The 72,089-nt window shown below is 44.9% G+C and overlaps 1 protein-coding gene across 5 annotated transcripts; it reads left to right on the top strand.

Moving 5' to 3' along the window:
- The first annotated feature begins 19,170 nt into the window (after positions 1–19,170).
- On the top strand, positions 19,171–61,144 carry PNPLA4 (patatin like domain 4, phospholipase and triacylglycerol lipase). Of its 5 annotated transcripts, XM_074983336.1 has the most exons (10): positions 19,183–19,440; positions 21,197–21,339; positions 22,098–22,446; positions 24,077–24,194; positions 31,837–32,021; positions 40,230–40,324; positions 40,499–40,634; positions 43,449–43,514; positions 52,622–52,774; positions 60,035–61,144. In XM_074983336.1, exons 3-10 carry the CDS (start codon positions 22,243–22,245, stop codon positions 60,164–60,166), a joined length of 1,089 nt encoding a protein of 362 aa, XP_074839437.1. In that variant the 5' UTR covers positions 19,183–19,440; positions 21,197–21,339; positions 22,098–22,242; the 3' UTR covers positions 60,167–61,144. The 5 variants fall into 5 exon arrangements, with proteins under 5 accessions (XP_074839436.1, XP_074839435.1, XP_074839433.1 ...); XM_074983334.1 differs by lacking the exons at positions 52,622–52,774; positions 60,035–61,144 and adding an exon at positions 44,825–45,806 and having other exon boundaries at positions 19,172–19,452; XM_074983332.1 differs by lacking the exons at positions 52,622–52,774; positions 60,035–61,144 and adding an exon at positions 44,825–45,806 and having other exon boundaries at positions 19,173–19,440.
- The last annotated feature ends 10,945 nt before the right edge of the window (positions 61,145–72,089 follow it).

Here is a 72,089-nt window from a genome sequence, read left to right as displayed (position 1 = left end):
CCGTGACGGGTGCTATTTCGAAGTTAGTGCCGCTACTTCGAAGTAGCGTGCACGTGTAGACACGGCTGTTGTGTGCAGTTACAGTACTGCTCTACAGATTGGGACTAGACAAACAGCAGCACCACCTGCTGCTTAGACCATATTTTCTGAAATTATTAAAAGCAGTGATCAGACACACAGGAAAAAGTTTTCAGAGGAAATTCCTTTCAGACAACAAGTAACTTTCTGTATTAGCTACAACTGTGCTAATAAAAGTGGTCCAGTTCGAAAAGCCACAGCTGATAACATTGTCCCTTGTTACAGCCTTATCTCTCATGATAGGCTTTTTCCCTAATAAGAAAAAGCAAATTTTAAAAGCTTGAGGGAAGGGAAAAGACAAACTTTTTTACCATCTAATAGGTCTATGTATCATTTTGTTTTACATTACAGCATCTGGACATCATAATTTTCATCACTTACACACAATGGAAATTCACTTTAAGTCTATGTCTACATAAGAAGGATTTTCTGACAAAACTGGGCTCTTGTCAGAAAAACCCACGGAGCATCTACACGCAAAACATGCTTTGTCAACAGTTCATCAATGAAACCCAGTACATCTGCTTGCACCACTGCACCTCCCCCTGTTCAGATATAATGCCTTTGTTGACAATGTACTGTCAACAAAAAAGGCGTTTAGAGGCTCTGGGACCCCTTTTATTTACAGAGGAGTCCTGCATGGCACTGGCCAGATGGAACTGGCTGCCTGATACCCTGCAACAGGTCCCAGCATTTACCCCATGGCACCAGGAATTGGGCCCCCCATGGTTCTGTGGGCCCCCTTATGGAACCTGCTTTTCCTCTGAGGTGGTGAGCCGGTGCTGCTGTACCCCATGGAGAAGTGTGCAATGCCCTGGGCTACACCCACCTCACCGGAGCCCTGGCAAAACGCAGCCACACTACATGCACCCTGGGGCAGGTGTGGGCCAAGGTGAAGGAGCTCCAGCAGGGCTATGTGCATGCCCAGGACACCCAGCAGAGGTTGGGGGCAGGGATGGCCACCTGTCCCTATTATAAGGAGGTGGACCACCTCCTCAGGCACAACAATGGTTCACCCTGCCAAAAGAACGTCAGCACTGGGGAGGAGCGCCCCCACAACGCAGCTGGTGAAAGAGGAGCTGGGAACTCTACTGGAGCTGTCCCAGAACCTGCCCTCAGACCCTAAGTCCAGCCTGTGGACCTTAACTATCACCCTGGACTCGGGCCCCTCCAGTGACATGACATCAGCATAGGCATCTCTGGACCTGTTCGCGGGACCGTCTGGTGGGTACCGCATGGGTCACACTGCCAAGGCCGGCGGGGGGTGGATGGGAGGAACGACAGGGCATGCCTCCGACCTGGCCAGGATGGCTCATGTGGAAAACCATGATGTAGGCCTGGCACATGTACCCATGAACACGGCAGTGCATCCCACCCAGACCCAGTGGGCAGTCCCTGGGCACAGGTGCTGGCCTGTTACCAGTGCCACCAGGGCCCCACAAACTTCAGGCACCTGTGGGGGGGCACCTGTGCCAGCCACTGCTGGGAGCAAGCCAACCACATATTTGACGACCTGACCCTAGACACACCACCAAGTAGTGTGGTCCCCTATTGGTGGGCATGCCAACAGGTGGCAGGCAGCACTTACCCCCATGGACAGTGCATGTGGGGAGGCGCCGGGGAGGGCCTGGCTGCACCTGGCTTGTCCACCACCCATGTGACCACCCTGTGGCCACCTCACCCCCTGGGCCACTCGCATATTGGGCTGGGGGGTGGGTGCTGCAGTCAGGATGGTCCTTATGACTCCACATGATCCCTGTCTGGCAGGGCCTCCGTGAAGGGGCCTTGGACATGCACACCCAGGAGAAGCCCCATCCCACAGCCCAGGGGTAGGGGCTGCTGCTCATGGGGGTTGGAGGTTGGGGGCTCAGGGTCTGTGATGTGGGAAGGACTCACCCTCCCACCGTCTTTCCTTACAGCTGGATTGTCTGAAGGCCAGGTCGGCCCCACTGTGCAGCCAGGCAGCCCCAGGAAGGAGCCAGAGCCGGCAGAACTGGGAGAGTGCCCTCGAGATGTGGCAACCCACCACCACCAGGGCGTGCCTGCATCCAGAAAGGCCATCACCACCCCGATGATGACAGCCTTTGAGCCTACACGGTCACCCTCCAGTGGCAAAATGACCTTGCTGAGCAGCAGCTGTGGTGGGAAGAGAAGGGGCAGAGGGAGCAGGCCTGGGCCTTGGACCAATGGCTGGCCCAGATGGACTGACTCCTGGAAATCCTGGATGCCAATGTGGCCCAGGCCATTGTGCCCATGAACTCCGTCGCTCCCTTTTCCCCCACCACCATTGCTACCCCTCCTGTCCCTGCCCCTCCTGCCCCATGCCCAGCTGGTTCTGCAGGCACTGCGGTGGACACTGGACATGGCCAGCAGCACTGCTCTCCAGGCCCCCTGGCCTTTAAACACCTCCAACTCCCCAGGTCCCCTCTGCTGCCCCCGCTGAGCCCAACCCCACCGAACCCCTCCCATTTCCATACCTCCCTATGATCGTGGCCCCAACCCAACCCAAATGGGGACCCCAAATCAGGGTGGAAGGGGATCCCATACTCAACATGGCTCGTGGTCCTCTACCCCCTCCCTGGACTAACACAACCCCCATCCCAACCCCTCACCCCCAGATATAGTCATGCAAATTGCATGTTGGAGGTGGCAGCTTCCACAAGATGATGGCAACCTGCTTCTTGAGGGGGATGGCAGGCTGCAAGTTGGTGTCCTGTCATCAGAGGGCAGCGGTGAGCCAGGTGTACAGCTTGAGAAAGGTCTCCTTGCACATCTGGAAATTCTGTATCCACTGGTGGTCTTCCCATTGCCCTAACCATACATACAAAAAGATGGGCTATAGATTAGCCAATGCCATCCGAGAAAGATATTGGCATTATTATGGATAGTTTTCTGAAAACATACTGTCAAAAAAGCAAACAGAACATTAGGAATAATTAGGAAATGGTTAGATTATAAAACAGAAAATATGAGAATACCATTATGTGAATCTGTGATGTACCCACACCTTGAATACAAAGTGCAGTTCTGGTCACTCCACCTCAAAACAGACACATCCAAATTGGATAAAATGAAGAGAAGGCCACACAAATGGTCAGGGGTATCAAACAGCTTCAAAACAATGACATAAAAAGATTTGGAACGCCCAGTTTAGAAAAGAGATATGACAGAGGAAAGGATATGAGAGGGATCTAAAAAAATCATGAATGGTGTTGTGAAAGTGGATAGTGAAGTTTCTTTATGCTCTCACATAACACAATAATTGGGGCTTACCAGATTAAATTAATAGGTGGCAAGTTTAAAACAGTAATACCAGACAGTTAGCCTGTGAAGCTTGTTTCCAGGAAATGCAGCTGGATTCAAAACAAAACCAGAAATGTTCACAGAAGATAGGTTCATCACTACCTATTAGCCAGGATTTGTCAGAGATGCAATTTCATGCTCTGTGTGTCCCTAAATCTCCAATTCCCTTTGAAGTATCGCACATTAGTTAGTGTCTGAAAGGGGATACTGGGCTAGAGGGACCCTTGTACTTTTATACCTTGGTTTGGTCATTTAAAGGCTCCCAAACGAAGTTACTGTTTCCCTCATTTACACTGGAGACCACCCAGCATTACACTCATGGGCTATATCTACATTAGAGAGTGTTGTCGACAAAACTGGGCATCTATGACAAAATGCATTTTGTCAACAGTCTGTTGACAAAACTTGGCACTTCTGCCGACAGCATTCTACCTCTCCTCAATGAGGAATAATTCCTTTGTCGACAGTTTCTGTGGACAAAAAACTATGTGTAGACAATCTGGGGGGCACTCTGTTGACAGACAGGGTCTTCCAGTTCACTGGGTAGCCCTGTTTGCTTAGCTTCCAGTCGGTTGTTCTGTTGAGAGAGTGGCAGGACCATCTGGCTGCTCTCTGTTGACAGAAGATTGCTCTTTCGATCCGCTTTTGTGTGTGGCCATGATCTATTGACAGAAGTTTTGCTGGAAGATCTCTTCCGACAGCAACTTCTGTTGACAGATCACTGTAGTGTAGACATAGCCATGTAGTTTTCTTTTTTTTTTATTAAATGCTGCTGTTGGGTTAAAAGAAAAATGGAGATCTGGATTTCGTACACACTCATACCCTCGTGCACTCACACCCTTCCACAGGTGAACTCACGCAGGTTAGGAGCTTCATAGCAACAGCTGAGGAGACATGGGCATAGTGGTTCCGGTGTGTCTGCCTGCACCCACAGATCTAGGCCAGCACATTCATCTCAAAAAAAGACCTTTGCCCATGTGCTCTCACTTCTTACAGGAACTGAGTGGCTCCTGTCATATACACAGAGTCCTTCCTCATAGTCTGACACTGAGAAGCATGCTCAGACCTTGTTCCAAGTCCTTTGTTTTGCAGCAGTGCTTCCATGATTGCTTAGTATCAGAGGGGTAGCCATGTTAGTCTGTATCCAATGTAGTGGAGGTTTCAGAGACAGGTCTAATTATACAGGCTCAGGAAAAGGGGGGAGTCTCAATCAAGAGGAAAGACAGAGCTGAGGAGGTCAATTCAGCCAGGAAGGATATGGCCCACTTTCAGCAGCTAATGTGGAGATGTGAGTACCAAGAGAGGATCAACTGCTTTTGTAGTTGTCCAGCCACTCCCAGTCTCTGTTCAATCCTTGATTGATGGTGTCAGATTTGCAAATGAATTGTAGCTCTGCAGTTTCTCTTTGGAGTCTGTTTTGAAATTTTTTTTTGTTGCAGGATGGCTTCTTTTAAATCTGTAACATTGAAATGTTCTCCTACAGGTTTTCGTACGTTACCATTCCCAATATCTGATTTGTGTCCATTTATTCTTTTATGTAGAGACTGTCCAGTTTGGCCCATATGACAGAGGGGCATTGCTGGCACGTGACGGTGTATATTACATTAATAGATGTGCAGGTAAATAAGCCCTAATGGTGTGGTTGATGTGGTTAAGTCCTATGTCGCTGGTGTAGAAAAGTGGGCAGAGTTGGCACTGAGCTTTGTTGCAGTGATTGGTTCCAGGTTTAGAGTTACTGTGTTGTGGTCTATAGTTGCTGGTCAGAATTTCTTTCAGATTGGCAGGCTGCCTGTAGGCGAGGACAGGCCTGCCTCCCAAGGTCTGTGACAGTGAGGGATTGTTGTCCAGAAGGGGTTGTAGATCGCTCACGATGTGCTGGAGAGGTTTTAACTGGGAGCTGCGTGTGATGGCCAATGGTGTTCTGTTAGTTTCTTTGTTGGGCCTGTCTTTTAGCAGGTGGATTCTGGGTACGTGTCTGGCTCTGTCAATCTGTTTCTTCACTTCCTTAGGTGGGTATTGTAGTTTTGGAAAGCTTGGTAAAGATCTTGTAAGTGTTTGTTTGAGGGATTGGAGCAAAAGTGGTGGTACCTTAGTGCGTGGGTGCTTGGCTGTATACAATGTGGTGTGCCCTGAATGGAAGCTGGAGACATGTAGGTGAGCACAGCAGTCTGTGGGTTTCTGGTATAGGGTGGTGTTTATGTGACCATCACTTATTTGCACTGTAGTGTGCAAGAAGAGGATCTCTTGTGTGGACTGGTCCAGGCCAAGGTTAACGGTGGGGTGGAAACTGTTGAAATCATGGTGGAACTCTTCAAGAGCCTCCGTCCTATGGGTCCAGATGATGATGATGTCATCAACATAGTGCAAGTAGAAAAGGGGCACTAGGGTAAGAGAGCTGAGGAAGCATTGTTCCAGGTCAGCCATAAAAACGTTGGCATAATGTGGCGCCATGCCATTGTCCATAGCCAACATAAAAAATGGACTTCAAGCTGTCAGGAAGAGTATCCCTGATGAAGCCAAGGCACAACTGGTGGTGGAGCTTTGTGATTTTGTACTCATACACAACTATTTTAGATTTGAGGACAATTTATACTTTCAAATCAGTGGCCTTTGTTTTGCAGCAATGCCTCCATGATTACTTAATTTAAACAATACTGTCAGGAATTTTTTATCTTTAGGACATAATCACCCCCGTGTGTCAGGGGAAACAAGCCTCTGGCTGAGGTAAAATCAATGCGGGTACATGGAAAACCTAAAGTGTCACAGGCTGCCATTTTGCTGCAGCACCAACGGCCATTTTGAGGCAGTTGGTTTCCCTGGTAACCTGAACTCATGAAGCCAGGATTCAAGTGGAGTCCTCTGATTGGCCGAAGGGAGAGAGTTTCCAGAACCTTCGGCTGAAAGGAGGACCTAATTGAAAACTGCGACACAGAATCATGAATATTAAAATCACCCCATAAATAATCATGAGAACCCTCTATAAATTCTGAGCTCTCAGCTCAGTCTGGGCCCTTGGAAATTCAGGTGAGAACCCTGATATCCAATACGGGGAAGCGTGGTGGTGTGAGCAGCTGCGTCCGCTGAATCCGTGAGGCCAGCTTCAAGCAGAGAAGCGAAGAGAGCAGACAATTGTGGTGTCCCTCCCTTAGAAGGCACCATTTCAGAGCGAATCACTGTATCCGCAGTCTCCCTCAGGGGGAGCTGTTTGGGAGCTGAGAAAATCACTACAGCATCTGTCTTCAGACAACGCTGTCTAAGAGCTAATCACTGCAGCTGCAGCTTCCCTCAGAGGAAAGGCCCAAGCAGCTGCGAAGCAGTGCTTTCGTACAAGCACCCCTCCGTACTCTAGCCACGCGTTTGCATCAAGGAGCGACAAATGGGTCTCCAGGTGTACTTACCGGGTGGCGAACTGGCCCGTGGCTCCGGCCATGGGTACTGTGTACCCGGTGAGGAAGCCGGAGGCCCACCAACGTCATCCTGCTCTCCTTGATCCGGCCACACCACCGCCCACAAGCCGCGTAAGTGCCAGAGCTGTCATTCATCGGCTGTGACCTATTCAACTGGACTCTTCAACCGGATTGGACCCTAACTTTGGACTGGACAACGCCGCCGTCGACGACACGTAAATTTCACCAGGCCTGAGGCAAAAAGCCCTGGCCTCACACACTAGAACTGGGATATGTTTAAATGCTATCCAAGGACATCTAAATAGGCACCAGGACCCCTTACAGGGGAGTGGGAGGTCATAACTCTCACTGTGCCTTCCTCTGACAGGGGGAGGATAGTGCCTGGGGCCTGACCCCACACGGCCGGGCCTACGAAGCCTACACAATAGAAAAGCCATACTTGGTTAAAAACGTTTATAATAAGTTTAACATAGTAATGTTTATGTTTAGTTAAGTATAGTAACAGATCGTTGATATATACATGTATATAGGTGATAAGTAACCTAATGCCAATTAGGCACTAATAGTTTGTCCATATTCCTTTCCCATCCTCCCATTTTTTCTCCCGAGTGAGGCAAAATGCCCTGGGAAAAGGTTGGGGTGAGGAGGTTGACTGCGGACAGGGACCCAGAGGCCTCTGCCACCAGCCATTTGGGCTGAGAGTAGCGCCCCGGCCCAGATTCCTTCTTCCTTTTTCTCCTCTCCTAATAAATATATTTTTCCTTTGCGGAACAATAAAGTGATAACAATACAGGAATCCTAAGATGGATCACAAGTATACCTTTGTAAGTTAAGTATAGTTTAGTTAGTAGTGACATGAATTGGTTTATGTGCATATTTTACTGTTGTTGTTGCCTTTTTGCTTGTTGTTATTCTCGGTCGAAGCGGTGACGTGTCGTGCAATTGAGGAAACTGAGGCACGACAAAAAATTTTGGAAAAATAAAAACTTTTCAAATGGTACCGCTTCAGGGCACCCTGTTAAGGCCACAGAAGGCGTTAAGTGAGTGCCCCTAGAGTTTTACCCCACTACTCTGGCCGGTGTCGACGGTGGCCAATCCAATGGGGTTTACAGGTGCGTGACCCGGTGCTGCAAAGCAGAGATCTCCCCTGAAAGAAAAAGGCCAAGGCTTTTTAAAGATGAAACTTAAAAACCAGTTTATTTAAGGAAAAACAAACTAAGAGGGACGATAATTAAATAATCTAAATCTACAACTAAACTAATCCCTCACAACACTAGATTAGCACAGGGATTTATTTTTCAAAACCAGAGCCTTTGATCTGTGTTAGTGCTGCAACAGGCAGCAACTCTATTTAACCCCTTTTACTTACGAAATATCCCGGGGTTGACATTGCTTTCTTCATCATGTGCTGAAAAGGAAGAATAATCAATATACAGAGCTTTAATTATAGAAATCCTGCTGTGGAGTATTATCCCCCGCGAGCAGGTTTGGGGAAAGCACGTGGCTTTCAACCCAATATTCTGGAGTTTGCCCTCTGGGGGTTATCTCCAGTTGCTCTACCTCCCTCTCGATGAAGGGGGGAGCAGGTTTTAATTTAATTGGAGCTTATAGCTCAATTTTCTTACCCGGGGTTTTCCTTTTTAAGGTTTTCCCCAGTTGTTGGGATTGCCTCTTATGGCAGAGCCCTTTTTCTGTTTAAATGGAATTTTCCCTCAGGGGTTTTCTCCTATTTTGTTATCTACCCTTAAAGGGTTAAATTTTACAGATAAATTCTATTCCGGAGTTTGCCCTCTGAGGGTTTTCTCCAGTCGCTCAACCTCCCTTGGAAGATGGGGGAGCAGATCTTACAAAATAACATTATAAGCTCTGTTTAATTCAGCATTAGTTCTATTCCCATGAAGGGATAGTACAATACAATACAAATACAATGCAATTAAATTCTATACTTTATTCTACTGTGTTGTATGTATAGTTCTCTGGCTAGCTTTTAAAATCTAGCCTCCTGTGCTTTACAATAAACCTAGTGAGTTTGGGTTCCAAAATCTAAGCTGCAATGAGTGGAGTCTGGGGCAGTCCCAGTCGACTAGTTTTATATGTTACTGTCTCTTTAAATTTATAACTTTGCTATAGTCTTCTATACAAATACTCAGCACATATAGCAGCATACAAAAATACAACACAAACAATAAAGAATACACATTAGCTTACTCATGTTCTACAATAACTTAATTACTTCTATTCTTAACCAGTATTTTTATACCTCTCTCTTCCCGCTCTGTGTCCAGGCGCTGGGCTTGCAGGTCTCTTGACACGAGAGCTGAGAAAATATGGCCAGCACAGGTGCGCTTTTATGGCGCCGCGCAAGGCCTGACAGAAAGAGGAGAGGATGGAAAAAACAGCAGGAGGAAAAAAGGACCGACTTGGTTGACAAAAAACCTCCTGTGGGAGGTGGCCTTTAGTTCCCTTCACCGGCCACAGACTGTGGTCGGTGGGGGGAAGGGCAGGACCGCTGGTGCTGTTTGTCCCCGTGCAGGGCTCACGCTTGTGAGGCGGCAGCACCTGCCAGGACAAACCCTCTGGTTAAAAAGCACCGGAGCCTTCTAGGCTAGTGGCAAACAGGAGCTCTTCCACGTGTCCTCTTCTGGTCTTCGGTGTCCCACGGCGGCTGGGGAGCAATGATTGACACGACGCTTGTCACCTTCTTTTCTTCGGTCTTCAAGTGATTTCAGCTCTTCTTCTCAGTTCTTTTTCTTCATCCGGTCCGGTCAGCTGCTCCAGCACAACTGCCTGACCCCGGCGTCTGCTCTCAAATTTATAGAGCTACTACGGACCTGGCTGAAAACCTCAACCTGTCAGGTCTGCATCCTGGTTGCCCCGGCAACCAGGTAACGTTCCCTAATGTATATTCGTAAAGCATCCTAAATCTACCTATCAGCTTATAGAATTTTAAACCTGAACTTATTAATATTAATGAGGCTTATAAATATTCATGTTAACTGACCTTCCCTAACAGTCACCTTATATACTTTGTATTATATATCCCTATACAATGTTTTAAAACAACTTTATGAAGTAAATTATTTATAAATTTTGTTTAATTTTAATAGGGTTTGATGGGGAATAAAGTCACCACTGATAACAGTGCAGATTTTTATTTTAAATGCTTGGTTCCTAAGGCTATTTGGTTAAGATGTGGGGAGAGCCACACAGACACCGCAGCCCATGGCCAGGGACATATCAATCACCTCAGAATGAGGAATTTTCAACAGTTATCTCTGTTAATAAATTCCTTACTAGTTGCACTTTATACCTGTGTTGCTTCCCTTTCTCTCTCTCGGTCTGGGCTCCTACCTGTCAGGGAGTGGGTGGGCCTTAGGTGTGATTACATTGCCTCCTGCTGGTGACTGCGTTCCTCCCCTCACTGTGGGACTCCCCCTCCAAGGACCCTGGGTTTTTGGCCTCGGCTCGCCCGCACTTTAATTGGCCATCTGTCGCGGGGGGAAACCACCGGGCGCTGACAAATATGTAGCTCCTGGCTCCAAGTTTGCAATCTTGCAGTTTCTCTTCACCCAGACCCATCCATGCTCCACTTGCCCACTTGTCACTCCCATGCTCCATGCTCCCTCTGCACATTCTCACCCTTGGCCAGGTGGAATATTGTACAACTCAGAGGTAGGGGTTACACAGCAAAGTGGACAGTGGTTAAAATGATGCTGCAGAATTTCCAAAGCAAAGCCATGGGAATTTACAAACAGTGGTTACAACGTTGCGGAGAGGCAAAGTGGCCTAAAATGACAAAGGTTACAACTACAGTGACACCTTCTGTGATAGGATGGGGTTTCTGGGCACAGCCAGAGAAATAATTCCAGGTACCTTTGCTTAAAATCCAGCCTCAGGCTGGGATTTCCTTCTCACTGAGGCAAATGCAATCAGCCACAACAACACCTCTGCCTGCCCTTTGGCCAGCCAGAAGCCAAATAAGCAAGCCCACAGACTTCTCAGCTGCTGTATCAGCCCAGACCAACCCTGAACTAAGGTGAGAGGTTATTAAACCAGTTTCACCCAACACCACACAGATTCTCCTAGACCCCATAGGGCCCAGCCACAGCTCCCAGTCAATATATACTTGGACCTTACCCAAATCACTACACAAAAGCCACATCTTTAGATTTAGTATGTAAGCATATATTAATAAAATAGAAAAAACAGGGTGAGAAAGAAGAATTGGCAAAGCAATAATTTACATACATCAATTCCAGTCATCAATGCAGACCAGTGATGTTATTTGCTGATTCTTGAAAGTCTCTGAAAGTTCGTTTCAGGTTACTTAGATTCAGTCATTGGTGCAGTTTAGATCTGTCCCACTGGGGTCCACATGCTGAGACTTGGACTCTTGGAGACCACAAGACAAAAGATCCAAGGTGGACATTGCTAACTCCATATTACCCCTCTGAGGGATGGGTCCCTAGTTCAGATGGGCTGAACTCAGGAGGACTGAAGAACAAAGAAAGTACCTGCCAGGGCCCATCTTATAGTTTTTCATATGTCGAGGGAAAATTCCACTCTTCTGTCATTGGTCTTGGCTTACCACCTGACCTGGTAGGTTATTGTGCTGAGTTTCCATTCGATGCAGTCCCACAACGAGAACCCCACCTTCAAATGGGTGTTGGCCATCTGGGCCTTTGCTCAGTCTATTGTCCTGGCTGGGATGGAGACCCACCTTCCATTGTGAACCTCACCACTGAAACATTTCTAATATAGCTACAGAGGTAAAATCTGTAAGCTTATATACAAGCATGAGATAGACATATAAGTAGTGTACATAGAGTCAGGGCATCATTAGCTTTCATTAGACATCTCACACGGCCCCCCCAGCACAATATTTGTGACCAATAGCCACACTAGGCATTAAAATGGCTTCCAGACCCATTATAAAAATCCAGTCACGTGAAACATCCGAACACATCAACTGACCGGGCTTATTATAGCAGTATGAATCACGGGGCTGCATCTGATGAAAGCCCCAGGATGTCAGATAAAAATCATGACACACAAACCTCTTGTTTTCACTGGGGGTCTTCATGGCTACTTAGGAGACAGCTGTCTCCTTGGCAATCAGTAGCAGGTTTTGTTCATGCATTGGCAAGACTTTACAATTTAATATATTTTCAGAAAGTTATGTGGAGACCAAGTAGTTTCAGTTTACTGAGTAACAGCTTGGGTGGAAGCTTTTCACATTTACTGCCCACAGTTTCACTTATTATTGCATCATTTATTATTGAATTAATATGAAAAATCAAAACAACCCCTACTCAGTGGTTGTGTGAGGAATTTATTTATTTATTTATTTTCATTTCCCTCACAGTCGTCATCTAGGATCCTTATAGTTGTTCTTTGGAATCCATATTAGTTCTCCTTCTTTCATACTAATTTGGCACCCTTTTAGTAAAAGGTGGGAAGTTAGAAGACCATGTGACTGGCTAATTCACTCAGCAACAGGAGATTACGCAAACCCACTTTCCTGGTCACCTACATCTTGACACCTGCGAGGTAGATGTGGAACACCTGCATAGGGTTGTACCCCATGAGGTAGACCAAGCCCATAACGTCTCTTGGTTTTGGGTTAGGGTTATTTACCTGCTCATAGGACAGCAGTCCACTGGTTGTCATCTGTCTCCACATCTCATGTGCACACAGAATGCTGCAGAGGAAGAAGACCCATGGGAGAAGGCTGTGGTACCTCATCAGAGCCCTGTTTTTGTGAGGAAGGTCCACTGGGGAAAGACCTGCTTCCCTGTTTGAAATCCTGTCTTCGAGCTCCTGTCATGTCTAGTTATAAATATCCAGTGCTCCTATTCCGCTGTTGTTCCTGTCATCAAGATGTGGTATTGTGTCATCTTTGTAATTCCTATTGTCTACCTCTGTAAATAGCTTGGGCCTGGGCTTTATACCCATATATGGGTCAAGCAGCCAAGGGGGTTCTATATTTTAGTCCTGTTAGTTTGGTGGTCTTAGTTATCTTTTCTGTTCAACTACCTTCATTTAATAAATCTTTTAAAGTGTTTACACTATACCCCATTGTCTATTTTTAATTGGGATTCTAAACAGTCTGATGATGGATGTGGGAGTAGGGGAAACAAATCATTGAGCCTTGGACAGGCAAACTGTTGGCCTGATCCAGTGGGGTTACAGGTACAAAACTGTAGTCTTTGCAGGCCTAAAGAACAGACAAAGACTCTGCTCATGTAATGAATAAAGTCCACCCACCAGATGCCTTCTAAAAAAAAAATAAAATAGTGGTGACTCCAATCTGTGCTTGATGCAAAAGGTTCTTCACACCACCCCATCACCCCATCCTGTGCATGATTTATTCTTAGACATGTGTTTAATATACAGGCACGCTGTGCAACATCACCATCGCACATCAATGCTATGCACATTTTCTAGATGTAACAAATAAGGCAAAACCAGAAACAGTCACTAGCTCATGGACCAGTTGGCAGTGAAGCAAAAAAAACTTTCCAAACATAGCACAAAGTATGCCTTGAAGCATTTGAGAATCCTGATCAACCATCTGGCCACAAACCTGGGGGAAAACAGCTTTGAAAACAGTGTCACAATTATACAGAAATTGACAGTATATCACTTTTTGGTTGCATGTGGCTATAATGTTAACAACAGCAGTGCACTCACTGGACTTGAGTGATTTCCTTGGCTAAAATCCAATGACTAGAAAAAATGGCCCCAACGTTATTTTTTCTGAATTAGAGACCGTATACATAATTGCCTTGTGCACTAAAAGAGTACCTGGAAATCACTTAAATGACCTGGTAACCTATACCAAAAATGTTCATAGGAAACAAGGTAATTTGAAAATTATCAGTTTTCTAACTTTTGTGAGTGTAGATCAGAAGAGATCCAGAACTAGGGAAATAAAATAAGAATTAATAACCTTTTGGACATCTCTAATGGTAAAATCAAAATTGATTGACATTTTGATTTTTCTCCTGTATTTAATAGCTCATAATGAATGTGTACTTAATTCCTAAATATTATTCAATGGAAACTTTGACACACTGTCTGTGTCTACACTAGCAATTTATTTTGAAAATAATTTTGAAATAAGGCCCCCTTTTGAAAATCACCATGGAGCATTTACACACGGTATATGCTATTTTGAAATTGGGATGGAGGTAACGGGGCCACATTTCAAAGTTGTTCTTCCATTCCTGTATTGGGAATAGCAGCCTATTTCAAAGCGTAACTTTCAAAATAGCAGGTCCACCATTGCAGGAGCCCGCAGGAGCCCACAGGAGCTTGGAGATGCTCTGACTGCCCCAGGTCGGGCTCTATGGTTACTGCTGGCCGCGTTTAAGGAAATACGCATCCAACAACCGGGGAGAGGAAGCTGAGTCTGTGCTAGGAGCGAGGGGAGCACAAGCTCTCAGCTGCACATTCTCCCTCCAACGACAGAGCAGTGATTGCCAACCCCCTGATGCCAATGGCAAGTAGCCAGGAGCCCTGTGCTCGCCATGGGTCCCCTGGTGAGGCCGCCCAGGGCTCCCAGGAGCCGACCCAGCACAGAGGCAGAAGGGGCCCCTCCTGGTCCGAGGAGGAGTGCAAGGACCTCCTCAGCCTTTGGTGGGGCAGGGGAGAGGAGCGTCTCCTCCAGACTGGGGTGCGTTGCCGCAACATGGATGCATTTGACTGCCTCTCCAGGGGCCTCAGTGCCAGGGAGCACCCCAGCTGCACCGGAGACCAGGTGCAGTCAAAAGGCGTACTGCCACACCCGAGACGCTGCCAGCCAGTCGGGGGAACCTCCCACTCACTGTCCCCACTACGAGGACCTGGACCACCTCCCTGGGCCCAAGCAGGTACCCCCGCCCTGAGCACCTCCTAGACATGGCCACCCACCTCTCCAAGCCTGAGACCAAGAGCAAGGCACCCATGGAGGAGGAAGAGCCAGGAGCCTCAGGTGCCACCATCCCCTGCCCAGGGGAACAGGACCAAGAGGCCAACAGCAATGATGAGGGTTCTAGCAATGGGACCCTTGTCATCGTAATCTCCTCCAGATTGTTCAGCCAGGACCCCTCCAGCCGGGCGTCTCCAGTCTTCCTGGAGGGAGCAGCAGGCAGGGGGCCATGCATCCGCATGACTCTCAGTGCCCACCCCCCTGCACAGCTCCACGTTCCCCCTGCCCAAGGCTTGCAGGAAAAGCATGGTCCTATTCAGGGTGGTTTATCCTGCTGAAAGAACAGAGACTTTGCAATGGTAGATAATGTAACTAAGGCATAGAGAGCTGAAGGGGAAATGGGGGGTTACCAACCCCAGCGCGAGACCCACCATGAAGGGACCCCTCTGCATCCAATATCCCATGGGACCCCCCAGACCATCAAGGATGGGGGGGGTGGAGCAATTTGAGCAGGGCCCCGGCCTCTGGAGTCAGGACACAGGACTTATGGGTCATCCCTCTGTCCCCTTCTGTTTCCACAGGTCCGCTGCCCCCAGTTGCCGAGGGACAGGAGGCCACAACCCCGCTTCATTCCATGGCTGTGTGGAGTCACCACCAGACCAGATGCTGTCGCCGACGAGGGGAGGAGGAGGTAGTAGCGAACCAGGCCATCATGTGCGGCACGATGTCCGTGCTCCAGGAGTGGCTGGCAACGGAGCAGGAGATGTGGGTGCAGGTGTCAGACAGCCTGGAAACCCTCACCCAGGCTGTGGCCACCTGCCTCAACCAGCTTCCCCCTCCCTCACCGGCCCTCCCACGGCACCCCCTGCAGCCCCTTCCACAGCTCCCCATTCAGTCCTGCTGGTGCTCCCCCCTCAGTGCTGCCCTGATCCTGGCGGACTTCTCCCCAGCCAACAGCCTGGAACTGGCATGGTGGCTGTTGGCCAGTGTGGCCACCCCGGCACAAGCCCTTGTGACCCCCTCCATCCTCTCCCGCGCCCCTTTAGTACTAGGTAAACCAGTTGAAATTACAGTACAGAATTGTCAGACACACACAGAAGAACACAGTTTGTTGAGGAAGTCAACACAGCTTTATTTAAAAGCAAACAGGTAATCATACCCCCTCACAATCTATTAGAATTCTTTGAGTGTGTGTGTGTGTGTGAGGAGTTGAACAAAAGTGATTCAATAGACATAGTTTACTTAGATCTTTAGAAAGCCTTTGACAAAGCCCACACGAACACCTTGATAGCAGAGGTATGCAATGATTTTTTGATGTGGGGAGCTACTCCAAGAATCTGGTAAAGATCAAGGGCCACACTCTTCCATTATGTAACTGAAAGAGACGTGGGGTTTGGGAGGGAGGCTGGGTGCAGAAGGCAGCTTGAGGTAAGGGAATGGGGTGCAGGAGGGAGTGTAGGATCTGGGAAGGATTTTGAAGGAGAGGGATGTGACCTCAGGCAGGAGAATGGTTTGCGGGGGAGTGTGCAGGAGGAGAGGAGGGGGCATGGGTGCAACAGAGGATTCTGACCTGGAGGAGGTGTGTAGGAAGGAATGCAGAGCCTGGGAGGGATTTGTGACCTGCAGCAGGAGTGCACAGGGGATGGAGGGAGGGGAGGGCAGGGATTTGGGTAGTGACTGGTATAAGAGATTGGGGTGCAGGAAATGGGAGGGGGTAATGGGTGTATCGGGTGCAAAAGGTTGAGGGAGGGAGGGGCTGGGGTGCCAGAGGCAGGCTCTGGTCAGGATGCGCTTACCTGGTTGGCTCCCCGTGGCCAGGAGCCCAGGCTCAGCCAGGCTCCCTGCCTGCCCCGCCCATGCATGCAGCTGCTCTCAGCCATGTATGTCTCTGAGCACCACAAGCCTTGGAGGGGAGGATTTTATCACAAAGTCACAGTCCTGCAAACAGGCAGCTACCATTGGCCAGAAAACAGCCCATGGGAGCTGCAAGATGGTGCTGGGGGCAGGGGCAGCACACAAAGACTTTCCCCCTTCCTCTGCTCTTGCAGCGTTCAGATGCACATGGATGAGAGCAGCTGCCTGCTCTCAGTAGCATGCAGGGGTGGGACACACAGGATGCACCTATGAGCCACAGCTGATGGACTGGTGGGCCAGATGTGGTATGGAGGCCATATTTTGCCCACTCCTGCTCAAACGCAAAGTAGGCATTTGTGAGATCAGAGGGAAGGTCCTCTCATGGATCAGTAACTGGATAAAATATAACAAACAAAAGTAACAGAGAGAAAGCCGTGCTAGTCTATATACTATTAAAACAAAAAAGCACTCAAGTAGCACTTTAATGACTAACAAAATAATTTATTAAGTGAGCTTTTGTGGGACAGACCCACTTCTTCAGACCATAGCCAGACCAGAACAGACTCAATATACAGAACCTATGCCTTAAATAGTGAGTCTGTTCTGGTCTGGCTATGGTCTGAAGAAGTGGGTCTGTCCCACGAAAGCTCACTTAATAAATTCTTTTGTTAGTCTTTAAAGTGCCACTTGACTGCTTTTTGTTTTAACAAACAAAACGAGGAACAAATGATCCATTTTCATACAGGAGGGAGATAAATAGCAGGGTTTCTCCCACAGGACCTGTACTAGGACAAGTGCTATACAATCTGTTCATACATGTGCTGGAAAAAAAGGGATAAGCCTGATTAGTCACAGCTCTGGTAATCCGGAAAGAATTCTGTACAAAGAGATAAAAAAAAAAAGGGCAAAATACTGTAAAATTCTAAAAAATGTTGTCAAAAATATATGTGGAGGTACCAACATTGCGGTGGGAAATACAGGTCACTGGCTGCACAGAGGTGGACGACCACCCATGGGCCATTTTCCTCCCAGGACATAGATGTCTGGGGCAATCCTAGCCATTGTGCTATGTCAGGGTTGGGTTAAGAGTCACTGAAAAGACTGTGAGGGTCAGAGTGAATGAGATGCATATGCCAAGGGGAGATTAGAGTGAATTTCAGGAAGTCCCTGAAAAAGAGTGAGTTGGGAATGTAACACAGAGGAAATCTGAGGGATTAGGAATAGACTAGGAAATAGAGATGTAAAATCCCAGTTAATTTGTTAACTGGTTAAATTGTAGGTAAACCTATCCTTAACTGGTTAACCTAATAAGTGGGGAACGGCTGGGGAGACCACTGATGCCACCTCCCGAGTCACACCCCACCCCAATAGTATGCCAGGACTGCTCTCACCCCCCTCCCCAGACTGCTCTGATGGAGCTGGAGTTTCCCTCTCCCTGGTGCGCAGCAGGCAGGGGCACTCCAGTCAGGCTGGAGCAGCACCCATTCAAAGCATGCTGTGGGTAGGGGGACATCTGGGAAGGCTCTGCTTGGCTGGAGCAACCCCTGCCCACACCCAGTTAACCAGAACTGGAAAGCCTTGTCCATTTAGGATGAGTTTTATTGGTTAACCTAAAACATCCCCACTTGGAACACCAAGAGTCCAAAGATTGAGAGAGGACATTTTTCTACTCCATTCATCTGAGGAAGTTAGTTTTACCCAGGAAAATTCATGACCTCATAATTTCTTAGTCTCAAAGGTGCTCTAGAATTGCTTGCTATTTGATAAGTCCACAGTATGCACAATAAGATCGACCAACAGAGGCCATAAATAAGACTCACATTTCATTATATGTTCAAAAATCTAATGGGAAATCATCCCAAGTATCTATCACCTGTGTACTTAGGGGTGCCAGGCATATTCAATTTTCATAACGTTTTCATGACTAGTCCTGCATACCCCATTTATGCAAAAATGTCCTGTGGGGCTGCAGAAGTACCCATCGCTACCAGGTCCCCTGCTACAAGGGACCTGGGGGTGAAGGGCCGTTGGCAGCCCTGGGGGACATTTTTGCATAAATGGGGCACACATCTTGTCATGGAAATTCTCTGACCCCCCCCCAAGGTTCCCACAGCTGCAGCTGCTGGTCAGGGTCTGCACCCCAGCCAGCTCCCAGCAGTAGGGCCCCCCACCCCTCTGCTTGGGATCCCAGGAGTGAGGCTGCCAGCAGGGCGCCATATGTTCCATACAACTTTTCTTAAATCTGCCAGCCCCTGTGTATTGTACGTTGCATTTGCACTCGTGTGGGAGGGGAAAGAGGCGCACGAACATCTCAGCGGCACTTAAAACGCCCCTAAGAAGAACTGTTGTTATCATCAACAGAATTTAATTAATGGACAATAATATTTCAGGGCTATGTTGCCTCCACCAGCTGGGACGGAGCCAAGGACACGGGCACAGCTGATCAATTTCAAAGCAGAAGTGCCAAAGCCGCGTCGCCAGGGGCCACGGACGGCCCCGAAAAGCTCCAGCAGCGGGCGCTGCTCGTCCCCACGCAGTGCGGAAATACACTGCCACGCCGCCGTCTCATTGACTGCAGCCCGGCCTTCGGCTCCGGGCCTGCAGCCTGTGCACGAGCCGCTCATGCCGGCGCCGGCCCGCTGGCCTAATGCGCGCCTTTTTTCGCGCCCCTCCAACTTCCTTCATTAATTTTTCTCCGCCCCTTTAAGCGTCACATGCGCGCGACTCCAGCGCCCGGAGTACGCGCCCTCCACAGCCCGGCGAGAAGTCCGCTCTCGCGAGCTTTTCACGAGAGGCAGCGGCTGTCAGTCGTTTCGGCGCTGCGTTTGCGCTGTAGAACAATATGTACGTCAGCGGCCGCCGGCTTCGCGCGTGCGGAGAGCCGAGGTGCGTGGCTGGGTGAGGCTCCTGAGCGCCGGACAATGGGGCTCGCTCCCGCTGAGCGGCCTTGCGCGCCGGGACCGCGGCGCTCTATGTTGGATCCCAAGGGGGAGGGGCTGCGTTTCTGTGACTCCCCCGGAGCCCGGTTCCTGACGGCTTGGCGGGAGCCTCGCCCTGGCCTGGCCCTGCTGTGTGCGTGATGCAGAGCCTCTGTCGCTGCAGCCGTTACGGGTCCCGAGTCCAGGGTTATCCCAGCACGCGCGCGGTGGGTGGGGCTGGCTGCGTCAGCACTAGTGCCATCTGTCGGCAGCAGGTGGTTTCAGGAGAAACTCTTGTCGACAGAGACGGGCCAGACTGCCAACTGTCGCGGTCCACACCATGGTCGACGGGCAGTACAGCACACAGGGTTGCCCGGTGTCCCAGAAGCCCTGTCTGTGGGCAGAGGCCCCCTCTCCCCCCCCCGAGCGTCCTCACCAGCTTTCTCTTGCCAGAGGCGCTCTTCCTGGCGGGGGAGTGTCAGAGCTCTGTTTGAATCCAGACACCCCTCGGGTTCACAGATTCTTTCAACAAATTAGCTGTGTGGTGGGGGCGGGGGGCGGGGCGGGGCGGTTCTCTCTACAGACAGGGCATCCAGAACAATGGGCAGCCCTGTCTGCTGTGCTTCCCAGTGACTGTTTTGTTGAGAGATTGACCAGGACCAGTCTCCCCTTGGAGATCCTGGTACAGGGCTGGGGCCAAGGATCCCACCCTGGTGTGGGGCTGGAACCCTACTGTGGGGGCTCCTGCTGCACAGGCTCCATCATGGGCCGGGGGCTGGAGCCCTGCAGAATCTGCTGCAGGTTGTTTTTTCTCCCACTCTGGGCTGGGGATGAGTGTGCAGGCTCTGGCCAGGAGGGACGGCGTAGGAGCGAGCTGGATGTGGGTGTTTGGGGTCTGGGTGGGAGGAAGGGTGCAGAAGTGGGCTGGAGGTGAGAGGTCTGAGTGGGAGATAGGGTGGAAGAACAGGCTGAGTGTAGAGGAGGGAGGGTCTGCGCAGGAGGGATGTAGGAGCAGGGTGGAGTGGTCTGGGCAGGAGAAGGGGACGGAAGCATGCTGGATGGGGGGGACTGCGTATCTCACCACGGCATTGTCACTGCCCCCTGCCCCAGTTGGTGGTGGTCCCCTGCCCAGGGGCAGCAGCAGCTCCGTGCTCCTGGCCACCGGGGCTCTCTGTCTCGGGCCACTGGCAGATCCACTTCCAGCCTGTGGGGCTGCCTGCCAGAAGTATCACTGGCACTCAGACAGGTATATAGAAGTCCAAAGGTAAAATTTCTGTACTCAGCTTGTGCTCTAGACCTTGTATTTTCACTTGCAGAATATGGCCCCATCCTGCAACCTAACCTATGCAAGCAGGGTCTTTATGGATCAAATCGTGTGATGTGTTACTGATAACATTGGAAGTCTGAAAATTTGTGTGTCCATCTTGCCCTACAGTCTTGAGTTTTCCAGATTAAGCATATGTCCTGTAAACTTTACTCATGAATAGTTCAGTTGAAGTTAACGGGAATAATCATTTGCACAGCCACTAAGTACATGCATCAGTGTTTACAGGACCAGTGCTTAAATTGCTGCTGGTGGACATAATACATGGTAGATGTGACCCAGACCTGATCTTAATACTGAAACCTCATTTTTAAGCATCAGTGTGATCTGCAAAACTCCCACACAGCTGCTGCCTAACCTTTTTGGTGCCTCGGTGCTAAGTGAATGTTTTTGCTTGTAGGGCATAATGCACTGCTGCCTCATTCGAGGTCCCCTAAGAGCTTCAGATCCAGAGCAGTTTGCAAACCAGAGGAGATAGGCATTTGGCCATTGATGTGATGTGGCAGGCATGCTCTCAGTCTTCCTACCCTGGGCCCCTCTAGGGTGAGTTCACACAAAATAATGGTGTCGTGGAGGTGCTTTTCTAAACTTTAACTTGTAAGGTGCAAATTCCTTTCTGGATGATGATTAGAAGTGAGTGCTTGAATCACCTGGAAATAATCATTCTTCACATTAACATTTAAAATGGACCAACTTCACTAGAAGAGATTGAGGGAGATCTACATAAAAAATTTCCATAATTGCAAAATTTTGAGGAAGAAGGGGCTAGCGGAAGGAGAGTTCCCTTCTGGGAGATGCCCATGGGCTGCGTGTCTACAGGGCTATTTTGGAGTCTGGAAGAGCTTCTTCTGGACTCCGAATCACATGGCCATATGCTAAAGAGGCGTGGGAAATTTACATCTGTCGCTCATTAGCGTTTTTTGGGCTGCTCATTATCACGCCCATTCCCGAGGAAGAGGCATATGTAGAAATGGCTTTTAAGAGTTCGTTTTGCAAATGTACTTTTGCCTAACTCTGCCTGAACAATAAACTCTACAGAAGTACAAACTTTCCTCCCGTGTAAACCTTATTGTAGGGTTGGGGCCCAAGATAAATACATGTAGAGTGAAACACAGCTTTTCTGCAGCTGCATGCATTTATTGTGTTTCTCCACTAGATGACAACTATTACATTTATGTCAAACTACTCTAAAAGTTAACCATGTCATTTGGACTCCAAATGGCTCTCATTTTAGGGTTAGGGCCTTGATATACAGCTTCTCTTTACCTTTCAGTGATGATGGCTTTGTCTGTTTTCACCAGGTATTTTAAAGATTGTTATTGGATGATGAGACCTCTCCCTTACATGATCTTGTAACTTCCAGCAGTAAACTCATGTGGTGGTAATAGAGCTGTCTCATTCATTGTAAGTGTATGGCAGTGAAATGAACCTGCTCTGAGCACATCCATGTATTGTTACACCATCTGGATTCAGGGACTACTTTCCAGAGGAATGTGGGCCACTAAACGCATGTGTCGTATCCAAAGGCAGTGGCCTCCACTGAAGGAGGATGGGCTGCATGGTTGCATATTTTTAAAAATTCAGCAGTTTCGGATTGGTGTTCTGGGTTACTGCAATTTGAGAGCCACACACGTTAAATCAACATATAATGTAAGTATATACTTAATTTATTTTTTTCTTTGGTGGTATAGGTATGCATGATGCTGTTCAACAGCAAGACCAGATCCCTTCCTTTCACAATGTACTTTCTTAGGGCATGTCTATATTTACCTGAAGATAGATGCTCTGGAGGTTGATCTTCTGAGGTTGACTTCAGTGTGTCTAACAGGGACATGCTAAATCGAATCTGGAGAGTACCTCTGTCACCCGTACCTTAGGTTGAATTTCTTCTTTAGTGTTGACTTGTCCTTAGGGTTTAATGAATTGAGACTTACTTACATAAGAGAGTGGTCATTTTTCTTTGTTAGAGTCCAAACATACAGAGTAAAGCCAGGTCGATACTAGGAGACAATGCTGAACTAAAATATGCAGGTCCAGGTATTTGAATAACATAGCTGAAGTTGATGTACCTGAGATCAAGTTACCATGGTATCTCCACTGAAATGGTTGATAAGAGAAACTCTCCCATTGACTCCCTGTACACTAATTATTCTGGAGGAGTTGATGAGCGCAATCAGTGGTTGATTTAGCATGTCTTTACTGGATCTGCTAACTCGACCTCTGTGGGATTGATATTTGCCTCAATGATCTTCTAGTAAGTGTAGATAAGAATTAAGGGGTAGAAGTAGAGAAGTAACAGAAAATATGTGACTTGCCATGTAGATTTCTTGTACTTGTAGTTTTGTTAAGAGAAAAATAAAACCTAGTGGTAGGGTAAGAAAAGTAAGATAATAACTAGTAAACGACTAGGTGAAGGAGATTAGTGTTTAGGAGAGGTATGGACTGAGGTAATATGATCTACTCGTGAAGGGAAGTATTCCACAGAACATGAGTGTGATTATGGAACATACAAAAAAGAGAAAAAAAATCTAAGGCTGTGAAAACGTGATTGAATCAGTGGAAAAGATAATTGAAATTATAAACTCATGATGTGCAAAGAAACAGACTGTTCTACAGAAGCTGCTTGTAACTGTCAAAGTGTACTGTACCTAGTTTTAGACATCTGCTTTGGTTAATTTTAGCTTTGAAAGTATAAATTGCTACATACTGTTTTGTGTTAAAATGATGGCATATACAAGTTGCACCTCTCTAGTCCAGCACACTCTTATCTGGCCGCATTCGTAATTTTACATGATTTTAGTTAGCTGGACAAGCACTTACCATGGGTGTATCCTGGTTCCCATGGTCCCATGAAGTTTGCTTACAGACAGCAGTTCTGGCTTTCAGTGTTCTCAGTGCTGTTATTTAGCTGTAATTTATCTTTAAATGTCTTCTAAGAGCCCAGTAAGCAGTGGAAGTGTTGGTAATACAGCTAGACAATATTGAACTCACTTGGTTTGGTAAATTCCCTCACTGGTACTGGTCAAGTCCCGAGAGTACTGGATTAGAGACGTTCGACCTGTGTTATTAATAACAACACTGAGTCATGCAAATGACATGGAACTTTTATTCATTTTTTTAAGGAAAGCATACCCAGATAGTTTTAAAGACCATGCAATAATTTTTCACAGCATTGTTCTAAATATTTCAGAAAAAATAAGCTAAAATTTTGCTGCAATCATTTATTTCATTATTTTCTTCAAAAGATTAACCTTTGATTGTCTAAATATGGGTATCCCAGGTACATAATCACTGGTTGATAATGGACATGTCAACAGCAGTTGGTGCTGAGGAAGTTCAAACAGCCCATGAGAAAGGGCCCAAAGCAACATATGATGGAAAACAGCTCATTATGGAAGGTATTTAATACTTTTTTTTTGTCATCAAGTTACGATATAATAATTATCACGAATCACTGAGGTACAGTCTTCATTTCAAAAATCCCAGTTTCATTCACCCAATATACTGTTGGTCCAATCATGTTGCAGTCAGCAGAAGTCTTTTTTTATTGGAACTTGGCTGGTGTTTGAGAAGAAGCAGGAATAGTCTATTAAATGACGAAGACATATTCTGGTATTATTTTATTGTTCTTTACTAGATAATTTTAATTTCTGTACTGGTAGCATGAGGTGACTTTGTAATAGGGCCTTGTGTGTACTTTGGTCTCAATCAAACACACATTGTATTCAGTCAGAGGGCTGCCATGGACTTCATTAGTTTCTGAATCAGAGCCTTTGTATTTGAGGCAGCTCACCAACTTGGGGCTTTTTTGATTTTGAAGATAAACCACAGGCAGACTTGCTTCAGTATTTACCCCATATGAATTCTTTGTGCTTAGTAATTGACATTTATTTACAGTCTCTGGAAAGCTGCTCTAGTTTGAGTATAGATTTGTGTAAATCCATTACATGATTGCTTTAGGGCCCTAGTGGTGGCTGCCCCAACTGTGTTGTGGATGTGGTGGTCCCCCATCCTCAGCCTGTAGGGCCTTATGTGGGCTGGAGCTCGCAGTAGGGCTTCAGCCCCCGCCCGCACTCAAAATGCCCTTGGGAGCTGCAGGGAAGCAGAGCTCTGCGGCAGCCTGCTCTGCTTCACTGTCCTCTCTCAAGCCAGCATGCCATGGGGCTGGGGCACTCTATTTCCCATGACCACAGTGAAGCAGAGCAACCAGGCTGGCCTGGGAGAAAGTGGTGCAGCAAAACAGGGGCTGCTGTGTTGCTCTGCTTCTCCACTGCTTCTGTTGCCACAGACCTCCTGGTAATCCTCAAAACCACGTCCCTTGGGGGAAGGGGCTTGAAGGAAGGGGTGAGATGGGAGGGCGTAGAGATTCGTATGCCAGCAGCTGTAAGGGGGCTGGATTGTGGAACTGTCCGGGCAAGAGATGGGTCCCAGGCCATGATTTTGGGACCCCTGATTTAGGGTCTCTATGGCCAGGTCTACACTACAGTGATCTTTCAAAGGATGATTTTTGGAAGATCTTCTTTCAGAAGAGCGCATCCACACACACAAAAGTGGATCAAAAAAGCAATCTGGTCTTTCAAAAGAGAGCATCCACACATCTCCAGCTCTTTCGATAGAACGGGCCAGGGATCGAAAAATCCGGCATCATGAGGACTGCTCTTTCAAATCATGAGCCCCCAGTGCATCTACACAGTCTTTTTTTCCAAAAGACTGTTTTGGAAAAAGGCACACTTCCTCATTTGGGAGAGGAAGAGGGCATCTGGAAGAAGAGCAGCATTCTTTCAAAAGGAGTTTGAAAGAGCACATTTTTCTGTGTGGATGCTCTGCTTGTTCTTCTGGAAGAGGGTGTGATTTTCTGAAAGGACTTGGTAGTGTAGATCCAGTCTATGAAACATTTAAGAAAAGGGCTTTTTGTAGCAGTTGGAGCAAAATCAGTTCTTTTGTGCCCATGACAATGAATTCTGTGTGCACTTGCCAGCCTTTTATTTGCAGCACTGGAATTTTGAAGTAGCAACTACCTTTTATTGGTCAGTGGTCGAGTAATCAGCAAAAAAGCCAGGTAAAATTGCTGCTGATCTTATAAAGGAAGTTTTAAACGTTTAGGAAGTTTTAAACTTTTTTTCTGGGGGTGGGTAGAGGGAATGGGGAAAGAGAAGAAGGGTTAGTTCTAAATTTAAATTGGTTTGGTACATAGACATTTTGGGGCAGAGGGAAGGGGACAGAACTTTAAAAAACCAAAGGCTTAGCAATAGTGGTTTTCATTTTAACTAGCCCAGTGCTACAGATTTATAAACCCATGTTGTTTGGCTTTCTTCTATCCAGATTTGTACCCTAGGACTCTGTTGGGGCATGCTATCACCTTCTCTGTGCTCTTGCCCACCTGTTGAGAATGTCAGACTTGACATTGTGTAGGTACCCTTTCTCGTTAGCTTAGGTGGAAAAAGTTGATTTGAGAGTGAAAGGGTGTGTGGCCAAGACGAGCTCGTCTCCTTGCATTTGCAGTGGCCCAAAGGCGTTCTGAGTAATGGGCACCAATTAGTTTGAGAGGTAGCTGGGTTAGTCTGTATCTTCATAAAACAAAAAAAGCAGTCCTCTAGCACCTTAAATATTAACTATATAATTTCCTAGTTGATGAGCTTTCATGGGACAGACTCACTTCTTCAGATCTGAAGAATCCTGATATATGAGACAAAGAATTTAAAGGAAAGACTGAGGAAAAAAAACCCAAAACCCTGACAAATGAGCTAGATAGGACAGAAGGAAGGAGGGTGAAGGTGTAAGAAAAAAGTTTCTGCAGATGTCTATTAAGTAGGATACCTGAGGTCACTGGGAAGTATCAAAGATGTGTCGTTGTAATATGTAAGGTAATTGATATTTTTGTTGGGTCTGAGGTGATAAGTGTCAAACTTGAGAATAAATTCCAATTCGGATGTCTCCCTTTGTAATCTGGTGTGAAAATCTTTTTGTTTTAAAATGCACACCGTTAAGTATTGGATACTCTGATCTGCCAAACTGAAGTGCTCACTTACAGGTTTATATGTATTCAGATTCCTAATGTCTGATTTGTGCTCATTCATTCTTTGGTGAAATGATTGTCCAGTTTGTTCAGTATACATGGCAGAGGGGCATTGCTGGCACATGATGGCATATATGACATTAATGGAAGTGCAGGAATATGAGCCCTTGATTTTGTAACTGTTGTGGTTAGCACCAGTGATGGTGTCTCCAGTATAAATATGTAGACAGAGTTGGCAACAGGGTTTGTTGCAAAGAAAGGTTCCAAGATTAGTATCTCTGTGGTGTGGCATGTGGTTGCTAGTAAGAATTTTCCTGAGGTTGGGCAGCTGTCTGTAGGAGAGAACAGGCCTGTCACCCAGGGCCGGTGAGAGTGCAGTATCATGTTCCAATACAGGTTGTAGGTAGTCCGTCGTGTCTGACGATGACAGATTGCCGATAATGCGTGGGAGAGGTTTGAATTGGTGGCTATAGGTGATGACAAGCGATGTTCTGTTATTAACCATCTTGGGCCTGTCTAAAAGTAGCTGGTTTATGGGTATTCGTCTGGCCCTGTCAATCTGTTTGGTTTGTGTTTTTTTTATTTCTTCCAGTGGGTAGTTAAGTTTAAGAATGCGTGGTAGAGCTCTTGAAGTTTTTGGTCTCTGTCAGTAGGGAGCAGATGCAGTTGTATCTTAGGGACTGACTATCAACAATGGCTCATGTGATGTGTCCTGGATGGAAGCTGGAGGCATGTAGGTAAGAATAGCAGTCAGTGGGTTTCTGGTATAGAGTGGTATTGATATGACCATTGGTGATTACTACTGTGGTGTCCAGGAAATGGATCTCTCATGTAGAATGGTCATGGCTGAAATTGATAGTGAGGAGCAAGTTGTTGAAATCCCTGTGGAATTCTTCAAGGGTCTCTTTGCCATTGGTCAAAATGGTAAAGAGATCATCAGTGTAGCGTAAGTAAAGGAGGGATTATAGGGGGCGGGAGCTGAGGAAACAATGTTCTAAGTCAGCCATAAAAATGTTAGCATACTGGGGGGCCATGCGGGTGCCCGTAGCAGTGCTGCTGATTTGGAGGTATAAATTGTCTACCCAGATCAGAAATAGTTGTGGGTGAGGACAGAGTTACATAGCTCAGCCACTAGATGTGCCATTGTAACATCTTGGATATTTTTCCTGATCACTTGTTGTCCATCTTCATGTGGGAAGTTGATACAAAGAGCTTCTACATCCACGGTGGCAAAGATGGTATTTTCAGGAAGATTTTGGATGTTCTGTGATGTCCTCAAGAAGTCAGTGGTATCTCAGAGATAGCTAGGAGTGCTGCTAGCATAGGTTTGAAGGAGGGAGTCCATGTAGCTGGATAGTCCTGTGGTAAGGGTGCCAATACCTGAAATTATAGGGTGTCTGGGGTTTCCAGGTTTATGGATTTTGGGTAGCAAATAGAATAATCCTGGATTTGGCTCTGAAGGGTCACAAGTAGTTACATTTACCCGTTTGTGCATCTCTTAAATCAAGAGTGCACAAGGTGGTGGCCTCAGGGGCGCGTGAAATTTCATGGGTGAGTGATGCAACACTATCAGCTGCTGGGTCTCAGGCTCATCCATCTCATTAAAATGTTGAAATATGTTACTGTTTTTATGTGTGCATATCCACATTTATATACCGATTTAATAAAAAAAATTACATTCTACGTATTTTCTTATACATGCCTAAAGGTTTTTTTGTTTTGTTTTGTTTTTTTATATGAACATAACTGAAATTTCTGTCAGTTTGGATTACATTAGACAGGTTGGCGTGGCCCTACTAGTTGCAGGGATTTAAAGTGGGGCCTGACATTAAAAGGTTGCTCACCCCTACCTTAATTGCAGTTAAGTTCTTTTTAAAAACATTGGCAAGCAACAAGTATCTGACGTACTCAAATAGAACAGTCGACACCAGGAGGTTTGAACTGGGGCCAGGGGGTTGAACGGGGGTGAGAGTGCTGAGTCGGAACCACACGTGGTGGGGGCGTTGAGCTGGAGCTGTGCATGGGTGGTTGGAACTGGGGCAGGGGTGGGGGTTGAGCCAGGGCTTGCGGAGAGTGGGATTTTGAGTTGCGCATTAATGCGAGTTAAGCGCAACTCAAAAAACCCACACATTTTGAGGGTTTACTGCATCATTTTCTTCTAGTTTTCTGACTTTAACATGGATTGTGCAAAAACAGCGCTACTCCAAATTTCTCTCTTTTATCTCTTTCTTGTAAGGTTTATTGAGAAGCAGTCCTCTTCCAGGTTCGTTATATTTTTCTGGCTCAACTTGGTTCAGTTTCTTTCAAATTAGCAGTGTTATGTCAGTTTTGAGGACTGCATTTGATTTGTTGGTTCTCTTTTTCTTGTTAGGTTTTATAAGAAGCAGTCCCATTTTCCTGGCACAACCAAACTTTTATGTTTCTTCAAGTTATGAAAAGGGGAGCTGTTTACTGAATTTCATGGTCCTAGCTCTTACTCTTTATGAGGATAGTAACAGAGAGGAAGCCGTACTAGTCCATACACTATCAAAACAAAAAGCAGTCAAGTAGCACTTTAAAGACTAGTAAAATAGTTTATTAGGTGAGGTTTCGTGGGACAGACCCACTTCTTCTGGGTCTGTCCCACGAAAGCTCACCTAATAAACTATTTTGCTAGTCTTTAGGAGGAGTTCTTGATCACGCAGACAAAACAGCCAAACTCTAAAATATGTAGTATAACAAGCAAATCTACATCTAACTGGTTTACAGTATATCTCACCTTTCTTGATATACATATCTCTTATTTTGTAAATTACAGCTTCACACTGGTGCTTTGTGCCACAGAAAATAAAGTTCTGGGAATTAAATATGACAGTTATAACTGAGCTAGTTCTGTACAGGAAAAAACAGAGTTAAAACCTACAGATAATTATCACTCCATCTTTTTAATTTCTTCCTGTCATGCAAATCAGAACAAGTATACAAATACGGTGATAGATTCAAAATCTGTTTAAATCTTGCCATTAACCTTATAGTGGATCAGGGATTTCATTTTTGCTTTCCATGTAGGAAATGAGAACAATCAGAGTAGTTACAATGGAGTTTTGGGGGGAACTTGAGCCATTTTTGGTTATATTACTGTATGTTGTTAAATAGCTGCTCCCTCCTGCTGGGGGCAGGAGACTGTACAGTTGTAGCCAGAGTGGATTAAGTTATACATGTATTCCCACACCAAAACATTAAGACACAAGATAGAAATTATTTTTCAGAGACGTCCAGTTAACACGATATAAAGGTATGCTTAATTAAAAAAAATCTTAAAACTTTAAATAAAAAGTTCCCCATACATTGCTGATTAACTTCTGTGATACCTCATAAAGTCTGGGTGGAAGAGATTCAATGTATAAGTTTAAACAAGCTACAGAGTTCAGTATTTAAAATGTATCTGATTAATTCTTGAAAGTGTATTGGTGCTTTTTTGTAGATTTTGATAAGAGCTTTTTTTAGCTGTTTTTAAACTTGTACAAGAGGAAATCTTCCTGTTTTGTCTGCTTTTTAATCTATACGAAAGGAAGGAATAACAATGTATTTAATCTTCTTTTAAGGGATTTCCTTTCAAAATTCTTTGTTTTCCTGGTCATTAATCACAGGACTACATCAACTCACCTGAAACCTGTGCTTTACACATTGGATGTGTTAGAGTGATGCAAGCTAAGCTTGGGGAAACAATGAGTTTTAATTCCTAGAACATTCAGCTATTACTTCAGATACTGAGAATCCAACAAGTCTGTCTGTGCTGACTCTGTAACCTTATATGACTGTATGTTTAAGATGCACACTGAGGCTTGACAGCCATGTTATTATATAGGTTGCACTTCTGAAAACTACAAGTATAGTGAAAGTAAATACCAATAAATACAGCAAATACAGCATATTTACAGTGTACAATACTACTGTTGTTGGTAAGTAAAGTATTCTGCATGTATTTTGGTTTGTTTCTTAATAGCTAATCTTGTATTTCTTTAGAGGTACATATTGCTAGGTATTGCTCTTTATTATTCAGAATATTCGAATATCTATCAACCTCCCTGTCCTGGGGCTGCCGCATATGAAGGAGTTTACTGTAAATGAATACAAGGCACCTTGCTTCTCATACCTCCACTGTTTCTGCAAAAATCCAAGATAATATGTCTGTGCACAAGAAGATAGTTAAAAATTAAATTTCTGCTTAATTCTTCTTTGCATTTTGTTAGTTTAAATCAGACCCTGAATTTCCCCCAATCCTCTCAGGTGCATAGTTTTTGATTTTTTTTTTTTTTTTTGGTAACTCATTTGTCTCTTATGTTGTCTCATGATTGCAAGTATAACATCTTTTTCCTTTCTCTGAATAAGAAATACCTTTTACATAAATGTGTTTCTACATTATTGCATGTGATGATAACATTTTTTTAAAGTAAATAAATTCGAATAATGAAAGAGGAGGGGGAAGTTTTTTTCCAAGAGCACTATTTTAGATTCAGTACAGCACATTTAAAGGGACTATGATGACCAGATATAATTAGGTACGATTCTGAGCAATTTTAACCATCTCAGCCAGAGGCAAAATAGGTTTAAATTGTATCAGTCTATCAAATAGTTATGGAAAGTGACTAGAATCATTGGAGGTCTTTATTTTTTAAGTTGGCAGATAATAGGAAAATATATCCACTCAATATACAGTGTTAATTTTTTAATTTAACAAAGGAATACAGAATTCATTTAAAAATTAATATTTTATTGTGCATAAAAATAATTTCCTAGTTTCAACAATAGAAAGGCAGCAGTATTTGGTCAAGCATTATTCTGAACACACTTGCCCTGGATTTCAAAGATGCAATGCACCTACAAGCTCCTATTGAATTAATTAGGGATTGAAGCTCCTCAGCTCCTTCGAAATTAAGCAGCCTTTTTTAGATATTGTGCTTATATATGTTATATAGCAAGAAATAAACATGTTAAATAATTTAACTGCCCCATCTCCTAACTGCAAAATGTTCTTTCCTCAGCAAAAATGAAACACCTCAACCTGTCATTTGCAGCTTGTGGGTTTCTGGGTATATACCACTTGGGGGCAGCATCTGCTCTGTACAGGCATGGTAAGAAGTTACTGAAGGTTGTGAAGGCTTTTGCGGGAGCTTCTGCAGGATCGCTCGTTGCTACAGTTCTGTTAACAATGCCAGAAAACATAGAGGTAATTGAAGACTAAGTTGTTTTGAGCATAGTTTTTTTTTTCAACTTAAATTCTTCAAGTAAGGTTTTTAGATTCATGTTATTTTTATTTGGTTGACCGTTTAAAAAATAGCAAAGCAGCAGAAATGTAGCACTTTGAAGACTAACAAAATGATTTATTTGGTGATAAGCTTTCGTGGGACAGACCCACTTCATCAGATCGATCTCATTTCCAGTACAGATTGACATAAGTATAGAGGACCAAAAAAAAAAAAAAATTTGCAATAAAAACTGACATGGGGGATGAGGGGCGGGGGATATTGATCGTCCTGTCTGAGATAATTCCGAGCATCAGAGGAAGGAAAGCAGTTCTTGTGATGCATGAGGTAATTGACACAGATTCTCAGGTCTTTAACAGAATAGCCCACTCCCTTGTAGTGTTCACTGAACAGCTTACGTGTATTGAATTTCTTGATGTTTTGCCCACTCTGTCCAATATATGTAGTGGCAGGGCATTGTTGGCACATAAAGGCACATATAATGTTTGCTGGAAATGCACAAGGATTTTTTTAAATTGTTTTTAATTTAAGTTCTTCTCTAGGAACAGAACTCATAGCATTTCGCTCTCCCTCACGTAGAAAGTGTGTGTGTATATTTTTCACACAATTTTTAAAAATATTTGAGCTAGTGAAGTGTATGCCCCATCTATATCAAAAGATTGTATTTTAGCTGTATCTATTAAAGTCATATATGTATGAAGGTTGAGGTATGTGAAATCATATATACATGTGTGCACATATATATACTATTTGAATCCCTGTAATTTAGGACAGCAGTTATCCACTGGGGACCTGTGGTTCCGTAGGTGTCCATGAACCAGTTTCAGCAGGTCTGCAAGACCCAAGCCCTTGTGCCCTGTAGAGCAAAAACCCTAGGCCCAAGAAAAATGAGTGAGATTCAGGAGTGCTTTGATTGCCAAACAGAAGTGCCTTAATCAGAGCAGGGCTATGCTAGCAACTGCTCCCCAAACCTCTCCCTCTCCTTTCCCATCGCCCAAAACCCTGCCACCCGCCAGGCCGGAGCTGGGTAGTGTGAAGTGGCTGCTACTCTAGCTGGTGCCACAGAGGGCATAGTGTGGCATTCCCTCATCTCATCCTCCTGGTGTGCAGGGTTGGCTGCTCCTTAACTCTCAGCCCCTTTTGACTGCTTGCACGACCAGTTAGTGTCACCTGGTGTGAGGACCTGGTTCCATCAGAGCCTTCAGCAAGCATAACCGGGGGGCTGGAGGTGGCCTTCTGGCACAGATTGTAGCTACCCCTACATTTGTTCTCTGAACTATCCCCTTCTTGCACATAACCCCTAGCACACCTCTCACTGGACTCTGATCAGTTTTTAGCCTTTTTGAGCTGAGCCCCCAATCTTTGAGTTATCATTTTGGTTTGCACCACCTCTAACCCAAACAAGCTGGGTGGTCTGGTAAGGTGAGTCGGGGGTGGAGGTAGATTTCCCTATCTGGCCCTGTCTATGGCTAGATCACCCAAGTGCTTCCTGGCCTTGTCTTCCCTGCAGTGGAAGTCAAATTATAATTATCCCCAAGGTCTCTGTCCAGTGGCCAGATGCCGTTGCAGGGCAGATGCCCATAGGCACCCCCATATATTCTTGAAGCCTAGAGCCCTCAAACCTAACCCCTTCAAGTCCCTCACCCCGCAGCATGCTATTGGGGCCTTGTGATATATGGGGTCCCAGGGGAGCCATCTGAGGTCACTCAGGTTGCACTGCAAGAAATAGAATGGCCTCTTCCCAGTGCTGGTGGTTAGTCCAAGATTTATATTTACCAAGCCATCACAAAACAGTTTCTGTATTACCTTATTAGTCACTTAGGAGCCCAAACAACGTGATTGCCTTAAAGAAACCAGCCTGGGGCCTCCACCGAGACATCCAGCCAAATAAAGTTTTACCAATTCCACACGATCAGACACATTACCTTGCAGGTCAATACATATATCTGACTTTACCCCATATTCACACTTATTGCTGATTCTTATTAACTAGTTGAAATTTTATTTAAAAAGAGAGTATTCGTTGAAAGATTTGTGTACATGCAGGCATGAGTTCAATTCCAGAGTTCAGTTACATAACAAAAATACAAAAAGTTCTTTTGAATTTAGTCCACGGTTATAGTCCAAAATCCATATCCAGGACGATTTCAACCAATGACTGGGATCTCAGTCCATTTGTTTTAGTTTTCCCCTGTAAGAAACCTCAAGCAAATCTGATATCCTAAGTCACTGTACATTAAAGGGGCACCAGGATATCCTGAAATCTCCTTTTTTATGGCTTTCAGCTTTCCCCATGAGCATCTTAGTAGATATAAGATGAAAAGGTATCCTGTCCAACTGAACTGTGCATTTTGCCTATGTCTCTAAGCCCAGGAGTTCATAATAAGCTTTTGAGATAAACTTCTGTTTCCCAAACATCATGGGAGTTTACCACAACCTTCAAAGAGACATATAAACAATAATACTATTTCAGTTAAGTTTTCATCATCAATGCTAATATTCTTTTCTAGTCTTAAAGACAACAACAGACAAAGATTGTTTGTTCACATCATAAGACCTGAATAAACACCTACCACTTTACTGGTCTACTGCCCTAACAATGCAAGTTTGCATTTCAGAGTAATATTCCAGCCTTATGTGTCAACCCACTTATCTAGCATCTTTCCAACAAACCTTTAACTGTCAACCTTCGGTCCTAGGAGCTGGTTTATCCTTTCTGGCCATGTGCTGTATTTTAATTAGATTTCTGATATTTCAGTCAGATAATTTTACAGGCTTCAGAAAGAAAAAGGTTGAGAACCTCTGATTTAGGTGACACTACAAATAGTAAAGAAGTACGTGAGATTTGTGTTAGTGATATGCTTCTAATTTTTTTAAGTTTTCTGTGGAGAAGTAATCAGTTTCTTTCCTAGGCTAGTTGTTCAGAAACATTCATTACTGTCTCTCTTTTTAAGAGAGGAGATATAAGGGACAGATGATTAATATCAATCAAGTAAGAAGGTAATGTATACAGTTATAGGCTTTAAATTTTCATTTTGTCCAAGGACTGCTTTGTGGGAGGGAGTGAATTTGTAGGAAGACAGACCAGCTGTGCGGAGATAGGTTACACAGGTAGCGGGACGTGACAGCAGCGCTGTTTTCCCCTTCTCTCTTAACCCCCTGGGCCCAGTTGTGCACAGCTATAGTAGCAGAAGGGTCCCTCTCGGGAGGAGGGTGGTAGGAGGGACACCTGAACACATGCTGCCAGGTATGCGTGCTCTGCCAATAAGCTGGGCAGCACATGAATCCTTTGTGGCAGCAGGTGTACAAACCTGACAGGGAACACGGGAACCATAGCTAGCCCGAATGTCTATGCAGAGATTTTACAGCTCTTAGAAACCGAATCAGCTAATCCAGGACAACCATGGGTGTTTAACTGCTCTTTAGATGTGCCTGAAATGATTCAGTTTTTGGTATATATAACTTCCAACAGTGTATTTTTGTCTATCTGACTTATTTATGAAATAATTTAATATAACTGTGCTAAACACTGACATGATTTAACATTTTTACATCAATGTGTAGAGCAGTTATAAAACACCAGTTTTGATGTCAGAAAAATCTGATTTTAGAGGTCAGATGGAAAGTAAAGTCTGTCACAATACATTAGCTTTTCTCTTTTGTTACCAAGTTTGGGACCTGAAAAAGGGCTGTTTGTGTCAGGCTTACGTCAGCAAAGAGAGGATAGCGTTGGCAGACTATAGAAAACAGATGACACAATAAAATTGATCTCTTTCTCCTCCTTAAAGAGGGATTTTAGTCTTCTGTTGATAAGTTGCACACGCTAGGGGTGCACAGAGACTGAAATTGCTGCTCACCAAGGGCAAGTGGAAAATTAGGACGCATGTGTGGGCTCAGTCAGCTGAATCCATGAACTGAAAAAAGGGGGGAATAGGAGCATTTTTCTTCTGCATTGTAAAATTTCAAATCAGTATTAAATTAATATTGAGTTGTAAACCTTTGAAACCATAACATTTTGTTTTAAGTTACAAATATTTTAGAATTAGGAGCAACCTCTGTTACCAAGATATTCGTAATTCTTGAGATCCTACTATCTCTCAGTTACTATGGATGTTAACCAAAGACAGCTCAGTATTCTAGATTGAACATTTCATTCAAATATTGTACTTCTGATGAAATTTCTATTCAAATTTTCTGTCACTGTGATTCTGTATTTTTATCATTATCAAAAAGAAAAAAAAAATCCATCTGAGACAAAAAAGGAACAAAGTTAAGAAAACAGTCCAACGCAGAAATATTTGATATCCATAAAAACAACTTGGTTAGAAATAGTGTTTTTCAAATATGGTTACATTAGACAAGTCATAATAAGAGCTCTCTCCTTACCCTAATTTCAGAGCTTTTACATTGCTTTCTGTATCTGAAGAAAGAGTCTAAAAATGAGGTCAGCTGTAATTGGTGCATGGTGAATAATAGATTGATTTTGTTTGCTGAAAATTAAAACAAATAAAACAAACAGAAAACCCCCAAACAAACAAAACCAAAACCTATGTTTTGCATTTACTTGAAAATGCTTTTTGAAAATTTCCCAAAAATCACAACATTTCAGGAATGTCAAAACAAAATGCTTTGACTCGAAAAAATTCATTTTTACTTTCAGTCTTTTCGATAAAAACAAAGGAAAGGAGGACCCTGTTCACAAAGTGGGTAGCTTTAAAAATTGGTGCTGGTTTCACCTCACATGTAAGCTTTAGCCCATGGGTAGAGCGCTAATTTAGGATATATGAGGGGCCAGACAGGATTTTCAAAAGTGCCTAAGGGTATGTCTACGCTTACCAGAAGATCGACTCCTTCAGGGCTAATCTTCTGCAGTTCAATTTATTGCACCTAATGTGGATGCACTAAATTGAACAATCAGGACCCTTCAATCAGCCATGGTACTGCCCATTGTTTTGAGGAGTGACGGAGGTCAATGGAAGAGTTTTTCCCATCAACCTTGCTCTGTGTAGACGGCCAGCAAAACTGATCTAAAATATGTCATTCCAGCAATGCAATTGTCATAGCTGGACTTGTTTATCTTAGATCAAGTTTTTTGACCTAGTGCAGAACTGGCCGAAGTCTTAGCGGGGTAGCTGTTTTAGTCTGTGTCTGCAAAAACAGCAAGGAGTCCTGTGGCACCTTGAAGACTTGGTGCCATTGATCTCTTCATTTTTACCTCAATACTAAGTTATTGTTGAAAATGGAGCTTAGGTTCCTAGGTTGCATTGATTCTTTTGAAATTTTTAACTAATATCTCACAATCATAACTCCTGAGTATAAAGGAGATTGTTTTTGATGGGCAAAAATGAATAACTTGTATTGTGAATAGAAAGTGTATGAGACAATAACCATAATATTGAATTCACTTAGTGTGTCCACATCTATTCACTTGAAATGAACAGGTGATTTGGAATTAGTAATACCTTATATAACCCAATTTACATCCGTAGTTCCTATCTGACGCCTATTTGACGTGAGAAATAAGTTGGTCTCAGACATGTTTAAAGTGAAGATTTGTTTCTAGTATAAAACTGTCACGGCTGGCATTAATTCACACACATACAGGCAATTGATACAGAGAGCTTGTGCAGGGAGACTGAATTGTCCTCTGTCACTTAGTTGATTGCTTAGGGGAGCAATAGATTTAATACAGGAGAGGCATGGGGAAATTTTACTGTTGTCAACGACATATATATCCATTTATCTGTGGATCAGGTGCCTTCTTTGTTCAGGACCATCAGTCTTTACCTTTTCTGAGCACTGATTTTATAATACAGAACCAAAGCAAACACCATCTGTAATCTGATGTCTTCAAGTGGCTGATCCAAGACTATTTATTTATCGCAACAAATTCGGTATTTTATCATGCAGGGAACTATTAACCAAGAATTCTCAATAGAATATATAGAAAACTCTAATGTACAACTAAACATGATTTGATCTTTTTTTCTTTGTCAAACCATGTAATCAGTCCTCTGAGATCAAAGGGTGGTACCCAACTCTTGAAAGGCAACGAAGCTGGAAGGAGCACTATAAAAAGCTCTTGACCTGCCTCTCCACCATGGTCTTAGAATCCCTTGACCAAATCCCTCAGCAAAGTAGGAAGTATTGCAAGATGACACTGATGCAGAAATCCAGCATCATCTGAGCCATGCAAGCTCTGCTTTTGCCTTCCTGAAACAAAGGGTCTTCGAGAACTGGGACATCTATCCCAAGATAAAGCTCCTTGTATTCCATGCAGTGGTTGTGCATGTGAAACCTGGACAACATACAAGAGTCATTTGAAGACACTTGAACGATATCGTCAACACTGGCTCAGGAGAATCCTAAATATTTCTTAGGAAGATAGGCACATGAACGCTCACGTCCTGGACAAGTCTAACATGACCAACATTAAAGCCATTATCATTCATCAGCAACTTCGTTGAACTGGTCACTTGGTTCGAATGTCTGATCAGCGCCTCCCAAAAAAGATTCCATTTTCTGAACTGGAGGAGGGACAGAGGAGCATTGGGTGGGGGGCAGTGGAAGTGATGTAAAGACATGCTGAAGGCACACATGAAAAAGGGCAGCATCAGTATCAACACTTGGGAAAACCTGGCCCAGGACCATCCCCAGTGGAGAATGGTAAACCGTGATGGGGTGGCTCAGCTTGAGAGGTCCTGCCTCAGTGCAGATGAAGACAGATGGAGAAGAAAAGAGTGTCAAAAACTGCCCTGTACTCCTCCAAAAGCTACAAATACCTGCGTCTTCTGCGATAAGATCTGTGGCTCCACAATTGGGCTGATCAGCTATCAGTGGACTCACAAATAGGAGGGTGACATGCAGGTGTCCTACTCATTATTGAATGTCCACCAAGAGACAACTGAATACTTAAGTTCATTTAGGTACAACGTGTTCCTTGAAAATCAGTTTTGAAAACTGGATTGCAGGGTCTTCAAGACTCTAGAATCCAAACAACTCTTTTCACAAAATGGCATTAGACTTCTTATAGTTACAGTTTTTCTAATATCAAGCACTTAAAGTCCAAAATTAAACCCCCTGAAAATCATTTTAAAAGCAAATAAGTACTGGGTTGCTTTTGTTTGCCTTCTGACACTTGAGCTGCTTATATTTTAAGGTATGGCTTTCCTAAGCTTTGATCAGCAACTCTGAGGTTTAGCAATTTAAAAAAAATACTTATTCTTCCCTTTATAATATGGCATCAGGGTTTTGGACTTTAAGAAAAGTGCAAGTTATTACAAGATTTGTTAATAAAATGTTGAGAGATGGCAATGTATTCAATATATGCATGCAAAGATGAATTTAACATGTTGTTGTCCTCAAAATAAATGTATTGTATATAAAGTAATTGTGTTCAGAAGCTTCAGAGATCTGGTCCGTAGTTACATTTAGGAAAGAAATCATAGGGGTGTTTTGACGGTATTAGAATTATGGAAGTATTTAGGGATACATAGGTAGTCTCCTCTGGGTCAGATACAATGTTACATTTTTTCCATTGTAAATTGCTTGTTGTTTACTGCAGAGTCAGTGTCAGTTTTACCTATTCATTTCCCTTGTCACTAGTATTTGCTGATTTCTTCCAGTAGCTGCAGAGATGTTGGATTTTGCATCAGTGATGAAGGATCCTTTTCATACCTGTTCAGTGTTTCTTTTTGTGAAGCTATATTAAAGTACATCATCTCTAGTTTTATTGTTTACGTGAATTTTAAGAGGTCACTTTCCATTGACAATCCCTGATGTGAAAGCTAACTTCTGCAATGTTACATGTCAGTTGATTCCTCATATAATGTGTGGTATTCATAGATATTTTTTAATTTCACCTGGAAACATGTACTACGTATATAACTTATTCTTACATTATTTCACACAATGAACAAGTAAGATGACGTGATGTGCAGAAGTAATTCCTTATCCACATCTGCTTTGTCTAGTATGGGACATGAGGAAACATAGACTTCCTAGTTGTGTTGTAATTCATTTTTGGTAAAGTAAACTCTCATAAGTTAATATGCAGTGGGTAAACTGGCTATTACACTACACTTATTAATAATTACTATATAGTGTAATTCAGGTGGACATGTATTTTTATAATTTCAGAACTTTACATACCAAATGTTTTTAATTTTCAGGAATGCCAGGAGTTTACCTATAAGTTTGCAGAGGAAATTAGAAAACTGTATTTTGGTGCAATAACACCGGGGTATGATTTCATGACAAGGCTTAGGTATGTATCTTTTTCTAAGTTCAATTCTATATAAAAGTCAAAATAAATGAAAATAGTGAGGAAGCATAGAAGGCTATTTGTATTATGGAAAAATCAGTTTTTCCTGTTTCTGAAATCTTCGTAGACTCTTCAGTAATCACTGGCAAATAATCTTAATCATTTTCTTTGTTATAGGACAGGTATAGAGTCTTTTCTTCCTTCTAATGCTCATGAGATAGCACAGAATCGTCTCTATGTATCAGTCACCAACACTAAGAATGGAAAAAATCATTTGATTTCAAATTTTCCTTCCAGGGAAGACCTCATTAAGGTAACAAAGTTGCATATGGTCTCTGAAAATGAAAACGTATGCCTGTGTCCCAATGTCTGGGGCATCTTTTTTTTTAATTTAATTGGAATAATCCTGTTTGTTTACTCACTTGAGTAATCTCACTGGCTTCAGTAGGACTGACACTGAAACAAGGCACACAGCATTGTAGAGACATAGCAGCCCCACTATGGTTAGGTTGTCACAACTTCTGTTTAAAGATCTGTGATTCTGAGTCTTGTAAAATCAACATGCTTAAGCAGATTCCTTTCAAATTTGGTGCGCCTCATGATGGTGCAGGGTAGTATTAGTTACCCAAATTTGAGATAGGACTTCTGGGATACAAACCCTGAAAAACAAAACAAAACAAAATATTTTTTCAAAAAGGTTCCAGATGGTGTATTCTTGTACAGACCAGTAGCTCAAACTATTGATGTGTTGCAGATAAATTATCTCAATCTTTTGTGTTTTACCCAAACTGATTTATGACATCCACTAAATCTTTGGGAGACCCAAACTGAGAAGAGTATTTACATGATTTACAGGGTGAATTAACAGTACAGAAAAATGTCTACAAGATTTCCATTCCTGCATTTTATGGGCTTTCAAAATCAACTCTTGTACGTAAGACTGGCCATAATGGGTCAGACCAGTGGTCCGTCTACCACTGTGACCTGTCTTTGACAGTGGCCAGTGTCAAATGCTTCAGAGGGAATGAATATAGCACAGCAATGCCTGTCATCAAGTGCCATCTTCTGTCAGAGGTTCAAGGACATCTAGAGCATGGGGCTGCATCCCTTTAAATCTTGTCTAGCAGACATTGAGGGGTGTATCCTCTGCGAACTCACCTATTTTTTTAACCCAGTTATAGTTTTGGCCTTAATACCCCATAGCAATGACTTAAACAGGTTGTCTGTGTGTTGTTGTTTTCTTTTGTTTGTTTTGAATCTGCTGCCTGTTAATTTCCTCTGGTGATCCCTAGTTTCCATTGTGATAGCTTCAGTCACAGAAATCCCCTTGAGACTGTCACTTTATGTGCTGAAATACCACTGAATCAACCTTCCTGGGTACCTCCTTCACTTCTGTTTTGCTGAGCCAGATCCTTCGGCCTTCTCCAGCAGTGACTCAGAGGTGGTGTCTATTTCTAGTAGTACAGACACTGAGATAAGCTCAGCTCTGGGAAGTCTCAGTCAAAGGGACTTGTCACAGCACCCAGATGTTAGTATAAAAAGTACATATCATTTTGTCAGCACCACAGGCTATAGTGAGCATATCACACTGTCCTGTGCCGTTTTCACTGATTTCTCGTAGATTTTTGTGTGAAATTTAGATTTCACTCCTTCTCTTCAAAACACTCCATGGCGTGGGATGTCAAAAAGCTTATGGTCGATATGCCACAGGAATGGAGTGAGTATAACTCTCAATAGTAAGAGTTAAGCTCATCTGTGCAGGAAGTTAGGACTTTCTTGGGTGGCAGGAATGTGGAATGCAAGCCGTGGAGAATCACACATTTCACCACTTTCTGCTCTTTGTGCAAGGCACATTTCGTTTGTTTTGCCTTCTCTAATATAAACACATAGCAACAGGTATCTTTATATAGGAAAAATATCTTGCCAAGACACTCCAGTGCACTTGCTTCTATCCCTAGAGTGGACGAGAGACTGAATAATGTGACAAGTGGGTAGTCATATTGCTTAATGTGCTGCTAGAAGGAACTCAGATACTAAGGTGGTGAGTGCAGTATAAAAATGTATGTAGAATAGTGATGTCCTTTGTTCTAGAGAGAAGACAGGTGAACAACAGTCTGCAGTGAATGTTCGCTGTTACAGAAGCCAATGCTGAAAAGTGTAGTCAGTTCTGTAGGCATGCTGCATTGCAGTGTATTGCTCTAAGCTAGAAAACTACTAACTGTTGCCTTGGGAACTGCACTGCTCTTGTCACTGTTGACGAGTTATGTGCTTGACATGAACGTAACACTTTGGCCCTGATGATTGTAAACCACTGTTATCAGTGAAAGTATTGTAACGATTGAACATCATAAGCACAAAAATTGCTTAGTGGAATGCAAAATTATTGTTTTAGACTGTTTTTTAAAGTGTTTTGTAGTACATTCAGTTATACTTGCACATGTGAGTATAATCTTTGTTTATCTCTTTTACAAGAACCAGGTTATTTAATCTAACCTAATTTAAGACCAAAAAGTAACTTATTACTGTCATTCCATCATAGTTCAGCACTCCAAGAAAAAAGAATAGGCAAAGTTTTAGGGCTGTGATTTTTAAGGCTGTCCTTTATGAAACTGAAATTGCTAGGACGTTGTGTGATTATTCAGAAAAAAGCCCTAATGTATTAGAAAAATTCTGTGTCAAAGTATGTGCTAAATGCTTGTCTTTTGCCATTTGTAGTTTCTGTCTTCAGTATATAACCATGCATAATACAGTTTGGTTATAGTCAACATAGATTTAACTTTATATTACGAAATAGAGATTTTGCAGCACACAAAAGAATAAATATAAAATTAATTCTGATTCTTCTGAAGCGAACCTAATTGATTTGTACAATGTGTGCTGTCTGAGATTGCCATTTGTATCTTAAGTAAAATAAAAGTCCTGAACTGTTAATCACGTGACATGCAATACATAATAGACATTGAGATTAGTATGTTTTAAACAGGTATTTTGAAGTAGGTGGAACTAACATGTTGAATAATGATTGTTGCATTAGCTAGTGAAGATTAAATGACACAGAAAAGCAAATGCTAATATTTTCAGATTAATTTTAATGTCACCTTTTTTTTTTTTCTTTTCCTCTGTTTAGGTCCTCTTAGCCAGCAGTTTTGTGCCAGTGTATGCAGGAATTAAAGCAGTAGAATATAAAGGAGAGGTAATACTATAATGTTTGAGGACTTGGGCATTTAATTGCAAAAAGCACTCTTAATGTATGTCATCAAAATTTCAGGTTGGGTTTTGGGGCATGGGAGATGGGGAAGAATCACATGTCCATTGTTTTGTTGCATAGCAATTGTTACTTATTTAATTCTGCACATGAAAAGAGCTTTAGGGGAAGTCAGTGCAGTCCATTCTTATGCAAACAGTGAACACCAGAGACAGGATACCTTTGAAAGTGTTAGTGACCTGAAAGCAGCATTCTTAAAATGTTAAAAGAACATGTTTACCTAGTCTTAGGCACTGGTCTTAGCTGGGATGTACCAAAATGCTAACATTACATTTAGGCTACGTCTACACTAGGACACTACGTTGAAGTAGCCTATTTCGAAGTAAGAACATCGAAATAGGCTACTTTGATGATTATCGTCTACATGTCCTCCAGGGCTGGCAATGTCAACGTTCAACATCTAAGTAGCACCGGGGAACATCGAAAAGAGCCGCCCTGGAAGGAAACGTGGAGTGTCCACACACACAAGCCCCCTCTTTCGAAATAAGGGGCCAGGAAAGCCCGCTTACCGGGTCACAGAGCACACTAGTCCTTCCAGGGCAGCTGTAAGCCACTCCCTTAAAGGGCCGCTCCCAGACACACTCGGCCTGCACCATATGAGCAGCTCTGCGTTGGTGATACAAGCCTTGCAGACCTCGAGCCTGCAGACATGGACGTCCAGCAGAAGTTGGTAGCCCTCCAAGCCGCCTCCCGCGGAGCAGGCGCCCTTCTAGATGCTGCCTGGGCAGCTGCCCAGCAACTTCTGGAATTCCCCAGGAGCACCAGGAGACGCCCCTGAACCATTGGGCCCTCCTCCCTGCCCCCCTGCCAGGTGCCCTGCTGACTCTGGAGCTATCCCTCCAGCACCGAGTGGTGGGAGCACCTGGTTATGGGGGAATGGAATGATGACCAGTGGCTGTGGAACTTCCGCATGAGCTGGCAGACCTTCATAGAGCTCTGCCAGTGGCTCACCCCTGTACTGAGGCACCACGACACCCGGATGCAGTGTGCCCTCACCATCGAGAAGAGGGTCGCAATAGCTGTCTGGAAGCTGGCCACTCCAGACAGCTACCGCTCCGTGGGACAGCAGTTTGGAGTGGGAAAGGCCACAGTTGGGGCTGTCCTGATGGAGGTGAGGAGGCCTGGGTCTGAACCCCCTGGGTGAGGGGGCCTTGGGGAGGGGGTCCTGAGGAGGGAGGCCTGGGTGAGGGGGTCACACTCTGCAAACCCTCATAGGCACCCATGTTCCCTCTGCACAGGTGGTGCGTGCACTCAATGCCCTGCTGCTGAAGAGGGTTGTCCGAGTTGGGGACCTGGACGCGGCTGTCGAGGGATTTGCTGCCATGGGATTCCCCAACTGCTTTGGAGCCCTTGATGGGATCCCCCTCCCCATCCGCGCCCCAGACCACAGTGGTGGCCGCTACATCAACAGGAAGGGCTACCACTTTGTGGTCCTGCAGTCCATGGTCGACAGCTGTGGCCACTTCCAGGACATCTATGTGGGCTGGCCCGGCTCTACCCACGACGCCTGCGTTTTCCGGAATTCGGGACTATGCTGCCGACCGCAGGCAGAGACCTACATCCCGCAGAGGGAGATCCCTCTGGGGGATACCACCACCGTACCCCTCTGCCTTGTGGGGGATGCGGCATACCACCTCCAGCCCTGGCTTATGCGGCCCTATACAGGCCACTTCACTGATAGCCAGGAGCGCTACAACGCCCGACATAACCATGCCCAACAAGTGGTCGAGCGAGCCTTTGAAAGGCTGCTGGCATTGCCTCCTGGCACACCTAGACCTGGGCCTCCCAAACATCCTTCAGGTTGTGGGGGCCTGCTGCACACTCCACAACCTGTTGGAAAGCAAGGGGGAGGCCTTCGTGCAGGGCTGGGCACAGGAGGCCGCAACAGCCTACCCCCAGCTATCCGCCGCTCCGAGCTGCCAGCCCCACCAGGACAAGGTCTGGGTCCGGGAGGCCCTAAGGGAGTACTTTGACCAGGGGGCCCAGTGAGCAACCCCCTGGCTATCCCTACACCCCACCCCAGCACCCACACCTCACCATCACCAAAAGCACACGGGACACAGGTTTTTGGAAAAATAAAACTCATTATTTACAGGAACAAAAATGTCGCCACTTTTCGGCATATAATATTAGCAAATAAAACAGATTCAATGAAAATAATAACTATGTACAAGTGGGGACATCTCTAGTAAACTATGTATGCAGGGTCAACTATAAATAACTATATACAAGGGCGGGGACAGCTATGTACAGGGGTGGGAGATGTGGGCAGGCCATGCATCAGCCCATCATTCTGGGGCGGGGAATGGAAGAGTGCAAGCTCTGCCGCATTTGGCTGGCGGGTCCCCCTCTCAGCCAGGGTCCCCGGCGAGGCTGGTTGGGGGCTGGGAGGACGGGGAGGTATGGCCGAGGTGGGTCCTGCCCTGAGGAGCTGGTAGGTGGGGCAGCAGGCAGGGTGGTAGGCAGGACATCAGCAGGCGGGGAGGGCAGCACGGAGGACATCGGGGGGGGCAGACGGGCCACCAGCTCCTCACGGGTGTCAGCCACCTGGTTGAAGGTGGCCATAAACTCCCGCCAGGCCTCCCGGCACTAGGCGGCCTCCCACTTCTCGAATTGGAGCCTCTGCTCCATGAGGGCCGCCTGGCGCTGGAGGGCCGCAGCCACCTCGGGGTCATATGTGGTGCAGCAGTGGCTCCGGCGGGGGTGGGCCTGTCCCGGGGCAGGCAGTGACCCCGGGTGTTGGTGTTCCAGTGGTCTCAGAGGGCTGTCTGGGACCACGGATGGTGTGGCTGCAGAAATAGGGGGAAGGGAGGCCGTGAGTACCCAGCCTTGACCCGTGGCCCACCCCCCATCCCCCCAAGGACCTGTGTCCCCGCCCCATCCATCCCCCGTTGGTGGGTCCAGTGGTCCTCCCCTCCCACCAGGGGTGGGGCACAGCACTGTCCATGGGTGGATATGCTGCTGGGCACTGGTGGCTGTGGCACCATCCCTGTGGCACCATCCCCGGGCCAGGTCAGGCTGGGGTGTTGTGGGGATGTGGGGGGCCCACTGTCAAGTGTTTCCCCCGCCCCATGCTCAGAGGGTCTGTGCCCTGTGGGGTACGTACCTGACGGTGCACTGCCAGGATCAGGAGATGCCCATCTAGCGGACACCCGGCTGGAGCTGCAGGATGGGATGTCCAGCACGAGCTCCCCCTCCTCACTGGACCACTCGGTGGCTGGGGTGGAGTGTCCTGCTCTAGCTGTTGGGGGGGGGACAGGACTGGCCTCCGGACCTGACCCTGGCTCCAAGGCCGGCTGGGGCTCATCGGCCGTGGTGTCAAGGGTGGCTGTGGGGTAGGAGGTGCCCCGGGGGCCCAGGATAGCCCTGATCTCCGGGTAATAGGGGCAAGCAGCGTGGGCAGCCCCAGACTGGCTGGCTGAGTCCCAGGCCCGGGCGTAATCCTGCCGCATCTCCTTGACCTTACTCCTGACATGGTCAGGAGTGCGGGCAGGGTGACCCCAGGCAGCCAGGCCCTCGGCCAGCCGGGTGAACGCCTCCACGTTCCGCTGCTTGCTCCCCATGATATGCAGCACCTCCTCGTCACCCAGAGCCCCAGGAGGTCACAGAGCTCAGTGTCAGTCCAGGAGGGGCCCCGCTTCCTACCCTTCCAGCTGGAGGCCTGGGATTGTCCGGAGGGAGAGCTCTGCGGGCGCTCAGGAGGCTGGCTGACTGCCAGGGTGTCCCTCTGGGCTGTTCAGGGACACATCATGGCAGGGCTGCTGCGTGCACGCTGTCAGCTTCCTGCTACGGGGTTTCCGGGTCTGTGTGGCTTTAAGAACCGCTGGGCACAGAGATCATTGAGCCCTGCAGGGGTTGGCCAGCACGTCTCGACCCCTCAGCTGATTGCTGCCGTGGCGGACCCCGCTTTTTCGAAGTAGCAGGACACGGATCATCCACACACACCCTACTTCAACATTCAAAGTCGAAGTAGGGTGCTATTCCCATCTTCTGATGGGAATAGCGATTTCGACGTCTCGCTGCTTAACGTCGATTTGAATGTCGAAATAGCACACGGCGCATGTAGACGCAACGCGTGCTATTTTGTCGTTGTGCCGGCTACTTCGAAGTAGCCAGCTCGTGTAGACGCAGCCTTAATGTTTTTCTTCCCATTAGATCGTTTCCAGAATAAGTTTAGATACATCGTTTTGCCCGTTACTGTGATACATTCATCTTTGGCAGGAGAGTATGAGCCTGCCAAAAGAGAGCTTCCATTCATTTCCTGTGCCAAGCATCTGGCTGGTTGTGGGAATGATGTATATAGCAGTTTCCTGTAAAATTCAGTTCCACTGACATTATATAAGAGCACCACCTGGGCCAGTAACCTGAGTCAGAGGGGTCAGACTAAAGTGAGAGGTCCCCCAGAAGTTTAATAGCAGACTCACACTTTGCATGATGGAGTCACTTGGATGTTGATCTTGTTTACACAATTCAGGGTGCATACACTGGATGTTGGAAGCATTCTGTATCATTTGAAAGGGATAAAATCTCTGTTAATGCAAGGCTACATCTGTGCTGCATATCGCTTGTGGCTGCACGTAGGATATGTGTAGCCACATGCCATAATAAAAAACAGCCTGCATCCACACTGTCAATGTAAATCTTTGGCTGAGAGAGGCAGTGGGGAAAGGCTCTGGGAGGAGTGAGCTGGCAGAGTCTTTCCCTACTATTAGAGTCAACTACAATGTCAAAAGACTCCAGCTGTGGTGAGACACCAGGCTGCTGCACTGCTAAAAAAAGCTCTGTAGATTCAAAGGCACTGCTTGGGCAATTAGAAAGGCATGTGGGTTATATATTTGGCTACATAAGCACAGGTTTCAGGCATGTGTTTAATCAGCCCATCGCTGTCTACGCTGTTCTTGATCCCCTGCTAGGGGTCCAGGTATGTATATGCTCTACACACACCTGTAAGAAGTTTGAAGTGTGGATGTACCTTAGTTTTTTTCAAAGTTTCACAAGTTAAAAGGCTGGGTACTTCGTTCAGAAGTTACCTAGTGTTGATGACTTAGTGTTGTTCAAGAAGAATTAGATCCCATTACACTAGAACAGAAATTCTCTAACTTCATTGCATTGTTGACCCCCTTCTGACAAAAATAGCCCAGGAGAGAGAAGCAAAACCTGAGTCTGCCCAACCCCTTCTGCCCCTGGTGGGGAGGCAAAACCAAAGTCCAATGGCTTCGACCCCAGGTGGGGAAGGTGAAACCAGGCTTTGGCCCTGGGTGGTTGGGCTCAGGCATTGGCCCTGGGCCCTAGGATGTCTAACTGCAGCCTTGGTGACCCCGTTAAAATGATTTAACAACCCACTTTGGGGACCCAACACATACTTGGAGAGCTACTGCACTAGAGGATGGGCAGCCAATGCTACTTGCCAATATATTGTGCAAGTTACTTAAATGTGCACAGCCAATGCTTCATGATCAACTCACACTTTTAATTAGCTCCATTCTCTCAGTTCACAAGCTAAATCTTTGAATGATTCACGGGTAGTAGTACTTCAGTTGTTTACGAGTGCTTAGTTTTCCTTCTGAAACTTATCAGTGATGAAAAAGGGAGAGCTGCAGAGACAATTTCTTAAGTAGGAGATATATGGCTACTTAGCAAAAAATGTAGCCATCCAAATGTAGCAGGTCTTCATATCCACACTAATCTCTCGCCTATTCTTCAGAGATTATTGCATTTGATAGTGAGGGGAATTTGTGGGCAATTAGAGAGTGCAGGGACTTTCACCCTCTGTTCCAATATGCTTGAAAAGCGGATGAGACATGCAAAAATGTTACTACCTGATGATGATTCTGTGGTTGATGAAGCAAAGGATGTAACTCTTAAAGAATGGCTCTGCAGGTGCAATATATTTAGAGAATTGCATTTACTGGTATATGTAGATTCCTTTAAGCCCAGCCCCCATGCTTTACATCCTCAATTTGAATTTCTGGATTGGTTTTCATTGCACACTGTTTCAAAATTTCTCCTGTCTTTGCACTTTGAGTCTCATAATGATTCAGAAGTTTTTGCATTTTCAGTCACTGATCATAGCTCCAAAGATATTTTGTACTGGCATGGAAAGTACCTGAAATAGGAAGTGCTGTGCATAAGCCTGGGATAAATTATTCATAATTCAGCCCCATTTAGAAGTTATATATCTAGTCTCACAGACAAAATCAGTTTTGAAGGACGGTATTTTTCAATAAACGGAATTAGAAAAAGGTTGAAATGTTTAAGATTTGTGAAAGTACAAAGAGAGACATTGAACTGTTAGAAAAATCAGAATTTTAAGAAAATGGGCTGTGAGATTTTTGTTATAAATACAGTTGCTTTGCACTTGGATAATGGGCACTTATAGCGGCGTATGTGCCATCAGCTCATTCATCTAGTAATTTGTCATTTTGTAGAAATTTAATTTACAGTTCGCAAAATAACAAAGTTAAAACGTTTTGAAAATTATTTCAGCCAAATTCAAAAATGCAAAATTTGTTTATTTTATTTGGAGGGTGGGGTCAGAGCCTTACTCATATGTCCCTCAAAGTACACAACAACAAATGCAATTTAATTTAGCAAATCCATATATTTTGGCATAGATTAAGAGGTGAAGCATGCTAGCAGCCAAATTAAAGTAAACAATCTTGTAATCCAAGATAATGTTTAAATACTGTAGTTGTTTAGACATCAATTTATTGAAACTAATAATTGTTGTTTCACTAAAAAGCTTAACCTGTCGGGATAATGCTAGTTAATGGCAGAAAATTATAAAATGTCCTTGTTTCCACAGCAGGTACCTGCAGGAACAAGTATTAACTTCATGGTAACTCAGAACACTGTTAAAGTAAAAAACAAATTTTTGTAATTAGATTGGGAAACTTAATGTATTATTATTACCATCACCATTGTGTGACATTTTTCAGAATCTTTTTTTGAAGTCTAGCTGTTCATCTTCCATCAGCATTCTGCCCTTGATTTTCATAGCCAGAGAGTGAGTGCTTTTGTCCCTTGAATTGTCTTATCTAAGTTGTCCTAGTATTGGGCAAGCAAAGAGTAAATGTGATACCACCTTTTTTTCTTTAAAGATTGAAATAATGTGCCACCTGGTTAGTGTATTGTTTTTTATGTAGAGGTTTAACTTAAATTGATCATTTCAGTAGCTAATTTAATAGTTAATGCTGGACTTTTGATATCTGCAGCCTGGTCAGTGTTCAATTATTTGTTTGTGAATCATGAATCTGCTTCTGAATTTGTATTGGTATGTCCAAACTTGATATTGGTTTGATTGTGAGTTCTAATGTGTTTATTAGAGGACTGTGACATTAGTAGCCAGGGGTGTTTTATATACGTCGTGTCTATTATAGGTATCAATGAGCTGCTCCTCTGAAAATAATGAGAATTCTTGTGAGTTTGACAGACAAGTTCTTATAGTTGCCTTAACTATAACAGTGGTTTAACCAAATATTTCTACAGCTTTTGTGCAGTGTGCTGCTCGCAGCCCTCCTAAATAAAAAGTGCAAGCGGTACCTTCTGTTGTTTGATTACTTAGCTTGCTAACTAGTTGAACAAACATGTCTTTTATAAAGAGTAAATTGCTTAAATAAAAGAAGAGTTACATGAAAACACTCAATTAGGTAGGAGTTCTATCTTTTATAACTGAAACTGGAATTCCAGTTGTATATTTTAACTTACTGCGAAGAGTTCTCTTGCATCCTTATATTTATGCTACATATTTGTGTAAGTGTGATGATTTTTTTCTTTTGTTTTGAATAATTGTTATATAATACCATATTAGATCTTAGAATTGTTATATAGATTTATATAAAACATTTCTATTACTTATATACATGCACGCATGCAAATATGCATTTTATATCAGCATGCAAAAATTGTAAGCTATTGGTATTCTAAATTCTGTAAAATCTCTGAGGTTCAACTCTTCTCGCCACTAGAGCTGGGGCAAATACTTAATTTTTCTGTTTGTGAACAGTTCTAAAATATATATATATATTATTGTGGGTCAAACTGTGAATTCAAAACTTGCCAAAAAACCAAAAACTCTTGCAAATAATAAAAAATCTGTTTCACATCTCCTGCATCACTAACGACCAGACTACAGAGATACTCTCTTTTTGGCACAGGCACCATTCATTGTGGCTGCGTCTACACTGTAAGGGCTTTCAGAAAATCAGGCTCTTTTTCAAAACAACACGTGGAGCATCCATACACAAAATGTGCTCTTTCGATTCAGAAGTGAAAGAATGCAGCTCTTCTTCCAGAAGCCCTCTTCTGCTCCCCGATCATGAAGAGAACCTCCTTTTGAAAGCTTCTTTTGGGAAAAAAAAAAAGAAAAAAAAAAGCATGTGTAGACACTTCACAGGCCCTATTTTTGAAAGAGCAGTCCTCATGTTACTGGATTTTTTTTTTATCCCTGGCCCATTCTTTTGAAAGAGCATGGGCTGCTTGGAGGCTCTATTGAAGAATGGGTCTATCTTTCGATTTGCTTTTTTGTGTGTGAATGCACTCTTTCAAAAGAAGATCTTCTGGGAGATCATCATTTGAAAGATTGCAGTAGTGTACATAACTGTTGGAATAGCACTGTAGCTTGGTAGTTTTGGTAGTTAGAACACGAATTCAAGTCCCTGCTCCAGTGACTACTTAATTATTTATTCACAGTAGGAAAGATTATGAGATATCTACTCTGAGTATTCTATAGTCCAAAAATCACTTCTGCAATGAGAGCAAACAAATGCCTTCTCAATATCAGTCTGCGTGGCAGTGGTCTCCCATACCCAAGTGAATGATCAAACTGCTGGGTGACAGTGGTAAAGGAAAGGCTGCCTCCTCCTCCTCCATCCAGAAAACTATATCTAAGAAGAGTATTCAGTGAATTCGTGCCAAATTCACGAATAGTTTTGATTGACCAAAACTGCATTTTCAGCTAATGAAATATCCACTCTGATAAAGTTCACTCAGTTGCAGTCAGCACATAACAAAGTTTAACTTTTTTCCCCCACTAGAAATGGATTGATGGTGGACTAACCAATGGCCTCCCTATTCTGCCTGTGGGGCGAACGGTCACTGTTTCTCCTTTCAGTGGCCGATTAGATATCTGTCCCCAAGACAAAGGACGTGTAGATCTCTATATTAAAGTTGCAAAGCAAGATCTAATGGTAAGTGACTTGTTTTTGAATATTTTTTTCTGATTGCTAGCAAAAATAAAATAATTAGTTTTATGTGACTCTTTTCAAGAGCAGCTGAGAGAGTTCAGCACCCAACTTCCATTGACTTTTCTCAGGAATTGAGTCCCTAAAGTTTTTTCTTTATGTTCAAAACATGAAGTGTTTGATTTTCAGTTTGACTGATAAAATGTGCTCAGTGGGCATGAGCAGTTTTTGTAAATAGACTGCAAACACCATACAGGAATGTTAGACATAGGATAACTTCTATATCGTCTATCATAATTCATTTTCTCCAGTAAAGGACTGGGAAAAGATTAGACAGTATGTCATACAGCTTCCAAAGTGGAGTAACTGTACCAAAATAAAGGGATTCCTATTCCATAATAGTGCCCACACAAGGACTTATTCTGTAGTAGCTATGTCAGCAGGGTTGCTGCTGCTGAGGTACAAACATCCAAGACACCCAGAATGATCCTGAACCCATACAATTGGACTTCTGATTAATTTCCTGTTTGTATAGAACCGCATAATTTCCCATTGGTATAGAACCTAGATATTTTGTTAACCAAAGCAGACATTCTCTTTGGCTAAAATACATCTTCCAAAAAGGCATCCAGGTTTGACTTTAAGACCTAAAGTGAGAGAAGATCCCCCACTCCCTTTGGTACACAGTTCAAATGGTTAATCAACTTCACTGTGACCTCAGCTTCCAACCACTGGTTTTTGTGCCTTTCTCCACTAGACTGCTAGCCCTTTGGTATCAAGTATTTTATCTCTACACTTCATAGTGGTGTCGTCCTTCAATCTTATTTTTGATGAATTAACCAGATTAAGCTAGTTGAGCCTTTCACTATAAGGCAGTGATCTAAAACTCAGTCCACAGGCACTCTACAGACTGGAGCATTCTAGAATCTCAAGTATCATAGAATCATAGAATACTGGGACTGGAAGGCACCTCAAGAGGCCATCGAGTCCAGCCCCCTGCCATAACGGCAGGACCAAGTACTGTCTAAACCATCCCTGATAGACATCAGTATAACTTGTTCTTAAATATCTCCAGTGATGGAGATTCCACAACCTCCCTTGGCAATTTATTCCACTGTTTGACCACCCTGACAGTTTGGAACTTTTTCCTAATGTCCAACCTAAACCTCCCTTGCTGCAGTTTAAGCCCGTTGCTTCTTGTTCTATCCTCAGAGGCCAAAAAGAACAAGTTTTCTCCCTCCTCCTTATGACACCCTTTTAGATACCTAAAAACCGCTATCATGTCCCCCTTCAATCTTCTCTTTTCCAAACTAAACAAGCCCAATTCTTTCAGCCTTTCTTCATAAGTCATATTCTCTAGACCTTTAATCATTCTTGTCGCTCTTTTCTGGACCCTCTCTGATTTCTCCACATCTTTCTTGAACTGCGGTGCCCAGAACTGGACACACTACTCCAGCTGAGGCCTAACCAGCGCAGAGTAGAGCAGAGGAATGACTTCTCGTGTCTTGTTCACAACACACCTCTTAATGCATCCCAGAATCGTGTTTGCTTTTTTTGCAACAGCATCACACTGTTGCCTCATATTTACCTTGTGGTCCACTATAACCCCTAGATCCCTTTCTGCTGTAGTCATTCCTAGACAGTCTTTTCCCATTCTGTATGTGTGAAACTGATTGTTCCTTCACAAAGTAGTCATTAAAATATTTTCTACCCTTATATGGAGACAACTCTTAAAACGTAAAACAGGAAAATTGATGCAGAGATGTGTTTCTGAATCATAGAATGCTAGGACTGGAAGGGACCTTGAGAGGTCATCGAGTCCAGCACACTGCCCTCATGGCAGGACAAAGTACTGTCTAAACCATCCCTGGTAGACATTTATTTAACCTGTTCTTAAATACCTCCAGAGATGGAGATTCCACAACCTCCCTAGGTAATTTATTGCAGTGTTTGACCACCCTGACAGTTAGGAACTTTTTCCTAATGTCCAACCTAAACCTCCCTTGCTGCAGTTTAAGCCCATTGCTTCTTGTTCTGTCCTCAGAGGTCAAGAAGAACAAGTTTTCTCCCTCCTCTTTATGACACCCTTTTAGATACCTGAAAACCGCTATCATGTCCCCCCCTTAATCTTATTTTTTTCCAAATTAAACAAGCCCAGTTCTTTCAACCTTTCTTCATAAGTCATGTTCTCTAGACCTTTGATCATTCTTGTTGGTCTTTTCTGTACCCTTTCCAATTTCTCCACATCTTTCTTGAAAGGCGGTGCCCAGAACTGGACGCAATACTCCAGCTGAGGCCTAACTAGCGCAAACTAGAGCGGAGGAATGACTTCCCATGTCTTGTTCACAATACACCTATTAATGCATCCCAGAATCATGTTTGCTTCTTTTGCAACAGTATCACACTATTGAGTCATACTTAACTTGTGGTCCACTATTACCCCTAGATTCCTTTCTGCCTTACTCCTTCCTAGACAGTTGCTTCCCATTCTGTATGTGTGAAACTGATTGTTCCTCCCTAAGTGGAGCACTTTGCATTGGCCTTTATTAAACTTCATCCTGTTTACTTCAGACCATTTGTCCAGATCATTTTGAATTTTGACCCTATTCTCCAAAGCAGTTGCAACCCCTCCTCGCTTGGTATTATCTGCAAACTTAATAAGTGTACTTTCTATGCCAATATCTAAATGGTTGATGAAGATATTGAACAGAACCATTCCCAATAAAGACCCCTGTGGAACCCCACTTGTTATACCTTTCCAGCAGGATTGAGAACCATTAATAACTACTCTCTGAGTATGGTTATCCAGCCAGTTTTCCACCCACCTTATAGTAGCCCCATCTAAGTTCTGTTTGGCTGGTTTATTGATAAGAATATCATGCAAGACCATATCAAATGCCTTAGTAAAGTCTAGGTATACTTCTTCCTTATCTACAAGGCTTGTTATCCTATCAAAGAAAACTATCAGATTGGTTTGACATGATTTGTTCTTTCCAAACCCATGCTGGCTGTTCCCTATCCCCTTATCACCTTCCTAGTGTTTGCAGATGATTTCCTTAATTACTTGTTCCATTATCTTTCCTGCCACAGAAGTTAAACTGATTGGTCTGTAGTTTTCTGTGTTGTTCTTATTCCCTTTTTTATAGATGGGCATTATATTTGCCTTTTTCCAGTCTTCTGGAATCTCTCCTGTCTCCCATGATTTTCCAAAGATAATAGCTAATGGCTCAGATACCTCCTCCATCAGCTCCTTGAGTATTCTAGGATGCATTTCATCAGGCCCTGGTGACTTTTAGACATCTAACTTTCCTAAGTGATTTTTAACTTGTTCTTTTTTTATTTTATCTTTTAAACCTACCCCTTTCCCACTAGCATTCACTATGTTGGGCATTCCTTCTTCAGACTTCTCAGTAAAGACCGAAACAAAGAAGTCATTAAGCACCTCTGCCATCTCCAAGTTTCCCATGACTGTTTCTCCCTCCTCACTGAGCAATGGGCCTATTTTGTCCTTGGTCTTCCTCTTGCTTTTAATGTATTTATAATGTCTTCTTGTTTCCCTTTATGCCTGTAGCTAATTTGAGCTCATTTTGTGCCTTTGCCTTTCTAGACAGCTTGGAACAATAATTCTGAGAGTTTTGAACTGCCCTCTTCAACTCAGACAAAGCTCCAGATGCTTGATCATACCGTAGTTGCAAAATTTGATTATTTCAAAGAAAACATAATTTTAATTTAATTATATGTATTTTGCCATATTTTTTAAGTTAATTATTCAAACTAATAAATATTTGCAAAGCACGAAGTCCTGTAGCACCTTAAAGATTTACCAATTTATTTATGAGGTAATGAACTTTCATGGGTAAGAGCTCGGTTACTAATGAATGTGTTAGTCTTTAGGGTGCTACAGGACTGCTTATTTTGAGACACTACAGACTAATACAGCTAAACCTCTGAGACTAATAAATATTCAGTATATAATTGAATATTTTAGTTGTTTATTTATAGTAGTAAATTGTCTACAAATAAAATAGTCTTAAAGAATCTATAAAATGAGGAAGGAGAGCGAACTTATAGCCACCATAATTATACAACCAGAATGATCAACTGGGGTCTTGAATAGTCCTTAAATTTTGGAGACATAATTTATGTGCCCTAAAGAGGGAGAGGGGAGATGAAAAGACAAAGGAACAAGGTATCATAAGAACATAAGAACATAAGAATGGCCATACTGGGTCAGACCAAAGGTCCATCCAGCCCAGCATCCCATCTGCCGACGGTGGCCAATGCCAGGTGCCCCAGAGAAGGAGAACAGAAGACAATGATCAAGTGATTTATCTCCTGCCATCCATCTCCTGCCTTTGTTCTGAAGGGTAGGGCACCATACTTTATCCCTGGCTAATAGCCATTTATGGACCTAACCTGCAAAAATTTATCAAGCTCTTTTTTAAACCCTAATAGAGTCCTGGCCTTCACAGCCTCCTCGGGCAAGGAGTTCCACAGGTTGACTGTGCGCTGTGTGAAGAAAAATTTCCTTTTATTAGTTTTGAACCTACTACCCATCAGTTTCATTTGGTGTCCCCTAGTTCTTGTATTATGGGAAAAGGTAAATAATTTTTCTGTATTCACTTTCTCCACACCATTCATGATTTTATATACCTCTATCATATCACCCCTCAATCGCCTCTTTTCCAAACTGAAAAGTCCCAGTCTCTCTAGCCTCTCCCCATATGGGACCCGTTCCAAGCCCCTAATCATCTTAGTCGCCCTTTTCTGAACCTTTTCTAATGCCAATATATCTTTTTTGAGGTGAGGAGACCACATCTGCATGCAGTACTCAAGATGTGGGCGTACCATAGTTTTATATAGGGGAAGTATGATATCTTTTGTCTTATTATCGATCCCTTTTTTAATAATTCCTAACATCCTATTTGCCTTACTAACTGCTGCTGCACATTGCGTGGATGTCTTCAGAGAACTATCCACTATAACTCCAAGATCCCTTTCCTGATCTGTCGTAGCTAAATTTGACCCCATCATGTAGTACATGTAATTTGGGTTATTTTTTCCAACATGCATTACCTTACACTTACCCACATTAAATTTCATTTGCCATTTTGCTGCCCAATCACTCAGTTTGCTGAGATCTTTTTGTAGTTCTTCACAATCCCTTTTGGTTTTGACTGTCCTGAACAACTTGGTGTCATCTGCAAACTTTGCCACCTCACTGCTTACCTCATTTTCTAGATCATTGATGAACAAGTTGAACAGGATCGGTCCCAGGACTGACCCCTGGGGAACACCACTAGTTACCCTCCTCCATTGTGAAAATTTACCATTTATTCCCACCCTTTGTTTTCTGTCTTTTAACCAATTCCCGATCCATGAAAGGATCTTTCCTCCTATCCCATGACCGCCTAATTTACATAAAAGCCTTTGGTGTGGGACCGTGTCAAAGGCTTTCTGGAAATCTAGGTATATTATGTCCACTGGGTGCCCCTTGTCCGCCTGTTTATTAACCTCTTCAAAGAATTCTAACAGATTAGTTAGACACGACTTCCCTGTGCAGAAACCATGCTGACTTTTGCCCAACAATTCGTGCTCTTCTACGTGCCTTGCAATTTTATTCTTTACTAGTGTTTCTACTAATTTGCCTGGTACTGATGTTAAACTTATCGGTCTATAATTGCCAGGGTCTCCTCTAGAGCCTTTTTTAAATATTGGCGTTATATTGGCCGTCTTCCAGTCATTTGGTACCAAAGTGGATTTAAAGGATAGGTTACAAACCACTGTTAATAACTCCGCAATTTCACATTTGAGTTCTTTCAGAACCCTTGGGTGAATGCCATCTGGTCCTGGAGACTTGTTACTATTCAGCTTATCAATTAACTCCAGAACCTCCTCTAATGTCACTTCAATCTGAGTGAGTTCCTCAGATTTGTCACCTAAAAAGGCTGGCTCAGATTTAGGAACCTCTGTAACATCCTCAGCCGTGAAGACTGAAGCAAAGAAATCATTTAATCGCTCCGCAATGGCACTGTCTTCCTTGATCGCTCCTTTTATATCTTTATCGTCCAAGGGCCCCACTGCTTTTTTAGCGGGCTTCCTGCTTCTAATGTATTTAAAAAACATTTTACTATCATTTTTTGAATTTTTGGCTAGCTGTTCCTCAAAATCTTTTTTGGCTTTTCTTACTACATTATGACACTTAATTTGGGAGTGTTTATGTTCCTTTCTATTTTCCTCACTAGGATTTGACTTCCACTTTTTAAAAGCTGCCCTTTTCTCTCTCACTGCCTTTTTAACATGGCTGTTTAGCCATGGTGGTTCTTTGTTAGGTCTCTTAGTGTGTTTTTTTATTTGGGGTATACATTTAAGTTGGGCCTCTAGTATGGTGTCTTTAAACAGTTTCCATGCAGCTTCCAGGGATTTTAGTTTAATTACTCTACCTTTTAGTTTCTGTTTAACTAGCTTCCTCATTTTAGTGTAATTCCCCTTTTTGAAATTAAATGCCAGAGTGTTTGACCGCTGCGGTGTTCTTCCCAACACAGGAATATTAAAAGTTATGATATTGTGGTCACTATTTCCAAGTGGTCCAGTAACAGTTACCTCTTGGACCAGATCCTGCGTTCCAGTCAAGACTAGATCGAAAATTGACTCTCCCCTTGTGGGTTCCTGTACTAGCTGCTCCAAGAAGCAGTCATTTAAGGCATCAAGAAATTTAATCTCTGAATCCCGTCCTGAGGTGACATGCACCCAATCAATATGGGGATAATTGAAATCTCCTGTTATTACTGTGTTTTTTATTTTGATAGCCTCTCTAATCTCCCTTAACATTTCAGCATCACTATCACTGTCCTGGTTAGGTGGTCGGTAATATATTCCTAATGCCATATTCATATTAGAGGAATGAATTGTTATCCATAATGATTCTATGGGACATTTTGATTCCTTTAGGATTTTTACTTCATTTGATTCTATATTATCCTTCACATATAGTACCACTCCGCCACCCGCACGACCTGTTCTGTCTTTCCGATATAATTTATATCCCGGTATGATAGTGTCCCACTGATTGTCCTCATTCCACCATGTTTCTGAGATGCCTATTATGTCAACTTCCTCCTTTGATATGAGGTACTCCAGTTCACCCATCTTATTAGACAGACTCCTAGCATTAGTGTAAAAGCACGTTAAAAAAAACTACCAGATATATCAGATATAATACCTTCTCCTCCCAGTTACTTAACTTAAATTATTTCTCTTTTGCAGTTGTCTGTAGCCAACTTGGTAAGACTTAATCAAGCTTTATTCCCTCCAAGCCAGAAGAAGATGGAATCACTGTACCAAGATGGATTTGATGATGCTTTACATTTTCTGTTAAAGGAAAACTGGTTTGAATAGATTATGGAAAATTAACTATGTCTGATAGCTGTCAAAACTAAGTATATATGTTATGCAGAGCCCAAGAGATTGCTGCCATATTTGTTTATTAAAATACAAATGCCGTAAGTATTACATCTGTCAAGGAAATATGTAGATGTTTTGGCTGATATTAATCAGCTTGTCAAAATGGAAAACTGTACTTTCATGGTAAAAGGATCTGCTCTTTCAAATAGTTGTATTAGTAATATCTATTAAAATTAAAAGGTCTGCATGTAGGATACGTAGTACAGACTAGTGTCACTTCCTGAAATACTGAAAATGTCATGCTGACATGAATCATATATGAGATACTTATTCATGTTGTGTCCTGAAATGTGCACTGTATCTAGTTCTCTTAAGCTTTAGATAGTTGTGTACTTTCCCTGTTAGTCCTATTTTTGCACATTAATTGACTGTTTGTAATAATTCAAGCATAAGTTCTAATTACAGAGACTGAGAAACAAAACAGTTTAATTCTATATCTAGAATTCTAATACATACATTTTTTTGCTATTAGAACTTCTTGTCCTTCAGATTGCTTCCAAGACTTCTAAAATCCTGAAACACCTCATCTCTTTCGAAATTAAAAAAATGTTTTTTCTATAAAATATGTTGGAAAGACGATTGAGCCAGATATAATTAATATTTTTATGTGGTGGTTCTTTAGCTACTGAATTTTAATAAATTAATTTATGTTTGGAACTTTGCCACGTAGTTATTTTGTTTTAAATCTGTTATGTTATTACACTTCATAGATCCATTCTGAACAAATAATCACTGTTTTTGAAAAAAAGTTTGCATAAATGTGTGGTCACTAAGGTCATGGTACTGCACCATTGAAGCTAATGGAAGATTTTCCATTTACTTAAATGGGTGCAGAATGAAGTTCCAAGGGCATAAGACATAGAAGGGTCCATAATAACAGGTTAGTGAATAACTTACAGAAATTGGGAGAGAACGTTTTGGGAGACCTAATGTGAAATGTTCTTCTGAGATCAGCATAAACAACTAGAAGTCCTGTGGCACCTTATAGACTACCAGAAATTTTGGAGCATAAGCTTTCGTGGGCAAAGACCCGCTTCATCAGATGCATGGGTCTATTTAGGGCCATTTCCACCTGCACTGAATAGACCTCATCAGTTCTGGCCCTCCCCTTCACTGAGAGACCCCCCTTTAAATTCTCCTTTGAAGCCCCACTCATGCATCTGACAAAGTGGGTCTTTGCCCATGAAAGCTTGTGCTCCAAAATTTCTGGTGGTCTATAAGGTGCCACAGGACTTCTTGTTGTTTTTGAAGATACAGACTAACATGGCTACCTCTCTGATACTTGTCGCTGTGAGATCAGCATGTTTCTCAAATGTTAATATTTAGAGATTCAAGTCATACATGTCCACCTATAATCCAGGATCAGTATCTGCATCTTTAAAATACTGTTTGACATGAGGCTACCTAAAGATAATTTTAATTGATTTCAACAAGAGACCCTTTAAAAGCATGACTACTATGGCCTTTTTTCCAATAAGATCTATTTTGATAGTGTGGGTAGAGATATAATGCCGTTTCCTGAGTGAGTCAGTTCCCCTTGGAATTAATGGGAATTCAGGAACAGGTTGAGACTCCATTGCCTGACAACATCTCTAGTCTGGCATGAAAATGGATGTTGCTGGAGGAGAAAACAGCTGGACCAGAGATCTCCAGCTGTGCCTGCTAGTGGCAGTGAGCCCTGCTGGCAGCCTGCTCTGGGGAGTCTCAGGGGCAGTCCCAGGGGAGGGAGCCAGGTCACAGAGCCCCACTACCAGGTGCCTGGCTGGAGTTGGGGAGCTCACCCAGGAACCCTGCTGGTGGGCAAGGGGGAGCTGGGCTGTGGCACCCAGCCCTGCCAGCAGCCTTGCAGCTGTGGAGACCCAGGCTGGGCTGGGGGAGCCCTGTCCAGGGAAACTGCCACAGCCCCACTGTTGGGAGCTGGCTGGAGTGAAAATCCCCAACAGCCCCACAGCTGTGGGGATTCTGGCCAGGGAAGTCCCAGCAGCCTTGTGATAGGAAGCCAGCTGGGCGAGGAGCAGCCCTGTAGCCGTGGGACTGGGATCAAGGCCAAGGAAATTCAAGCAGCCCCATGTCTGGGAGCTGGCTGAGTGTGAAGCCCAGCTAGCAGTCCCACAATCACAAAGAGAAGACCCCAGCTGGGGCTGAGGGAGCACCAGCAGCCCTGAGGCTGGGAGCCATGCAGCCACAGGGACCCCTCATGGGGTGAGACTGGCAGCCCCACAGAGGAGATCTACAGCAGTGGGGCCCCTGCCTCTAGGCAGCTGACCGTCATCCAGCAAATCCCTTCATATGGGACCACTCAGATCCTGAGGGTGCCAGTTGAGGAAGGTAGAATGTGTAGCTCAATAAATAGAAGTTTAAGATTCTGAAAGGTTTTCTATTGACCTCATGGTGTGAAGGATCAAGCTCTTAGACTCTAATATATTGGAAAATGATTGTGCAAGTCTTTTTTTTTATATTTGTTTGTATTTTTAGTAGCATTCCTTTTTCAAAAAAAAGCTGGCTTGGGTCACGTGCAGTGATTAGTCTGTTTGCATTATACATTTTAAACTGTGTAAATTGTAGAGATCAAATAAACAGTGACACGTGCCCTACAGTCTTTGTAATGGAAAATATATAGATGAGACTTTGGAAGTATCCACTACAGTTGTTTATAAACTCAACCCTAGCAAAGAAAATTGCACAATCACAAAATTTACATTGAAACTTAGATTAATTGAAACTGGAATCTGCAAATAATATGTGGAAGGTATAAAATAATAAAATTTAAATGCTTTTTTTGTGTTGCTTTATTTATAGCACAAAGGCATTACTGTCACTAGAAATAAAATGCCATTTGCTTAAATACCTGCTTAAAAATCCATATAAATGTTACATTTATGTTCTTTCAGTCAACAAATTTTGCCCTTCCCAAATGTGGAAAAGGTTCCATGAATAGTAGTTCAACAGTATTATGTAATTAGCTCATTTAGTTTACTCTACAGTATAACCCCCGTATCTTTTTCTGCAGCATGCCTTCCTAGGCAATGACTTCCCATTTTGTATTTGTGTAGTTGATTATTCCTTCCGAAGTGTCATGCTTTGCATTTATTTCAGATCATTTCTCCTGCGTGCCAGAATGCATTCATCCCATTGGTATCTTCAGATGTAAGAAATGTACTCTGGCTGCATCTACACTATGAGATAATATTGAATTTATTAATATTGATTTTGTTACTCTGGAATCTATAAATTTGACTTTGACTATCCTCACCTCCCCATGTGCTCCTTACAAAGTCAGCTTGTTGCTGTCACACTCAATTGGCAAACATCAACTGTTGCAATAATTCGTTGTGGGGAACCTATCGCACAGTTCCCTCATCCCCATAGCATTCTGGGTATGTGCGCTTGTCTTTCTGACATCATCGTCTCGCTCCTGTTTTAATCAAACATCCATTTTTCCAGTCGGAAGGAGGAAAAAGTAGGGCGTCCACAGAGATGGCAAAGTTATCAGAAATCTCTTTCTTCTGTAACTAAATCAAGGATTTCATAAAAATCAGCAAGTGTGTGTCTTCTCAACTGGCCATCCACTGACTGTCCTCATTCCCATGATTGCATCATGTTTCTGAAAATAACACAGGGACGATGAAAAGCATGAAGAAAGAGTTGATAGTAAAGTTTTTGAAAAAAGAGTTGCTGAGTTAAGGGTATTTGGCTTCTCAGTGCATTATACAGCTTCTGTGCACAGTCTGTATTCTAAATTGGCGCTCCACCCACTCTTCCCTTTGTGAAGGGGTGCAAAGTTAGAAGAAAGAGGATGAAAAAGTCTAGGAAAAAAGACTTTTGTCTTCCCTTTTCACTACATGGACATTGCCAACACAGGCCAATGGCAGCGAAATCTCATACACTGACTTTATAACAGAAACAGGAATCTCAACTGGCTCTTCACCCATTGTTTTCTGTGTTTTTGCTGTGGGGGGGGAGGTGTCAAAGACTGAAGAAAGAGGACGGGAAAAGTTAGGAAAAATATTTAAAAACTGAAATATCAAAGATTTTGCAAATAGTAGCAGGTGTCTGCAATGAGCAGCAAGCTCCTGGAATTTTTTGGGGGGTGGGGTGGATTGTGGTTTGCCTTTGGAGAGCTGGTTGAATGTTCCACAGTCTCTGAAAATCTTAGCTGTGGAGGAGACTTTCCTCCTCCCCAGCAGCAGCAAGCCTCCAAATATCTTAGCTACCGCGAGGAATGGGGGCAGGGGGAAATCTGCGGGCTGGGAATTGAAGTAGTCCCTCCAGATATTATCCACCAGAGGGGACTTCCCCCCAGTGGCAGCAAGCCCCTGAAAATCTTAGCCACTGGCAAAGGCTTTCCACCTGGCAGCAGCAAGCCCCCCAGGTCCTTGTTGGGGCATGAAGCATGAGGGGGCTTCAGTGGGGGACCAGCTGAAGTAGTCCACCCATGTATCTTAGTCACTGGGGGGAGACTTTCCCCCAGCAGCTGCAAGCCCCCCAAATTCTTTCCTCCCTTGGATCCCTAACCGCTTGCAAGTTAGAACATGGCAGCACGGTCAGCACCAGACGTCAGGCACGGCCTTTTGGTTTGGGGACTAATCACATGACGCGGCTGAGCGCGGGAAAGACCCTGACTTTGTGGCGCCTGTGGGGGGAGGGAGGAGGCGCACAAATGTAAACTGCTGAGGAGAAGTTTCTCGGCCTCTTCTTCCAAGCACGAGCCCCGCAACAACCTTTGCTGCCACATGGTGCAGTGGTGTCGTGGCTGGCGAAAGGCAGTGCAGAAAAAAATACCTGGTGTGGAGACTGACTCACAAACTCCACACTGAGGCTATTTGTAATGGGTAGATGCACTCACAGTGCTAATAGCAAAGAAAGAAAGACATTCTTCTTCGAGTGTCCCCGTGGGTGCTCCACATTAGGTGTCGGGCTCGCCTGGCGCCGCAGATCGGATCTTCCAAGCAGTTTCTGCCGGACCGCGCATGCGCCGGTGCGCACCGCTCCCTTGCGCGCTCCTGGCCACGTGCGCGAGTCGGTCCCCGCCAGTTCCTCTTAACCGCCGTCGGCTGCAGACGGAATCCGACTAGGCTACAGCCAAGTTAGCGTATTCAATGGTTTTAATTGTTTTTCTTTAAAGTTTTCATGTTCTTAGTCTATTGTTCAGTTAGCCAGTTGTTATTTTCAAAAAAAAAAAAAAAAAAAACACAAGAAACAACAAGCGGGACGGCATTCAGTCCAGTCCTAGTTACAAGCGGAGCACCGGAGGCCAGGAGCCTAGGGCCATTAGCCCTCCTGCCGCGGCAGGCTATCGGAGAGGGGGAAAACAGCACAGAGAAGGTGCTAAGTACCCCATTAACAACTAAAAGACTCACCAACAATGTCCTCTTCAGGATTCAAGAAATGTGAGTCTTGCCGAGAGGCAATGCCAGCGTCTGATGGGCACATCACTGCATAAAGTGCCTTGGGGAGTCCCATGTCACGCAGAAATGCTCCTTCTGTGCAAAATTAACAGCCAGAGCAAGGAAGGACAGGGAGATGCGGCTTAAAATGCTGCTCTTTGACAAGGCCCTCCAGCCAGACGTGCCGGAGCGGCCGCAGCAGGAGGGACCCTCCGGGGCCCATAAAAGGAAAGCTGCCTCCCTCACCCCATCAGCGCAAAAACAGAGGAAAGTCTCCCCAGCCCAATCCCTGCCAGCAGCAACAGTGAGCGGGACGGGAGGAGCGCACAGCCCCCAGCTGCAGCAACAGCTGATCGGCGGCGGCACGGAGAGCCACGTGGAGGTGGCTCAGCCTCCGATAATCAAACAGCCACCCTGCACCGCAGGCAGGGCGGTGGCTAAACAAGCGCCGGTACTGGTGGCACCGCAGGCAGCAGCACCGACCCCCGGGGAACCGGCGGTGCAGAGCGCGCAGGCACGTAGCCTGCAGGCACCGGAGGACGCTGCCTGTGCAGCACCGCCCATGAGCGTGCCGAGCACAGCGTGGACGGGGCCAATATCCCCTACATGTCAGGGGGTGGAGCTACCCCCTCAAGGGAGGGGGAAGGCTGCACACAAAACAAGGCACCGCAGCCCCTCTCCAGACAGGGCTGCAGAGTTGCTTTCTCTCAGCCCTCCGCTCATGCTGCAGACTCCAACTAGAAGGCAGGGGTCCCCCCTAGCCTACCCGGAGCCCCCGTCTCCATTTTTACAACCAGCCTCGCCCTGGCTGGGACCACCTTCACCCTTCCTGGGGTTTGAGCCACTGGAGTACTATCACAAATCGCTCTCTCCAGTGTCCCACGTCTCTCAACGATCTCGCTCCCCCAGACGCAGAGGGTATGCACCAAGGGAGTGGTCCAGGTCACCTTCCCAAGAACAGTGCCCATGCTGCCATGGTCGCCCCTATCACGCGGGGCATAGACACCACCAGCAGTCTACCAGGGAAAGATCCCCACAGACGGTCCCGTATCCCCGAGGGCAATCGCGAACGGGGACAGAGACTCAAGTATCTCAGGGGGAACTGGTTATGGAACCCCGAGAGTTTCCCTTGCAAGCTTCCAGCGAGCGGATATACCGTCACCAACAGGAACCGGAAGGGTCCAGAGAGGCGTATCCTAGTGGTTCCTCGCTCTCCTCCCCGGACAAGGCTACGGTCCCGGGGGACGTCCATCCTCTGGACAATCTCAAACACTTTCAAGAGCTGTTTAAGAGGGTGGCCTTCACGCAAGGCATCCGGACAGCAGAGGTGCAAGAGAAACACCATAAGCTCCTCAAAAATCTGAGACCTCCGGCCTCCTCCAAAATAGCAATACCGCTTGATGAAGCAATCTTGGAGTCCGCCACTATGATATGGCAGACCCCCACGACTATTCCGCCTGTCCACAAGAGAGCGGATAAGAAATACTTCGTGCCGGCGAAGGGCATGGAGTTCTTGTTCAGCCACCCACAACCAAATTCCTTGGTGGCGGAGTCGTCGCAACAAAGATCAAAGACATCTCAATTCAAGACAGGGGGAACAGACAAAGGTGTCAAGAAGCTTGAGCTGTTCGGCAGAAAGGTCTACTCCTCCTCCACCCTACTGTTGCGAATGGCAAATTACGCAGCGCATTTAGCGAACCATAATTTCGACAACTACACTAGGTTAACCTCCCTCATGGACTCGCTTCCAGAGGACAAGAAACCGGTGCTCAAGGCCATCGTGCAAGAAGGCTACGCGGCCTCGAGGACGGGAGTTCAGATTGCCCTGGATGTTGTGGACACAGCAGCACGCTCCACAGCTACGGCAGTGGTGATGCGAAGGGAGTCCTGGCTCCAGACTTTGGGTATACCGAGGGATCTGCAGGCAAAGATAGTCGATCTTCCCTTCGACTCGCAGAAGCTGTTTGCTGAATCAACTGACTCGGTCCTTCATTCCAGTAAAGACTCAAGAGCCACACTTAGGACCCTGGGGATTTACACCCCTCCATACAGAAAGAAGAAGTACTACCCTCAACAAAGACGGTACCAGTACCAGCAACAGTGTCCCCAGTACCACAGGGGTTACGAGCAAGGGCGACATCAACAGCACCAGCAGTACAGAACTCCCAGGCGACGTTCCCAACAGAGCCGTGCGTCCTCGGGGCAGGGCCAAAGGCCACAAGTTTGACACACAGATCCAGGGCTGCGCCATCACTACTATCGCACAAGGTCATCCGAAGCAGTTATTCCACCATCGCCTCCGACCATTCTACGACCAGTGGCAAAGGATCACCACAGACAAATGGGTGCTGGAGATCATAGCCACAGGGTACGCCATCCCCTTCCAGTCGCTCCCACCGCCACGACCTCCTCCCAGGCCCCACCTCCAGGAGGCCTCCCACGTAGAGAGGCTCAAGCAGGAGGTAGACCATCTCATGCTCATAGGGGCAGTGGAAAGAGTGCCGGAGCAACTGCAAGGGAGAGGGTTCTACTCGAGGTACTTCCTCACGGAGAAAAAGACAGGAGGCTGGAGGCCCATCTTAGATCTTCGAGGCCTCAACCAGTACCTGCGCAAGCAACGCTTTCGGATGATCACAATCACCTCCATCCTTACGGCACTAGACGATGGAGATTGGTTCGCAGACCTCGACTTACAAGACGCGTATTTTCACATAACTATCCATCCGGCTCACCGACGATTCCTCTGGTTTATGGTAGGCAAAGAACATTTTCAATACAAGGTCCTACCATTTGGCCTCTCCTCGGCCCCCAGAGTCTTCACCAAGACCTTAGCAGTGGTGTCAGCCTACCTGCACAGACAGGGGGTATTTATATTCCCGTATCTGGACGACTGCCTACTCAAAGGGACCTCGAAGGAGGAGGTACTACGCATGATACGTGTCACAGCAGGCACATTCTCTTCGCTCGGCCTGGTTATCAATCTGGCAAAATCAAAGATAGACCCCACACAGGACATAGAGTTCATAGGGGCACGCATAAATTCTATTACAGCGAGAGTGTATCTACCAGAGACTCGCTTTCGGGCCATCGGCTCCCTCGTGCAAGTCATCACCTTCAGCCCTACGGTGCCGGTTCTGACGTGCTTACAGCTGCTGGGCCACATGGCAGCAGTGACGTTCGTAGTACAGAACGCCAGGTTACACATGCGCAGCATGCAGCACTGGCTGGCAAGCGTATACAAACCGGCAGCACACACCGTTCACAGGGTGGTGTCGCCCACAACAGAGGTGTGCAAATCCCTGCAATGGTGGGTAAACCCCAAGAACTTGCTAACAGGGGTACCCTTCCACCAACCACAAATATCGTTTTTTCTTACTACAGATGCCTCCCTCGTAGGGTGGGGAGCACACATGGGCGAAGAGGTGACGCAAGGGCTGCGGTCCTCCACGGAGCAGTCACTGCACATAAATATACTGGAGCTCAGAGCAGTGTTCAATGCCTGCAGACACTTTCGAGACCATATACAAGGCAAAGTAGTCGGGATCAGTACAGACAATACCTCCACCATGTTTTATATAAATTGGCAAGGAGGAGCTCGGTCCCGTGCCTTATGTGCGGAATCAGTCCGGTTGTGGAACTGGTGCATCGCCAACAATATAACCTTGAAAGCCTCGTACTTACCAGGCGCTCACAATGTGAAGGCAGACCAGCTGAGCAGGCGTTTCGCACTCACGCACGAGTGGCAGATCCCTCCCGATCTGCTACGACCGATTTTTCACGCATGGGGCTTTCCCCAGATTGACCTGTTTGCCACTCAACACAACAAGAAGTACCCTCGATTCTGCTCCAGGGCAGGACTGGGACGGGGGTCCCTGGGGGACGCATTCGCGATCTCCTGGAGGGGCCCCCTGCTTTACACTTTTCCTCCCACAGTGCTGATCCACAAAGTCTTGCAGAAAGCCAGGAGGGACGGAGCCTGAATGATCCTGATAGTCCCAACGTGGGATCGACAGCAATGGTTCCCCCTACTCCTGCGCATGTCGGACCGTCCACCGATGCCCCTTCCGGTGGCGCCGGATCTGCTCACGCAAGCCCAGGGGTGCATAGTGCATCCGCACCCCCAAGGCCTGCGACTACAAGCGTGGTTAATCCATGGCTCAGCTCCCTAGAGAGTACATGTACGGAGGAAGTGCAACAAGTCCTAGAAAGTATCAGGAGGGCTTCCGCCAGGAAGACCTACAAGCAGAAATGGACTCGCTTCACGGCATGGTGTTCTACTAAACAGCTAGCCCCCCTTTCGGTGCCTATACCTGTAATATTAGAGTATCTACTGGACCTCAAGAGAGGAGGACTCTCACTATCCTCAAACGTCCACCTTGCCGCCATTTCGGCATTCAGACATGAAGAGGAAGGGCACACGGTGTTCGCCCATCCCATGGTTACCAGGTTCCTCAAAGGGTTGGTAAACCTATACCCCCCTCAGAAGCCGCTTCCACGTTTGTGGAATTTGGATCTGGTGCTTAATGCGCTAACGGGACCACCATTCGAGCCTTTGGCCATGGTTTCCCTCCGCCTCCTTACGGTAAAGATGACCTTTCTTCTAGCAATCATGTCAGCTCGCAGGGTGAGCGAGCTTGCAGCAGTTATGGCAACGCCACCCTGCACTGTTTTTTCCAAGGAAGCGGTAACCATACGGCTGCATCCAGCCTTTGTTCCTAAAGTTTCTTCTGAGTTTCATATTAACGAACCTATTGTTTTACCCTCGTTTTATCCAAAGCCTCATAACTCTAACAAAGAGGCGCGCCTACACCTCCTGGACGTGAGGAGGGTGCTAGCCTTCTATATAGACAGGACCAAGTCCTTCCGGAAAACGGATAGACTCCTAGTCTCTCTCGCCCCCAAATCGAAAGGAGAAGGTCTCTCTTTGCAGAGAATCTCGAAGCACATCGTATCCTGCATAAAAATGTGCTACGAACTCAAAAAGACTCCTTTACTGGCCACGCCCAGGGCTCATTCCACTAGGGCGGTGGTGGCATCAACAGCCTTTTTCAAGGGCGTTGCGCTAAAAGACATTTGCAGAGCTGCGACCTGGTCATCCTATGACACCTTCGCCAAACATTATGCCCTTCACAGGGTATTCCAAGAGGATACCCGTCTCTCGACAGCGGTCCTCTCGGGGACAAGCTGCACATAATCCGATTACCCACCTCCTATCTTGGGTTACTGCTGGGTAGTCACCTAATGTGGAGCACCCACGAGCACACTCGAAGAAGAAAGAAAGGTTACTCACCATAGTAACGGTGGTTCTTTGAGATGTGTCCTCGTGGGTGCTCCACTACCCGCCCATCCTCCCTGCTTCGGATCTCTGTTTAGTGTTTTGCAGGAGCATCCGAGGCGGTTGGTCAAGGGACTGGCGGGGACCGGATCGCGCACGTGGCCAGGAGCGCGCAAGGGAGCTGCGCGCACCGGCACATGCGCGGTCCGGCAGAAACTGCTTGGAAGATCCGATCTGCGGCGCCAGGCGAGCCTGACACCTAATGTGGAGCACCCACGGGGACACATCTCGAAGAACCACCGTTACTACGGTGAGTAACCTTTCTTTTCTCAGTCTTTCATATAAACATGAGCTCACAGCCACAGGCTTCCTGGTCCCAATTTAAAATTCACAGTCTTCCTGTTACCTAATTCCTGTGCACCTGGATAGGAGCAGCCAGAGCAGAGCACTGTGGGACATTGTGGGTTACATACGGGACACCTATAGAGGCTAATATATTTGACTTTAAGATGTGGCAATTCCACACTGGCCTTTAATCGAACTTCTGAATTCGAGCTTGACACTATACTCAGCAGGTACCGATGATGATATATCAATATTAGTGCTCCCTAAATCAAGCTAATGGTATTTACAGTGAAGACAGTAACAGAAATATCGAGCTAACTGCCTTAAATTCGAATTTATCTCATAGCACAGATGCAGCCTCTGTGTCATCATACAAATGACATATGGAAGTATTTAATAGAACTTGGTCTAGGACAGGTCCCTGTGGGATTCCACTCGATATGCCCTTCCAGTTTGACTGTGAACCCTTGATAACTACTCTGAGTATGGTTTTTCCAATTACTTGTGCACCCACCTTAGAGTAGATTCTAATGTAGGTGTCCCTGGTTTGTTTACAAGAAGGTCATATAAGACTGTATCAAAATCCATACTGCAGTCAGGTTACAACCAGCATTTCATGATTACTGTCATCTAAGCCACTTGTAAAGTACACTTTCCCCATTCAGAAATGTTTTGGTGACCTTTATGTGCAGAGCCAGAGTGCTGAAGAGGATGAAGCAGAACATTAGAATTTGGCAGGAAAAGAGTCTTTACTGAACCATTGAATGTTCCAATTACAATTGCTTTTGATTCATCCTTTGTGTTTATCTAATTGATTGAGCATGAGTTGTTAACACTTCTGACAACTTTC

Source organism: Carettochelys insculpta, chromosome 1 (assembly GCF_033958435.1).
Source record: "Carettochelys insculpta isolate YL-2023 chromosome 1, ASM3395843v1, whole genome shotgun sequence".
NCBI lineage: Eukaryota > Metazoa > Chordata > Testudines > Carettochelyidae > Carettochelys > Carettochelys insculpta.
This window is presented reverse-complemented; position numbering and strand designations above follow the sequence as displayed.

Coding starts and splice junctions, on each gene's coding strand:
- PNPLA4 (XM_074983335.1), top strand. CDS start 22,243: ATGTATTGTTACACCATCTGGATTCAGGGACTACTTTCCAGAGGAATG. Junction 22,447..24,076: donor ACGTTAAATCAACATATAAT/GTAAGTATATAC, acceptor TGGGTATCCCAG/GTACATAATCACTGGTTGAT. Junction 32,022..40,229: donor CAATGCCAGAAAACATAGAG/GTAATTGAAGAC, acceptor TTTAATTTTCAG/GAATGCCAGGAGTTTACCTA.